The following is a 72,089-nucleotide window of genomic DNA, read 5'->3' on the forward strand; positions in this document are numbered from 1 at the left end:
CCGAAACGCGTTGACACATTCTCTAAAAAAAAAGGTGAACTGTAGATTGTGGTGACATTTGTGAAAACTGCCAATATCAAATGCATAAAACTGTTGATGTCTCACAGATTATCTTGATCTAATGTTTTGCCTTTTGATGACTAGAAAGTATTTTCTAGCAATTTCTCCCTATGAATAATTGTGTATGTTGAATTCTGTGTATGTTTTTATTCTTTTTAATGATGTTTAATGATCTTGTGTTCATAAATCTTTGAAGAGTTGTAATAAAATATGTTTATATTATGGATATATTGAGCCTTTGACAGTGTTATGCCCTGGTGATAGTTTGGATGTGAAGAGTGGTTTGGCTCTGTTCTGTGAAAGTTACCCAAACGGGATCTGTTTTTGACTACTGTCTATTTGGTGCCCTATCCGTTAGGTGGCTAAGGGGCCCCTCTCACTAGTTGTGTGTAAAAACCATTCAAGAGAAAGTATTTTTTTTTAAATATTTTGTGTGTGAATCTCTTAAAGTGGAGGGCCACAGACTATTAAAAACATAACAAGAGCAGTCGGATGGCTAAGGGATTTCTGTCCAGCAATCAAGGGATCAAGTGTTAGCCAGACTGTGGGTTTGGGGCGCAGAAGAGGTAAGGTTACTATAAGTTACTGTAACAGGTCGGTTCCCTTATTGTTTCCGTCTTTCCTTTTCTCTCCTTTATTTGTCTGCCAGTTTGAGGATTTTCTCAACCCCTTGTAAATACTTGATTGTTCTGGTGATTGAGCCCTGGTTTGAGGTGTTGAAGCAGAACAGGATAGCCACCCTGCAAGTGCACACCCCTTGCTGGTTCCATTAGGGTCGTAGAAGTTTTCGCCCAGGGAATCTTCACAAAGGCAGATGGTATGGACTACATTTTCTGTGGCCTTGTTGCATAGCCTGCAGTTCGTTCCCTCAGTTTTCCTCAACCAAGCCTTGCTGTGCGGTAACGTTGGTAAATGACCCATTTGATAGATCAAATATTTCATTTAGTGCTTCCCCCACGATACTGCTGAGGTTTCAAGATTGTGTAGCTGTTTAGCACTACCCATCCGTGTGACATTTTATCTAAAATAGCCCTGTCTTCAATTGATGCTAGGATTTTGGAGGATTTTATTACTGTTTTCCTGAATTGATCTTGGCTCACAGATGTTGACCATATTTCTCTAAGGCTTAATTGTTCGACAGTGTCGCTGAGATGTTTGCATGTTTGCATATGAAGCAATTGTTAGAATTTGCCCCAGTGTTTTTTAGTTGGTGGCAGACAGTGAGAAAAGATGCCCTTCTTGAGTACGAATGCTTTGTTAGCCCAAATTCTAGCCTGATTAGAGCTAGGGAGGCACTGCAAGGAAGCTGAAAAATGTTCCTGCATATATGGGTAACTGTTTTATTTAGGACATTGGTGTCTCTCCCTCCAAGTGACTTGCTGCTGTTGGCCAGAGCGGACACTACCTTCGCTCTGGCGATTTCAAGAATTGGGAGGTATGATGGGCCATTCAGAGTCCTTGATAGCCCCACCAGCCTGGCTACAAGGGCTAGGCCTTTCTTTTTTATTTTGTCTTTGTGTGTTCTAAAGGAACCACCGCTGTTGAGTGTTAGTCCTAGGTACTTGTAGCTGTTTATTTCCTCAATCCAACTCCCACCTTGTTCCCAGGTGACCGTCTCCCTCAAGCCCTTTGGGGCTGCGACCATGATTTTTGTTTTATTGCAGTTTATTTTCATCCCATTTGCTTTAGAGTACACTTCTGTGGTCTTCATGAGGCACTTCCTCCCTACTCGTGTTCTGCTTAATAGCACAAGGTCGTCGGCATAGAGAAATTTGATAGATTGACCAACCATAATTTGGGGTCGTACATGATAATGGAGGCAAGTGTAGATGGAAAGACTTCTAGAAAATAACTCTTTTGTTTGAATGGCCCTTGAGAGCTTGTCAATATTGCCCAGTCTGAATCTGAACCAAGTGTTGATGTGTGGGGTTTCTATCACCTGCAAAAGAGATGGTGTGATGTCCCATTTCTTCAGTTTTTACGAAAGCTTGTTCTGATCTTGAGCTTGTTCTGATCTTCCCGGTCAAAGGTGGCTTGGTAGGCAATGGTAGTCAATGTAGCAGAGATAGAGGGGGAGCGTTGAGATTTTAGAAGATTCAAGTAGAAGTGATAGGGCCATTATATTTTTTTGTTGTTCCTGAGTTTCTGGTAAACCCTGTTTATGTGTGGAAGGAATGATTTAGTTCGATTCTGACCAATCTCTGTGATGCTCCAGTAGGACCCCTGCATAATATTTGGCCTTGCTGTCAATCAAGGAGCCGGATCAAGTTTGTTACCTCCTTTAAAAATGGGGGAGATGATGGATCCTCTCCAAGCAAAGGGGGCGATGATGGATCCTCTCCAAGAGGGATTGGTTCCCCAGCAAGGCAATGACTGAAGAGTAGGACTAGCGCTTTGCCCCATTTTCCTGGATTGGTTTTATATATTTTTTTACAAAAAATATTCAAAGCGTTCTCGCCTATAAACTAGTGAAAGCAAAATACTACAAGAGACTGTGTAAAACAAAGGAATGTAATTATGTGACTTCCTCAGAAACAAAAGACGGCAAGTATGCACAAACATAGCAACCTTTAACATCTATGGCATTAGTGTATTCTAGTGCCACACCAAGGGGACAGGGCACTGCAATTCAGTAGAGATTACAATTTCCCCTTAGGATTTGATGTCTTATCAGTGGTGGTGGTGACATTTGAAAGAGGTGGGGCGTAAGCTTTGTTGGCATGCACCATGGCGAGCGTGTGCAGCGTGCGAGCCCGAACACTTAAAGTGGAATTCGGGGGGGGTTCTCCCCCCAGAGAAAATTTTGAAAAAAGAGTGGGTAAACCCAGAAGGTTAATAAAACAATTGTGAAAGTTATTACATTAATAAAGGGATGTCATGTAACAACATGGTAGCTGCTTATTCAGTATGCCCACAGAGGTTCAAAAGAGACTTCAAAATACCTCTCATATTTTTATATTTAATCTGCAAACAACTAAACAAACAACTTAACAGGTCACAAACTAGCAGCATTCAAGAAGAAATGTTATGCTTAACATAGTTTTCACTTTCTGTAGACAAAATCAGCATGTCTGTCCTTAATAGCATGAACTTCTCGATAACTTGAATGTTAAAGTCTGGGATTCGTTTGACGAGGTCGCTCTCTATTGAGAGCATTGCCAAAGCATTCAGTCTTTCCTCAAGCATGGTGTCCCTCAGGAATGTCTCAATTCTGTTAAAAGTGGAAAAACATCTTTCCGACTCTGCTGTTGTCATAGAAGTGGTAATGACTATTTTTGGTAAAGTCACTATCTCTGTAAGTGACTGTTTCATATTAAGCTTCTAAATTAAAGCCAGCAAAGAAATGGCACCAGTGGCCTGCCGGTATACATGCATTCTATACAGTACAGTCAACTTAGTTTTCAGATCCTCTATGTTGAGCATAGGATAAGCTTCCACAGCCTCTTTCAGAGGTTGCTCAGGGAAGGAATGATCATAATTTGCAAACTGATCACTTTGCAATAATGTGACACTCACCAAATGTTTCGTAAAACCAAAACGTTCGCGTGTATGCACAATTATAATGTCACATACCTCCTTTGCAGTTTGGACCAGACTGCTGATGTTTGTCTTGCTGTTTGCGAAAGTAGAATCCTTTGGCAATCTGCTGTCTGAATTCTCAACCCCATCTCTCACTTTGCTCATGCTGGTGACAAACATACTGGTATCTCTTTGCACAGAGACAGTATCTATGGCTCGTGTTTGTAAGTGGTTCTATATTATGTCAACATAAAGTATTATTTCATGAAATAAAAACAGAAAGAACTGAAACTCTCTGTCTTGTACTGGTCTAGCAAAGCCACGGGCTTCATTCCGACTTTTGTATTCAAAGTCAGGTTTGGCTTCGATGGTGTTAAAACATTTCTCCAGATACTCCCTATATTGGAATATTAGCTCGATTGTACGTATGTCAAAGTTTGAACACGTTGTGGGTCCGTTTGGCCACAATTTCCTGAAGTACTTCAGTAATTTGGGGGGAACATGAGAAGAATGCTGCCATGCCTCCTACATCGAAAAAGAACATTTGTGCCTCAGAGATCTTGGATACTGCCTCTTGCATAATAAGATTAAGTTGGAGGGCATAACAGTGCACATAATGGGCATTAGGGTACACATCTTTAATTCTTTTCTGTACTCTTCCAAGGCTTCTATTCATTATTGACGCACCATCATAGCTTTGTGCAATACATTTTTGTTTTTGAGGCTGCTCTGGAAAAATCAAGTTCAGTTCACACAGTATAGCTGAAGTAATGGTTTCTGCACTAGAGTCTCTTAAATGTGTGAAACCGTAGAACATCTCCACAACTTTACTGTTGTTGTCAAGGTACCGAAAGACTAATACGGACTGTGTTTTTGAGGCCACATCAGTGGTGTCATCAGCCTGAATAGCCACAAAGTCTGTGTTTTTTATCTGTTGGACAATAAGGCTTCTCAAAATTTCAAGCAGACACTCAAGGAATTAATTTTGTATCTTTTTAGAGGTGCCCTTAAAGACTGTAGCACTTTCCAAATGTGCTTCCATGTCATGGTCTATGCTTGCTATTAAATCCACAAGGCCTCTGAATATTCCAGGATTTGATGAAATATTACAAATTCATCATGGCCTCGGAATGCCAGTTCAAAAGCACCACAGAAACTAATGCAATCAATGATTTCTGACAGTATGGGGCCTATTAGAATGGCGGCCGGAAAACCACCCTGACCGCCATGGAAGCGGAAAGCAACCGCGGCGGAACGGGGCCAAGAAAAACCACCCGTAGCGGGCGGCGATGGCCAAAATCTGTCCGCGGCGGTCGGAGCCACGGCGGAAAAACACAAACCCGCCGCAAGTATAGCAGAGATACCACACTGGAAATTAGGATATCCCCGATGGTTCCGCGGTATGTACCGCTGTCTCCGACCGCCGCGGTTGCGCAATGGGATGAATGGGAGAGCCAGCGGAAGAGTTGAAGCACAGCCACCGCTGCAGACGATCCATAAAAAATATGACGGACGGAGCAAAAAACCCACAAGAAGGCCAAAAAGTGCACACAGAAAACTAGCCATGCCCCCAAAATACACAAAACACACTCCAATGACACAACCACATGGTAAAAAGAAACATACAAATCCCAGGACAACACACCTGATAGCAATACCCCAATTGGATACACCCATATAGCTGAGTATAAAACCAGCCCCTTCCCTGACCACAATCCTTTGCAATACTCCATGAGAGAAGGGGCACACACCCCAGCTGACAGGAGAGGCAAAGGACACAACATCACTAGCCACACCACACACAGCACCACCACCACTTCCACACCTGCACAACTAACCCCCCGGCGCAACGCACCATATACATCACAACCACAACCACCACTCACACTCCTGCACCCACAACCACTTTGCACACCACACACCATGGCCACACAGAAAATGCCCAAATTCACAGAGAGTGAGATGACAGTCGTGGTAGATGAGATAGTCAGAGTGGAACCACAGCTTTTTGGTAGCGTGGTCCAACAGACACCATTAGCCACAAGGACACAAATGTGGGCAAGGATAGTCCAAAGGGTCAATGCAGTAGGGACCACCCCAAGATCAAAAAAGGAGATCATGAAGCGGTGGCATGAACTGAAGAGGGTGGTCAAGGAGAGGAGGAGCAAGAACCGTGAGCTGGCTCAGAGGACTAACGGTGGCCCTCCCATTCCACAAAAACCATTCACACAATGGGAGGAGAAGGTGCTTGCCATACTGCATCTATAGAGTCTCACAGGAGTACCCGGGGGAGTGGAGGCTGGTAAATACAAACACATGACTACCACCACTCTGCTATGAACTGTCTTGCACAACTACAAAGCTACACCACCTAGGACAAATTCCATACATCTGCACCACACACTCACAAAAATATGGATCACAGATCCAACATTCACCCACTCCCATTCACCACAAACGTAGCTACCAACATTACCATTAGGGCATGTGTACAGGCAGACAACACTGCAACTCCCTCCAGGCCCCCTTGTCCCACAGCATCAGCAAGATGGAGCTCGCTACCCGCCCCACCCAAAAGCATGTGTCAGCCATTACATTACCCTCATCAAACTAACAGGTAGGTAACCATTATTCCTGGGAGGGTGTTTGTGGGTGGGAGGCCTGCACCACTACTCCCACCATGCACCCTGTCACACCGCCTAGCAAGATGGAGCCCCCCCAAGCAGTTGGAAACCATTACATCACCCTCATCAAACTAACAGGTAGGTTGCCATCTTCACAGTGAGGGTGTGTGGGTATGGGAGGCCTGCACTACTACTCCCAACATTCCCTCTGCCCCACACCTGAGCAGGATGGAGCACTCCCCCACCCAGAAGCAGTTAGAAACTATTGCAGTACATCAAACAAACTTCCAGGTAGGTAGACATCTTCCCTGGGAGGGTGTCTAGGGGTGGGAGGCCTGCATCACTACTCCCACCATGCGACCTATCCCCTAGCCTAGCAAGATTGATCCCTCCCCCCACCCCACCCAGAAGCATGTGTCAGCCATTACACAACCCACATCAAATGTTCAGGTATGTAGCCATCTTCACAGTGAGGGTGTTTGTGGGTGGGAGGCATGTACCACTACTCCCACTATGCACCCTGTCCCACAGCCTAGCAAGATGGAGCACTCCCCCACCCAGAAGCAGTTGGAAGTAATTGCAGTACACCAAACAAACTTACAGGTAGGTAGCCATCTTCAAAGTGAGGGTGTTTGGGGGTGGGAGTCCTGTACCACTACTCCCACAATGCTCCCTGCCCCCCACCTCAGCAGGACGGAGCCCTCCCACCACCCCACCCAGAAGCAGTTGGAAGCCATTACATCACCCTCATCAAACTAACAGATAGGTAGCCATCTTCACAGTGAGGGTGTCTGGGTGTGGGAGGCCTGCACTACTACTCCCAACATTCCCTCTGTCCCACACCTGAGCAGGATGGAGCACTCCCCCACCCAGAAGCAGTTGGAAGCCATTGCAGTACACCAAACAAACTTACAGGTAGGTAGCCATCTTCACAGTGAGGGTGTTTGTGGGTGGGAGGCCTGTACCACTACTCCTACCATGCCCCCTTCCCCCACCTCAGCAGGAGGGTGCCCTCCCCCACCCCACCCAGAAGCAGTTGGAAGCCATTACATCACCCTCATCAAACTAACAGGTAGGTAGCCATCTTCACAGTGATGGTGTCTGGGTGTGGGAGGCCTGCACTACTACTCCCAACATTCCCTCTGTCCCACACCTGAGCAGGATGGAGCACTCCCCCACCCCAGAAGCAGTTAGAAGCCATTGCAGTACACCAAACAAACTTACAGGTAGGTAGCCATCTTCACAGTGAGGGTGTTTGTGGGTGGTAGGCCTGTACCACTACTCCCACCATGCCCCTATCCCACAGCCTAGCAAGACGGATCCCTCCCTCCACCCCACCCAGAAGCATGTGTCAGCCATTACACAACCCACATCAAACCTACAGGTAGGTAGCCATCTTCACAGTGAGGGTGTTTGGGGGTGGGAGGCCTGCACTACCACTCCCACCATGCCCCCTTCCTCACACCTCAGCAGGATGGAGCCTTCCCCCCACCCCCCTAGAAGCAGTTGGAAGCCATTGCAGTACACCAAACAAACTTACAGGTGGGTAGACATATGATTCTGGACCGTGACCCCACTGAGCAGGATGTAAGCCACCACCACGCACACACACACATGTGTGACATAACAAACCCAAATGTGTGCACATTACAGGTAAGTAGCCAGTACGTGCACCCACCCATTAGTCACAAATTAAATGGTGCCACATGACAACACCAGCCCTCTCATTGCACAAAGAGGCACACCTACCCCTTTGCCAGGCACAGTGTGCACACAGGTAAGCTAAGGAAACTGTCACAGCTACCAAAGTGTGACACACCAATGCACAAGGAGAAGAAAGTCAGGGCACAATCATGCACAGCACCTATTTACATGTGCATCGCCATGGGGCAAGTGCAACAAGGACCATTAGAAAAATATGAAAGCATGTGTGGTGGTACAAATCAAGATATGCACATGTCAGGACAAAGGTATGCAGGAGATGACAATGGCCAGTCCATGGCCAGATATGACGTCTGCCAGGTCAGACAAATCAACAATGAGTTCTCAATTAAACACATGTTGTGCCAGGCCCTAGATGGCAACAAGTCCCTGTAATCCTTAATTGTGCACGGGTCACATTGTATGCCTTGACACCTCACATCATGGACAAGTAACGCATGTACCACTGCATCATGTCATGAAGCACAGTAGTGCACATAGTAAACAATGTGATGATCTGTCAATTGTGCAGTGTACAAAAAGTGAATGACACACAGCTAACACAAAGCTAGTCGGGTGCACTACAATGACCATTTCCCATCTGACCCACAGGTGACCAAGAACTCACTACAGAGGACAACCCCAGCAACCTGCAGAACCAGTCTCCCCCCCGTACATGGACTATTGGATGTTGACTCCCAGGATTCCATTGACGATGAGCTTGAAGCCGGCCCATCTGGTGTGAGAGGGAGCAACAGGTCCCAGGACCCCATCGTCCCTCCCACCACATCTGCGGCAACAACAACTTCACAGCAGACCCCTGCTGTCACGGCCAGTGCGGCCACCGCCACCACCACCACCAGTGCTGCCTGCAACACCCTCCCTGTCCCAGAGGATGACCAGCACACACCACTGATGGAGGGGGGCAGGGAGAGGATGCGGGTGCCCACAGCAGTGAGGCAACAGGTCCGTGGCAGCAGGGCAGGTGGGAGGGGCAGGGTCACCCACGGACACCAGGAGGCTGGGACCCAATCCCTGGAACACATCACCAGAGTCCTGGGTGCATACGAACAGGCCCAGGGACGAACGGGCCGGTTGGACGAACTGTTGCACGAGCTCATCCTTCTGATGATGTCCATCGACACCCGCATAGGCCAAATCGTGGACCTCTTGGGCCAACAAGTGGTGGTACTGAGGGACAGGCATGCGCCACAGACAACACCTCCACGTCGCTCTGGTGGGCCGCAGGATGACAGTTTACCATCCTCCCCTGCTCCTGCAGAGAGGGGTGAGTCCTCAGACCCCACTGGCCCTGCAGCAGGGCCCCCCTTCCAAACAATGAAGGGGCTGTCCCAAGAAGACCCTGGGAGTATCTGGAGGCGAAGCAACTGTCAGACGCCAGTCACGGAGCCAGCCATGATGGCAACCTTCTCCACCACTGCATTGACTTTTTGGACTGTCCTTCCTCACACTGCCTTGTGAATGGCATCTGTCTGTTGGAATGGGTCACTACATCAATGTGGTGACTACTCGATTATCCCATCTACCTCAACTGTCAACTCACTGCTCCACCCCACCCCCAATGGAAATGTACACCCCCCTCACATCCCTCACATCTCACCATTGCAAATAAAATATCCTTACACACATGTTGTCGTGTCTGCTTCGTCTTTATTGCAGGATGTACAGCCTTCAACATGATCACAATGTACCAGGAGCATAGGCTGCATGTAGGCAAGGAGAAGTTGAAGGCACCTAGGGAAACACAACAGAACTACTTTCACTGGTCTGGGTGTGGCATCACAGACATCACACAACCCCTACCATCAGGGTAACCCAACATGCACACGTCACAATGTGCAACAAGTGTTAACATACACGTCCTGTAGATGTTCCCAAATGACCTGTCCCAGAAACATTGCCTAACACCGCTGGGTTTACAACTGGCTGCTGTTACAATTCTCACATGCCCCTTCACTACAACAGCAATATCAGCAGACAATTGGTATGTTGCACATTGTCACCCACCTGCAAGTGAATTAGTGGGTGATGAGCTGTTGACGCAGGTCAACACCTTCCTCCACTCCACTGTCCTAATCACTGGACACAGGATGGTTTGCAGGCTGGGGCCTTGGGTCCTCACCATCATCCAGGAGCAGGGGAATCTCCTTGCGAATGGCTAGGTTGTGGAGCATGCAGCATGCCACTACAATCTGACACACCTTCCCGGGCGAGTATGCCAGTGCACCTCCGGTCTTGTCCAGGCAGCAGAAACGTGACTTGAGCAGACCAAAAGTACGCTCCATCACACGACGTGTCCTCCCATGTGCCTCATTGTAGTGGACATCAGCTGGGGTCCTGGGATTCCTCAGTGGGCACACCAACCAGGGACGGTTGGGATAGGCAGAGTCACCTAGGTATGACAAACTCAAATAGACATTGCAATGTCGCTGAGGCTGAGGGCAGCAGCCCACACACCCAGCATGCAATACGACTAGGCATACTCACCCACAATCCATGCACGCTCGGGAAGCAGATTAGCCGTCAGCTGGGGCACAATGCTGTTCCGCAGAATGTAGGAGTCATGGGCCAAGCCTGGGAATTTGCACACACATGGGAGATGATACTATCTGCCAGGCACACCACCTGCACATTTATGGAGTGGTAATGCTTGCGATTCCTGAAAATGTGCTTACTGGCTTGTGGTGGCACAAGCCCAACATGGGTGCAATCAATAGCACCAACAACAATGGGGATGTGTCCCAGTGGATAGAAGTCTCCCTTCACAGCTGGCAATTCAGCACCCCTGGGGAAATAGATGTATCTGTCCTTGTACATCATCACGGCGGAAAGTACATCACGCAGCACCATGCTGAACATCGGTTGTGACATCCCACCTGCGCTGGCCACTGTCTCTTGGAACGATCCTGTGGCAAAAAAATGCAGGGCCGCCATCACCTTATAAGTAGGGGTGAAAGTTGCTGGATATGTCCGGCGAGGCTGCAGGTGGGGCTCCAACAGATCACAAAGGGTTTTCAGGGTGGCTCTATCCAGACGCAATTTCCATATGATCGCAACATCCTCCATGTCCTCCAGCACCGTCAAGTGACAAATCAAATTTGGCCTCCTCCTATTTGAGATGATAGTGGACACATGTTAATGCAATACATCATGAGATGTGCAAAGCATATCCCATTCTGGATGACACAACGACAACAATGACTGCCATCAATATTAAGTTACAGACCAGCTTACATGTAGTGACACCTTCAGCTACACAAAGGGAACACCTGTCAACTTACACAAGACAAGTACCTAAAATACCACCCTGGTCAATGTGAATGCACATAGGGAGATGGCCACATTTCACATGGGCATGCCTGGGAGTATGGCATCCAGCATATGTGCAACAAATCAAACCCACTGTCTCATACCTAGCTGCTGTACCTGTCACACCTTAATGCGTCATTACAACCTGGCACACATCCACCACACAATGACCACCGTCGGCGCAGGAATGACAAATGTGTGCATGAGCAGACATGAGAGGCAATGCAAAATGGATCATCATTCATTAAGACGAGCATTGCTGTGATTGTCACTGCACCTCAACACATTGACATGTGTACACATTGTAGAGTCCAGAACAACACTGTCCTGCCCACCCAACCATCAAATCCATAAGTGACATGTGAGTGAGTACAGGCCAATCTACAAAATCACACACACAAACATGGCATGTCTAGCCATCAGTGGAGTAAATGGAACTTGGCATCGTATGCACAATGATGTGCCATTGACTATGTGGGCACTGTGCACTGTTGATGTTTGCCAGATGGCCATTGCGATTGTATGGCACCCATAATGCGGTAGCTACCGCCTGGCCCCGGCGGTGTGTCACCAGCACCCCTATTCACACAAGTGCGGTAGTGATAGGCACAGAGACATGGGGAAATGGCGGTTGGCATGCTCCGCCGCCTAAATTGCGGTGCCTCGTGTCAATGTATGGCACCCATATCGCGGTAGCTACCGCCTGGCCCCAGCGGTGTGTCACCAGCACCCCCACTCAGACAAGTGCGCTTGTGATAGGCATGGAGATATGGGGAAATGGTGGTTGGCATGCCCCGCCGCCTAAATCGAGGTGCCTCGTGTCAATGTATGGCACCCATATCGCGGTAGCTACCGCCGGCCCCGGAGGTGTGTCCCGACCATGGAGCTTGCCCTAGAGCCAATGGGAAGCTCAATAGCGGTGGCATGATGCAATTTTGAAGATCGTAGTAGGCGTGCTCCGCCAACGCGGAGGTGGTCATTGGATGGATTTGAAAGATGCACCATCGTGCTAGCACACACCGGGCCCCAGCGGAGTGTCCCTGCCATGGAGCTTTCCCTAGAGCCAATTGGAAGCTCGATAGTGCTGACATGATGCAATTATGAAAATCGCGGTAGGCGTGCTCCGCCACTGCGGGGGCGGTCATTGGATGCATTTGAAAGAGGCAGACCTGGACCACCAATTGCTGCAGCTTGGCACCCTTGAAACGACCCCAGGGGGTTGTATATGTGTGGAATCTAGCCTCACATTACCACTGCTCCCAGAGCCTGCTGCCAGAGACCCTTCACCTAGTGCTGCCTCCAGGGACAGCTGCCTGTGACTCCTCACCTGCTGCTTCATCCAAGGAATGCTGCCAGAGACCCCTCACCTGCTGCTGCCTCCAGGGACTGCTGCCTGAGACCCCTCATCTGCTGCTGCCTCCAGAACCTGCTGCCAGAGACCCCTCACCTGCTGCTGCCTCCAGGGACTGCTGCCTGAGACCCCTCACCACCCAATTCCACCACTGTTGTCTCATGTCCACAGTGATGGCAAGGACAGAGAAGATCCGTGCCAGTCTCTTCACGAGCGAGGAGCTGGAGGTCCTGGTGGACGAGGTGCTCACACAGTACCCAAGGCTATATGGTGCCCCAAATGTCATGGTAAGTCGTCAACAGTGGGGTGGTAGGGCAGGGGGGCCACATATATAGTTGGACTGATGCAGTATATGCCTGGGAGTGTGGGGTAGTGTCATGCACTGCCTGACATGCTGTCTCCAGGGGGAGGGTGTGTGTACCCAATGTCACAGGTTTCGCTGCCTGCACATGTATGCATGAGTGACCTGTGTTATGTTGTCAGCCATACAGTGACACAGAAGGTTGTTCATGCTGTAGTCAGGACAGTGATTGCTTGGCTGGATGGCTGTGTGTGCCCCTGTAGTCCATCTCAGTGTGAGCCCAGATGGGCAGCACAGTCCCCATCTACAAAGACAAGGACCCATCACTTCACTTACAGAGTATGACATCAGTCTTTTCAGATTGCACTCCAGCGATGGGCCATCCAAGCACTGTAGATTGCACACAACCGCCCTTGTCTCAGCATTTTGTAGTTGTGAGATCATGTCCCTCAATTTGACATCCATGACACAGTTATCTATTCACAGGGCAGGGACATTGGGGCTGTGCAGTCCTGGACACAGTGGGTCACCCCCGCCCAGGTTGATATGTGATGTTTGTGTTGCTCAACCCAACAATGGACTGGAGATGTGGGCAGGCTACATAGGGGTTCCAGTGCTGGTATCCTGCATGTGTGTGAGATGTGCAGGGACTGTGTTCCCCCTCACACCTGCATGCATTCACATCAGCCTTTCTCATGCAGATGTAGCATGTGAGATGTACTCTAGTCTCTGATAGACATATCGTTGGATATGTGATGAGTTTGTATCTTGTTGCTATACTGATAGCTGTTGGTACATAACACTGTGTCCATGGACATTTCCCCCTCTTGTCTCCCATGCCTACAGCTCAAGGTACACCAGTGTAAGGCCATGTGGAGGGCCATTGCCATGAAGGTTCGAGCTCTGGGGATCTCAAACCGAAGGCGCACCCACTGCCGAAAGAGGTGGGACGACATCAGCCGGCTGGCAAAGAATGTGGCAGAGATGACCTTGGGGCTGCTTCCTCGCACTGGACATTTGGCATGGCGCAGCATGAGACCACTAATGTGGCACATCATGGCGGTGACACAGCCTGAGCTGGATGCTCGTTTGAAGGAGCATCAGCAGCAAGCCAGGGGTGAGCATTTGGGGAGGGTGACTTTGGCTGGGAGTGGCTGCATGTGTACAGAGCCTGTGCCAGCACTGATGTTGGTAGTGTGATGTTGTGGCATGTAAGTGGCTGCTGGGCTGGGTGCCGGTGGCATGCATTTGCACTACCTGTACTGACAATGGTGATTTGGATGCTGTGCATTCACATTACATTCTGAGTTGTGATCTTCAGGTTTCTGCACTGGGGTAGTCTTGGGAATCCCATGGGAGGGAACGGCAGTGTGCCCAATCTGACTGTGCCTTCATCAATGCATCCATTGCATGCACCCAGATTGGGGATGCCTACACATCTGACAGGAATGTGCACCATTCTATTGTCCACGCAGTACAACATGGTGGGTGTCATGGGCTAATGTACATTGTGGACTGTCATGTTGTAGTCTGGGTCTGTGTTGTTCCTTCCTGTTCCATCCAGATCTGCCATTGGCAGCAAGTAGTGTGCCCCCATCATGTCCCTAGGTGGGGGAACAACCTTTACAACGCAACTTTTACAACGCACTACACTTACAACACAATTTTTACAACGCAACATCCACTACAACGCATTCCATTACATCGCATGACACTACAACGCATGTTTAAAAACTACCTTTACAATGCATACCATTACAACGCATAATATTACACTACACTATCCAACACTTACCCTACTGTTGCACCCCCTGGAGTTAGAATAGTAATTTTTACCCCTATACTATCCAACACTTACCCTACTGTTGCACCCCCTGGAGTTAGAATAGTAATTTTTACCCCTATACTATCCAACACTTACCCTACTGTTGACCCCCTTGAGTTAGAATAGTAATTTTTACCCCTATACTATCCAACATTTACCCTACTGTTGCACCCCCTGGAGTTAGAATAGTAATTTTTACCCCTATACTATCCAACATTTACCCTACTGTTGCACCCCCTGGAGTTAGAATAGTAATTTTTACCCCTATATTATCCAACACTTACCCTACTGTTGCACCCCCTGGAGTTAGAATAGTAATTGTTACCCCTATACTATCCAACACTTACCCTACTGTTGCACCCCCTGGAGTTAGAATAGTAATTTTTACCCCTATACTATCCAACACTTACCCTACTGTTGCACCCCCTGGAGTTAGAATAGTAATTTTTACCCCTATACTATCCGACACTTACCCTACTGTTGCACCCCCTGGAGTTAGAATAGTAATTTTTACCCCTATACTATCCAACACTTACCCTCCTATTGCACCCCCTGGAGTTAGAATAGTAATTTTTACCTCTATACTATCCAACACTTACCCTACTGTTGCACCCCCTGGAGTTAGAATAGTAATTTTTACCCCTATACTATCCAATACTTACCTTAAATGCAATGTAATATTATGCGTTGTAATTGTATGCGTTGTAAAGGTGGTATGCGATGTAATGGAATGCGTTGTAAAGGTAGTTTTTAAAAATGCGTTGTAGTGTCATGCGATGTAATGGAATGCGTTGTAGTGGATGTTGCGTTGTAAAAATTGCGTTGTAAGTGCATGCGTTGTAAAAGTATGCGTTGTAACGTCATACATCCCCCTAGGTGTGCTCAGAGCTAGTTGTGTGTCTGGTTGAACAGAGCCACAGCACGGTGTTGTGCTGTGTGGTCATCACATGGCTCACGCATGCCTGAGTGTCCAGTTTCCATGCACTTCTTGAGTCTATATAGTGAGTTGGCACAATGTGATTGCACAGGGTGGTGTGCAACATGTAGATGTGGTCATCTTTTGTAATGCATTGCTTGCATATGTTTGTTCTGTTGCTGTCACTGACCTGACCCTACATCTCTCACTCTCTCATGCAGCATCTCCTGTGATCACGGAGGAACAGGAGACGGACACCAGTGGGGATGAAACAAGCACAGCAGCTGCACAGGAGCTCAGTGACACAGATGTCACCAGCGCCTCAGAGTGGGACAGGAGTCTGCTGGAGGAATCCCAGCTTGAGATGCAAAGCACCACATCATGTAAATGTAAATGTAAATGTAGTGCATTTATATAGCGCTCCGCACTCCCCCGAAAGGGTCTCTCAGGCGCTGTGCACATACCGCTGTGGAACCCTTCCTGGCCTTTCCCTGTGAAGTGCCCACTCCTGGGCACCCCCAAGGTGAAGCCAGGCATCCTAGCGCTTTTGGGGCCATTGTGGAGATTAAGCAAGCTACTGCCCAGAGTTGCAGAGTGGGACCCATGATTAGAATAGGCACCAAGGCGAGAATTATCGGGTCCGGGGAAATTGAGCCCAAGACCCGCCGAATTGAACCCTGGTCCGGGCCAGACCTCTGCATCAGGGTCTGCCGCTCCAACCATTGAGCCACACTTCTCCACCATCTGATGCCAGCGGGGATGCATTCATGTTGGAGGGCACAGGGAACGGGGACTCTGCATCGTCTTCGACCACACAGCGGCCAGTGCCCACCCTCCCAGCCACTTCCTCTGGTGCTGCCCGTGTCCGCCTCAGTAAGAGGGGAAGAGTGTCCTTCACCCCTGGCACCGCTGCCCCTGTCCCCCTGCTGCCACCAGTGCTGATTCTGTGGACCTTTTGTGACAGCTGCGTGTAGGCCAGACAGCTCTCCTTAATGCCTTCATTGACCACGACAAATAATTGGCCCAGGTGGTTGCTTTCAGGGAGGGCATACATTCAGACATGGGTGGGCTGCACCGGACAGTCCAGGCTTTGTCATCGACAGTGATGTCTACCCTTAAACAGGCACATACACACAGTCCAGCTCCAGTCCCTTTATCCACCCCCCTGGCAGTGGCCACGTCTGACGATAGTGACCACGGTCCACATACATCACAGTCATGATACAGCACACGGAGCACACAGCAGCAGCAACCCAAGCGGTCCCGGCCGCAGACCCCATCCCCACAGAAGACCAAATCCACCCAGAGCGCAAGGAGAAAAGCCCGTCAGGCGACACCAGTGGACAAAAAGCAAAGCAGCAGGCCTCAGGCATACATGCCTCAGAGGCATCCCCATCCAAGGACTCTCCTGCCCCTAAAGCATCGCCCAAAGAGAAGCATACAGTGTCTGTTCCCACCAAGGAGGTGGTGCATACCAAGGGTACACCTAGGAAGGGCTCCAAGGCAGATTCTATCACCACCTCGACTCCTATTCCAAGCCCAGTGAAGCAGGGACCGGAGTGCACTGTAGGTGTGACACCTAATAAACAGGGGAAGGGGTGGCAGAGGTGAAACCAGGCAAAGCGTTCTGCTGGGTCCAGCACATCACCAGAGGGGGTGCCAGCGCCTGCACCTGATGCAGCTTTGGTGGTGAGTGTGCCTGTTGTGCCCACACCACTTCCCATTGATCCAAAGTCAGGCAAGCCATTTAGAATCACTTACATAACAGTACGAAATCTCGCAGTCAACTCACCTCCGGTCGCCGGCTCAATTTGTCACGGAGTACCGACGGAGAGGTGAGTTTGACTGTATTGGGCTAACATACCTTTTCTGGCTTGGGAATTCCTCCCCCCTTTTTTTATCACCTAGTGGTTCCCTTCTGTTCTCTTTGCTTCTTTGTCAGAGGGTTGTAGATGCTCTGAGAGGACCATTTTAAATCACTAGGTTGCTGCTCTTTACTGGGTCTTGTTAATACAGGTGCTTGGTATATCTTAGAGCGCTGTTTGCATTGTTCGTTGTATGTTGGTCTCTTTTAAAGCCTTTAGGTGCTTAAGTTATTGTGTGTGGGAGAAATGAAAAGTTTTCCTGGGACTTACTCCTTCTACACAAGAATTAGGCACCAACATTATGATTAATGAAGATACTAGGTTATTGGTTTGTAAATTTTTGGGTAAACCAATAGATATAGGCCAACAGAGATAATCGGTCTCACTATTTATGAAGACCCTTGATTGCTCCTTGTTTTTCACTTTTTGCTCTGATTTTCATGCCTCATTGATAGTCTATAGGATTTTGAGTAGCCATAGACTAGGGAGGACATGTTTTTGCTAATGGCATTGTACACCGTTTTTCAGAGCGGTGCCCCTTTCCTGAGCGGCTGCCAGGCTGAGGTGGGTCTGGGTACCCAGCAGTTGCGGGTAAGATTTGTTAAAAATTAAATTTCACAGTACCACATGATATATTAGTGGGTAATTTGATTATTCTTATTGATTTGTATTATTATTATTATATTTTTATATTTTTTTATTTTTAGGTACACTCTTCCATACTATAACTGCTGGACAGAGGTTTGAGGTTAAATACCAAAAAAACATATATATCCTTTTTTTGTTGCACTGATTTATTTGTTCGCAGCAGCACCTGTGTGAGGTCCTGAAGAAAGCCTAACCCACGTTTGGGTATTACGGCTGAACCATGTTGACCAACTTTCTTTTTCGCCTTAGCGGTTATAAATCCATACCGCTGGTGCTATGGTTTTAATCCTGGCAGTTGGTGTCTTAGATCCAGTATCGACACCTCCTAGCTAGTTTTAGTTTCACTGTTTTCACTTGTTTTGCGCTGCGCCCTCAGTCTTGAACAATCTTATTGCTCTTCATATGAGGATTTAGTTTATCCTCGGTGTTACAAAACATCCCTGATCTCCCCTCTCAATGAGAGGGTTGTAGCCCTCAAAGGAACTAGGTTTTTCCTTTGAGAGGAGAGTCCCTATGATGAAGCATGTCACCTTTTGGTGAGTGAGGGATTTTGTCCTAAAAAAGGAAATGCCCAACTTTTTCCATGGTGGTATCTGTGTTTGTCTTTATTTTTCATGTAGTTGTGAACACATTCTTTAATAGTAAATAGTGTAGACCCAGGGATTTCGTACTGTTATGTAAGTGTAGTTTGGGGAATAAATCCCGGGTAGTCTTTAAAAGTTTCCTCAGGACCCTCTTCTTTTCAATCGGTGTTTGTTTGCGAGAAGCCATTTAGAATCCCCAAGAAGTGGAAAGGCACCCCTTCACAATCTCCAAGCCACACCGTGTCTCCCGTCTGCATGACTCCACCTCCACGTGCCACTACACCACCTGGCCCAAGGAGCCCTTGGCTTGCCAAGCCACTGATAGCTCTACCTCAGCTGTTCCACTCTCTCCCCGTTCAGGTGCCCCGACAGTCCCCAAGACACAGTCAGCTCCCAGTCCTCCTGACAGCCAAGTCTGAGTGTTAGTTACCCTCACACACCTTTCTCTCACACAGGTGGGCCTGTACTGCACATTGTTACCCCCTGACTGTGCTGTTGACCATGGAAAGGTACAGTCGCACACATTCCCTGTGCAGCTTCTCATGGACTCACTCTGCACCTTGGACTGGCCACTGGCCTTGTGTTTTGCCTCCTGCCTGTGCAGCTTCTCATGGACTCAGTCTGCACTCTGCCCTGGCCACTGGCCTTGTCGTTCACTGCTGTGTGCCCCCTGCCTGTGCAGCTTCTCATGGACTCACTGCACTCTGCCCTGGCCACTGGCCTTGTCGTTCACTGCTGTGTGCCCCCTGCCTGTGCAGCTTCTCATGGACTCAGTCTGCACCTTGGACTGGCCACTGGCCTTGTGTTTTGCCCCCTGCCTGTGCAGCTTCTCATGGACTCAGTCTGCACTTTGTCCTGCCCACTGGCCTTGTCGTTCACTGCTGTGTGCCCCCTGCCTGTGCAGCTTCTCATGGACTCACTCTGCACTCTGCCCTGGCCACTGGCCTTGTTGTTCACTGCTCTGTGCCCCCTGCCTGTGCAGCTTCTCATGGACTCACTCTGCACTCTGCCCTGGCCACTGGCCTTGTCGTTCACTGCTGTGTGCCCCCTGCCTGTGCAGCTTCTCATGAACTCAGTCAGCACCTTGGACTGGCCACTGGCTTTGTTTTTTGCCCTCTGCCTGTGCAGCTTCTCATGGACTCAGTCTGCACTTTGTCCTGCCCACTGGCCTTGTCATTCACTGCTGTGTGTCCCCTGCCTGTGCAGCTTCTCATGGACTCACTCTGCACTCTGCCCTGGCCACTGGCTTTGTTGTTCACTGCTCTGTGCCCCCTGTCTGTGCAGCTTCTCATGGACTCAGTCTGCACCTTGGACTGGCCACTGGCCTTGTGTTTTGCCCCCTGCCTGTGCAGCTTCTCATGGACTCAGTCTGCACTTTGTCCTGCCCACTGGCCTTGTCTTTCACTGCTGTGTGCCCCCTGCCTATGCAGCTTCTCATGGACTCACTCTGCACTCTGCCCTGGCCACTGGCCTTGTCGTTCACTGCTGTGTGCCCCATGCCTGTGCAGCTTCTCATGGACATGCTCTGCATGTTGTGCCTTGCTCTTCTCTGTCATGGTGCCTATTTGTGCAATATGTGAATAAAGACAGTTGCTCCTGTTGTCTATTTTGTCAGTGTCCTTACTGAATTAAGTTCTTTTGCTGCGTGTATACGGTGCCACATGCTCTGTTACAGAACTTGTGGGGGCAATGGTGTAATTTTACAATGTGCAGCAGTTGTCATTTACTTGATTAGTTCACGTTGGCTATATTGTACACATGTCAGGTTGGGGGGAACTGCTGGCACAGAGTGGGTTTCTGCACAAAGTTTTGCAGGCAGGCTGTCCAGGGTCATCATGTATGTGTGTTCTTCTTTTATGTGTGCCAGTGGTGTATGTGTGTGGTCATCTTGTGAGGGCCAGTCATCCTAGTCCCATTGCTTACTTTCCATGTGTGCTCTTCGATGGTCAGGTGGTGTGCGGTGTGAAGGGGGTGAGTTTGTGGGGAGTGTTGATGTGTACATGCCCCTGCAATGTGAACTACACACGTGTCAACCAGGAGTTGTATGCCTGTTGTTTTGATTGTTCAGCCCTGTGGATGTGGTTGTATGCTCATGTGTGAGTTGTATGTATTGCACTGTACAGTGTGTTGGTGTGTCCTTGCAGCTCTGTCTGACTCCTACTTGTTGTTTTTGTCACTTGTGAGTGTGTGACTGGCAAGTTAGTGTTGTGTTTTTTGCACATCCATGTGTCTGGTGGCTGTTTGTGGGGACTGTGCAGACCTGCTGTTCCACACTGCCATTGTGGTGGTGTTTTCTCATGCCTTGCTGTCACATGGTGCCTTCTTGCCTCCAGTATGGCATGTTGTGTGTGTTGACATGCCACCCCCTAACTGTGCTTCAGATGCCTATCCATTGTGGGTCTGCACTCCCTCTCTTTGTGTATGGTACACTCAATCAATCAATCAATCAATCATGGCATTTGTAAAGTGCACTACATACCCGCGAAGGTCTCAAGGCGCTAGGGGGGGAGTTGCTACTGTTCGAAAATCCAGGTCTTGAGAAGTCTTCTGAAGGTCAGAAGGTCTTCAGTCTGCCGTAGGCGGATGGGGAGGGTGTTCCATGTCTTGGCGGCGAGGTGGGAGAATGATCTGCTGCCGGCGGTCACTCTTCGGATGCGGGGGACGATGGCGAGGGCGCTGTCTACAGAGCGGATCTGGCGGTGTAGAGGCTGAGTCGGCTGTTGAGGTACGTTGGTCCGGTGTTGTGAAGTGCCTTGTGTGGGTGAGCAGTTTGAAGGTTATCCTCTTGTTGACAGGGAGCCAGTGCAGATCTCTCAGGTGGGGTGTGATGTGGCTGTGGTGAGGGATGTCGAGGATCAGGCGTGCGGATGCGTTCTGGATGCGTTGAAGTCGTTTCAGGAGTTTGGCCGGGGCTCCTGCGTAGAGTGCATTTCCGTAGTCCAGTCTACTGCTGACGAGGGCCTGGGTGACCGTCCTTCTTGTTTCGGTGGGATCCACTTGAAGATCCTGCGAAGCATGCAGGGGTGTTGAAGCAGGAGGAGGAGACGGCGTTGACCTGCTTCGTCATGGAGAGGGTAGAGATGAGGATGACCCCTAGGTTGCGTGCGTGGTCAGTGGGCAGTCGGCCACCAGCACTCCTGCCATGTCCCCTACTGGTATGCAGTACACTGCATTTTGGTGTCAGCTGTCCCCTTGGTTTCCATGTGTGTGTGCCTCACCATCACTTCATTTGTGCCACTGTGCTTTGTGGTGCAGTTCTTTGTCCAGGGTCAATGTGTCACTCAGGGCATTTCCCCAATGGGTTGTATGTGATGTGCTGGTGATGTTTGGCAGTCATGGTTGCTCCTATGCAGTACAACTGTGTATGCTGCCCAGTCCTCTGGTCAAGTTGTTTCCACCTTTGTGTCCCGGACTTGTGCATCTGTTGGTGTTGTGTTGGATGTATGTGTGTTGTCAGTGTTATTGCTTCACTTCCTGGGTGTGCTGTTGTCTTTGTACTGTGCTGTATGGTGTTGTGTGGGTTGCTGTTCTGTCACTGATGTCTGTGTGTGGCTGGTATGCCTGGTGTGCACACACTGCTTGTTGTGCATGCAGTACTGTGTGTGTCTGTTGCCTTGTCATTGCCTGGTGTGCATCCCCTGATGTCCTGCTGTGTTTGCTGTGTGATTTCTTTGCCTGTGCATCTGTTGTTTCTTTGATGTGGCTGTGGTTTTCTGTGATGGTGCACTTCTTGTGTGTGTTGTGGTATATTGTCTGTGCATTGCTCCTGAGTGATGATGTTGTGCCCTCCTGTTGTGTCTGTGCTCCCATTGCCTTTCCCCAGTTTAGCTGCACAGGGCATGTGTGTTCTTGTTGTTGTTCTGTGTGTGTTTCTGTTGGGTCATGTGTTTGTGTGTTGTTTTTGTGCAGACATTTGTTGTGGCATCCCTGTGTGTGTGTGTGTGTGATGTTTGTGGCTACCCCCAGGGTGTGTTATTGTTTGTGTGTGTGTTGACTGGCAAGTATTGCCAGCCTTCAGTGTGTTTGGCACTGGTGTTGTGTGCTGCTGGTTTGAGGGGGGTATGTGTGTAGATTCCTACTGGTGTTTGTCAGTCATGGGGTGTGTCAATGGGCCCTGTGTGTAGTGCTGCTGGTGTACTCTAGTGAAGTAGTTGTATAGATGTGTGGCTGTTCACAGTTTGACTCCAGGGCCTTCCTTTCATCCTTGTGCCTCTACATGGTTTGCCTTGCTGTCTCCCTGTGTTGTTGCACTGTGATGTCTGTGGTTTGTCCTCAATGCCTGTACCAGCCATGCGTGCTTTGATGGTGTGAGGGTGTTGTTCTCTGTTCCTTGTCTTGCATGTGATGTACAGATGCTTGATGTGTGTCTCCTTGGCCTTCCATTTGTGTGCATCCCACTTTGGTTTTCCTATTTGTTGTGCTCCATTGCTGTTGGCATGTGGGATGTTTGTTCCTTGTATGAGTTCATTTGGTGCTTGTCCTCATTTTAGTATCCCTGAGTGTGGTGTTGTGGTGGTGTGTGTTTCCCTGGCCCTGTGCTACTGTGCTGTGTGTTGCTTGTTCCTGTGCAGCCAATCCTGCAGTGTCTGTCTCCATGATTGTTTGTTGTGGGGTGCAGGGTGTGTATTGACCTGGCTTCTTGTTGTGCATGGGGTGCACAGGAGGGGCACATCGCATGCACCTTCATGGGGTGTGGTAGTGTGTTGTGAGAGGGGTGTAGCCCTATGGTCTTTGTGCCCTGCCCATGCCTGGCACTGGCCCTGCCTTCTGCATTGTATGCATGTATTTCCTTGTGTTCACCGCTGCGGTGATGTGACCGGGACATTGCTGCATGGTGGCGGTAGCTGTGTGTCCAGGATGTAGAGGGGTGACTTGGTGGCAGGTGGGTGATGTGTGGGTGCCCTTGTGGATGTGTCCCTGTCCCCACCAGGGTATCTGATGTGGATTTGGACCCTGTGTCAGCCCATGTGTTGTGTGTTGTGTTATTGCGTACCTGCGGCGGCGTCCGTGGCGGTCCATGAGTTCCTGGTGATGTAGCAGGTACAGCACCGGAAAAACGTGTAGAGCTGGGTTCATGCCAGTCGTGACCAGGTGATGTGGACCGGGACTCTGGTTTCACGCTCCGCTGTTGTGCTTCCGCCATCTCTGATTGGGCGGTTTCTCTGCTGCGGTGTGTCTGCTTGTTTGGGTCATCCTAATTTGTGGAGCGGGGTGGATGTCATTCCGCACGGCGGAAAGTCTCCATTGGCTCCCACTGCGGCGGTGGTGGGCGCACTTTGATGGTGGTGCGGGTCGCACTGCGGTGGTCGGGAAGTGGGCTATATTTGGCCATACTAACATGATGGGCATGAGGCCCCCCAAGTGTCTATTTCTATCAACTGCTTCATTGTGCTTCTGTATTGTTTTGCGGTAGGCATTGCTTATGTGGGCTTCAATCGGTGTGTCTCCCAACATTCCAAAGTCTCGTCAGGTTTTCCATATGGATTCTTTTTTTTTTTTTAAACAAATTGTATCACATTTTCAATGTAGTTTAAAACATTTCTTTAGCATAGTGTGCAGCACTAGTCGGAATAACATACAAGTACAAGTATATGTGTCTCAGATTGTGATGGATATGCATTCAATAACTTTACAGGTTTGCCTTGTCTCCTTGGCAGGCTAGCAAATAAAACCACTATTTCTCTATCCGGATCCATGAAACAGTATCTAGAACTAGAGCCCCGCAGTCTGTTATCCTAACAACATCCCTCCCGTCTCCCACCCCCTCCCTTTAATCCTGTAATAACACATACGTAAAGCATCGTATTCACAGTTCACATCAACATCACAATACATTATAGCAGCAGCTAAGGATTGCATCTTTACATGTGCAATCTTCCTCTTCACACGTGTATAATTCGTTCAGGGTAATATTGGGCCTTATTGCAACTGTGGGATAGCTGGGTTATCATTAGAATCCACATCAATATTTTTAAGGGCTTCCAACATTGTGTCCCATTCCATAGTGATGGGGATTTTACGCATACCATTTGCTTCCTCCCAGCATATTGCAGCGCTTTCAGCGCCGTCCCATCGGATCAGCTCACCATGCCAAGTGTATGTCGTGGGGGGTTGCTTTGATTTCCAACGCATAGTGATGGCTCTCTTTGCTAAAATGAGGGCCAGACACATAAATCTGTATTGCACCTTATATTTAGACGGTTGTTTGTATAAACCCAGAATACACTCGTCTACATTATTCCGAATCTCTCTCTGTGTAATAGCCTTTATAGGCCGTCTGATGGAGTCCCAGAACTCTCGCAAGTAGGGGCATGTACATATCATGTGTAGTAAATCAGCTGCCTCCATTTGACATCTGGGGCAATAATGTTGTGTCTGTGGAAACATGCGGTCTAATCGTTTGGGGGTGAGATAGGCTCTGTGGAGCAACATGGTCTGTATAAATTTAAATTTCGCATTTCTGGATACCTTCTTAGGATGTTCCACAATTTTCTCCCATTCCGTCTCCTCCAGATCCCGCCCTATGTCCCCCACCCAAGTATTACGTAGCGTAGTAAGTTCAATCGCTGAATGAACCCGTATTCCAACATACAGCCATTTGATGAGGTGGCTGCCTATGCTCATATAGTACAAGGTTTTAACTAATTAGTGTGTGGGGGCTTCCTGTCGTTGTGGGGCCCACCGCTTCTTGATGTATTGCAGCAATGCAGCATGTCATAGGTATAAGTGATCTGGCGCCCCTGTTTCCCTCACGAAATTGTTGTGATTCATTATTAAATAAGTTAGACGTTGTGCTAATCCCCACTTCAAGGCAAGGTGCAATACTACGCTTTGTGATGATTCCACTCGTCAGTGGTACCCCCAATAATGGGATGTACCCCGCATATGGAGGATGTCTGGCCGTGTAGTGCAATGTTGCGTTCCAGCACTGCAGTGCCATACGCAATAATGGTGGGAGTCTTTGGGGGATCATGCAGCGTGGGAGTAGTAGAGTGTGCAGTGCGCCCCTATTTATGTCCTGTATGGTATATCCTATTTCGGGCAAATTTCATCCAGCAGTCCAATACGAAAGTCATTGTAGTTGGCATGCATAGTAATATGTTTAAGGTCAGGGACTCCCAGGCCGCCTCTGTCTGTTCCGAGTTGTAACTTTTTAAGACTTATTCTGCGTCTGCTTGACCCCCATATAAGATCTATAAGCATGGTATTCAATAATTTGAAGGTATTGAGCGGTATTAGAATCTGTAAATTGGTGAAGTAGTAGATCAGTCTTGGAAGGATCACCATTTTGGATATGACTGCCCTGCCAGTAACCGAAAGTGGTACAGTTGTCCTGAAGGCAATGCTCGAATGAATAGATCTAATAGCTCTATTGAGATTGCCCTCTAGCACATCCGTGTGTGTCCGATATACCTGTATCCCCAAGTACTTGAATGTGTGTTGTGCTACTGGAAGCACTTGTGCTCCAAATGTAACATCTACAGGGTGTACAGCTTCACAAAAGAAAAAGGCAGAGATTTGTTCAAATGTCCGAAAAATATCAGGGATAGGGTTCAGGGCGGCCCAAAGGTCTCGTATGTAAAGAATATCATCCGCATACGCGGAGAATAGATGCGTTGTGGTTCCAATCGTTATGCCCAAATGACGTACTTCAGCAAGTAACTTAAGCGCTAATGGCTCTAACGCTAATATGAATAACAGTGGTGACAACGAACATTCCTGTCTCGTACTCCTGTGTATCGAGTATTCAGCCGAGATGTGTCCTTCTGTGCGTGCACCAGCAGAAGGGGCGTCACAGAGCAAGCCGAGCCATTTAAAATAATCTGCAAACCAAACTTCCCCAGTGCTTCAAACATGTAGTCCCAATTGATCATTTCAAACGCTTGTCTTAAGTCTAAAGATAGACAACCTGCATGTTTGTCGCGTTCAGGGGCACTCGACATGATATGGTGCAAGCGTCTAGTGTTCAGTGAAGTGCTACGGGCTGGAAGAAACCCGTTCTGGTCAGTGTGTATGATTTTATTTAAAGTCGGTAGGAGTTTGTTTGCTAGCACCTTACCAAGGGGCATATTATTAAGGACGGCGTTAAAAATTATCGCCGGTTTAGCGGCAAAAGCGGCAATAATGGGCTTGATAATATGCCCTTGAGAATTCCAATAGAAGTCCATGTTCTGATGTGAACATGAGCTTCTATTGCAATTCTCCTGGGTATATTATCAAGTCCATTATTGTCGCTTTAGCGGCAATTTTCTGCCGCTAAACTGGCGATAATTTTAACGCAATCCTTGATAATATGCCCCTAAGTATTTTATATTCCGTCACCAGCAAAGACAATGGACGGTAGCTCGCCATGTCTGTGGAGTTCCTACCAGGTTTCGGGAGCGATACCACCAATGCCTGCGCAGTAGTAAGTGGTAATCTGCCCAATTCTAGTGCTTTATTAAATAATGCTTCCAGTTGGGGGACTAGGGAGTCCGCGTATACGTCGTAAAATTCCACCGGGAGACCATCGAGCACAGGGGTTTTATTACGCGGGAGTCCTTTTATTGTTATTTTAATTTCGGTCTTGGTAATGGGGCCTATTAATTCTTTTTGGGCTGCTGCTGTAAGTCGGGGGTATGGCAGGTCAGCTAGGAACTCTTCAGTGTCAGTGTTTACTATGCCAGCCGGACCACTATATAACGTGGCATAATATTGTCTAAAAGCCACAATAATGTCATGTTGAGTGTGGGCCGTTACCCCCGTGGGGGTAGTGACTTCGTTGATGATAATAGTGGGTGGGTAGTCCCGCAACAGTTTGGCCAATAATGTCCCAGATTTGTCCACCTCAGCATGACGTACCTGCGTGTATCGCTGATAGTCTATAACCTGGAGGGTCTCTAAAAGCTCTGCATGCTGGATGCACGATTCTTGTAGTGGGGCTTGTTTACTGGTGTCATGTGCGGGCTCCAGTTCCAGTGTGTTAATTTTATTTTCTGTGTCTATGAGGTTCCTATTTATCTTCTGCCTAGCACCCACTATCGCACTAATTGCCTTGCCCCGTAGTATTGCCTTAAAGATATCCCATTCTATCAAAGTGTCGGAGGCATTGTCAGCGTTCTCATTGAAGTACCGGGTAATTGTGTCTGCGATCGTGGTGAGTGTCTTCCAGTGTCTGCAGCCGCATCCTCCAGGTGGGTACCGGGGTGGGAAGTCTACCCCAGTCTATTGCTATTTCCAGTGGGTTGTGGTCTGAAAAAGTCTTTGCCAGGTACGTCGCATGTTTCACCTGCATTGCTATGGTTTTTGAGCAATAACTTCTCTCTATTCTTGTGTGCAACAAGTGGACCGGGGAATAGTAGGAGTATTCTCTATGTGTTGGGTGGCGCATTCTCCATACATCACACAGGGCCCAACCATCCGTCCATCCACACAGTGCCTTCATCTGCTTAATCACTTCCGTACCGTGGAGGGGGGGGATGGGAGCGATCCAGTGCAACATCCATTACTGCGTTACAATCGCCAGCTATAATCCAGGGGCGCATTTCCCACCCCACCAACGCCAAATTAAGGGTAGATAGAAATTTGTCCTGGTCAGAATTGGGGGCATAGACATTACTGAGGACCACCTGCTGACCATCTAACATGCCCCGTATAAGGATATAGCGGCCCTGTTTATCCACCCTCTGTTCCAATGATGTGAAGGGTACATCGTGTCTGATCCACCCTGTAACTCCCCTTGCGAAGCCTGAGTAATTGGTGGAGAAGATCTGGCCTCTCCATTTCTTGCGGAGTTTCACCGCTTCCTGTTCCATAATGTGAGATTCTTACAGATATACTATTTGTGCTTTGCGTCATAACAACTGCGCATGTACCCTGTGCCTTTTATGAATGGAACCTAATCCCAAACGTTCCACGTTAGTATATTAAATGTATTAGATGTATGCAGCTCAGTGTTAAATAGGCGTCTTTTCTGTCTGTAGTGAACAGGAACCACTGCTTCATACTCATTTAACAAATTCGTCAGGACTCACTCCCACCCTTTAACTCCCAATTCAATGCCCGAGTGGGGAACGGCTCCGGACGATACAACTAAACACAACTACAAAAACTATATTAAGTACAACCGGTGCATTCGTATGTAGGGGGTCAGCGCCAAAGCCGTTCATTTCAACACCACTGCACGCATTTGAGCTCTAACAGAGCATGGGACTTAGTAAAAAACAATACAGAGATATACCATGTATAGTCACTTAGCCAAACACCAAAAAGGATCTGTTGTCTACTTGGAGTTCATGCATTGAAACCACCAGCAGTCATTGCTTCTCAACCAAACAAATCATCCGCCGTTTGCGGCATCACAGTAGGGAAGAGCGTCATGCTGCACTCAGAGTCCAACTTGTTTGCGTTGTCGTCGGATGAGGCTGTGTCCTCAGCAGTTGTAGTGGCTCGAAAGGTGGAAGCCAATACCAGTGCTTGCTTCCTGTCCTGTTGTATCTGTTGTTGCGTCGGGTTAGTCGACTGTGATTACCTGGCTGTCCGTGCGCTGTGCCTGAAGCCGACGTCTCTCTCCCGCCTGGAATTTTGGGATGGGCTCTGTGAGGGAGCTCCCGTCGACACTGCCGGTTCCATCACCTCCAGCCAGTCCTCCACATCGTCCAGGCGCTCAAAGAAATGTGTCTTCTGTTCATATCTAATTTTCAACTGTGCCAGGAATAGGAGTGCGTACTTCAGTTTCAGAGCTTGTAATTTCTTTTTGACTGTCATGAAAGAAGATCGTTGTCTTTGCACCAGGAGCATATAGTCGGGGTACTATGAGATTTGGCTGTTCTCAAATCGAATCTGAGAAAGTTTTCTGGCCTTCTGAATTCAGCAGCCAGGCTATGAGAGGCCGAGGAGGGGAGCCTAGTTTCGGTTCTGGTAAGTATCTTGTGCGCTCTTTCCACACAGAATTGATTTGAGAGTCCCTCGGACGTGACATTGCCTTTAAACCATTGTTCCATATACCGGGGTGATTTAGAACCCTCATTACTTTCTGGTAGGCCATTAACGCGAATGTTTTTGCGTCTCGCCCTCCCTTCTGCATCCTCAACTCGGTCTATAAGACTATTGACTTGCTTCTGTAAGTCTTGGATCTGAGTTGAGTGTTGCTTATGCTGCGGGACATCTCCTCTAGGGCAAGAGTATTCGTTTTTACCTTGTCTGCCAGTTTGGCATGGTCTGCCTTCAACAATGTGAGCCCGGTCATGAGTGTGCCAATTTGCTGTTCGATTACTTTCCTGAATTCTCCCACCTCCTGTAAAATTAAGTCCAGCTTGTCCACTGGGCTATCCTAGTTGGTAGGCGGTATGCAACTGGGTGTTAGTGCAGTCGAAGTGTGCTCCGCATCGTCCAGGGTTGGATCAGCACTGGAGGCGGTTTCCTGCTGCTTTCCCATCGTTAGTCCCATGGTTGTGCCCAATGAGTAATGCGTAGGTCATACTGTTACACTGTGAGTCGCCGGCAGGGCGCTCTTGTTGGGATCGCCATGACTCTGGCAGGGCGTGGGGCCGATCTGTACTTTATAACTTAGGACGCCTGGCTAATAATGAGCACGGTAGTGTTCTGGCCTACTGTCACTAGACTGGCACAGGTTCCAAAAAAAACACCAAAAGAAAGGATTCACAAATGGGCATCATACAGTAGCTATCTCCCCTGTGCTCCCATTTGGTCAAAAAGGTGAAATGTTGTTAAGCTCTGTGGCATTGCTCAAGTCAAGGTTCCCTGCAACAAGTATACCAGCAGGGGGTTCGCAGATCTCGCAGGGCTCACTATGGCACGATGTTAGTTCTCCACGGCTATGAGCTAACACAAATGGGGGTGCTATGGGTGAGTATGAGGCAGGTCCCTTTTCTCCCTGAAGGCTGCAGTAGTTATTTTTGCTGCTTCAACTCAGGTCTAAGTGTTTGGCATGTCCTCCGTGTGTGATGTAGAGAGTGCACACTATGCCCACAAAGAGACTGAGAAGGATCGTCCATGGGACCCCGCCAGGAATGCAGTTCTAATAGGACCCATGTTACTTCCATGGGAACAGAGGTGGAGTGCAATTGAGCGTGAGGCATTTGCTGTGGTCTGGGCACTGAAGAAGCTAAGACCCTGCCTGTTTGGGACTCACTTCCGGGTTCAGACAGACCACAGGCCCCTCAGATGGTTGATGCAGATGAGGGGTGAGAATCCAAAGCTGTTGAGGTGGTCCATTTCCCTACAGGGTATGGATTTCACGAATGGAGAGATTTATATCCAGATGGGTGGGAGGAGTGCACCTGGACTCTGAATAGGGATGTGCTCTGCCACCACAATGCTGGTTCCACCTCCTGTGGAGCGTCTGATGTCTCTGCCCTGCACCCTGAATGGAAAGTCAAAGACATGTCAACAAAGTGCTCAGGAACTGGTTCTGGCTGTGCAAAGTCCCCTCTACCCCAGAGGAACAAGGGAATTAGGGGTATAAGTATTGGGACCCTGCTCCCAAGAAATTAGATCCGGCTTGACGAGAAGAAACTTCTGCCTGAGGAGAAGGAACTGGGAAAGCTGTAAGGAGGAGTACTGTCCCTGACCTGGGGGATTGGCCTGCAGTGGTTGCCTTGCTGCTGAAGGAGAGGAGAAAGACTACAAAAAGACTTTGCTTCAACTTTTGCTTAAAAGATCTCCAAGGGCCTGAGTAGAGCTGGCCTCCTGTTAAGAAGTCCCAGGAAAAAAAGCACTTCACCCCCAGCTTCCCCCGGAACTCTGCTGTGTGAGTTCTGCCCTTCCTAGAGTGCTGGATCCAATTGTGGGGCCTCTGGAAGTTGTGCCTGATGTTGGGAAGCTGACCAAGAAGAAAGACGCCAAGGATTTCTACTTTTTCACGCACAGCCGGCTTAGCGAGAAAATTTCCGTCGCACCGCTCGTTAGCGTGTAGAATTTTATCGCTGCGAACATCGTCGCAGAGCCTGCTGCCACTGTGCCAGATCATCACTGGTGAAATCGTCGCCCCGCTCGTTGGCGGGCCGAATTTGATCATGCGGACATCGTCGCAGAGCCAGCCAAGATCTCCGCTCCGCTCGCTAGCGGGCAGAATTCTATCGCTGCGAACACCGTTGCAGAGCCTGCCGCCGTTGGGTGAAATCATTGCAGAGCCAGCCACGATCATCGCACCGCTCGTTAGCGTGACGAATTTTATCGCTGCGAATATCGTCGCAGAGCCAACCAAAATCATCGCTGGTGAAATTGCCGCCCCGCTCGTTAGCGCGCCGAATTTTGTCGCATCGTGCCTTAGCGAGTAAATTTCTACCAGAAAAGCTACGCCTTGAAATCCATACAAGTATCGCCTCACTCTCCATACAGATCGGATTCGTCGCCTACGCCTGCTGCATGCCTCAGGGTTGCCGCATCGTGTCCCCAGGGTCTCAGGACTGACGCCGTTGCTTGTTTTTCGACTCCTGAGCGCCGCCAAGAACATCGCACTGGTACAGATCACGCCAATGCTGATGGTCTGTCCAGATTTTTCTGCCTTAGTGATGAGGAACTACCTGGGGTAGGGTACTTCTTCCCACATTTCAGCTGGAGGGGACACGTATTAGACCTGGCACCTTGGTGTGAGTCTCCCTTCCACTTTTTGTTGCTGTGCCTCATGTGTTTTGCTGGTGTTAGCTGCTCAGAGCACTGTGCCACTGCCAACCAGTGCCACAGTGCCAGTGCTCCCTGTATAAAATGTATATGTTGGTTGGATTCCATGATTGGCTTATTTAGTTTACTGTCAGACCCCAGTAAAGTGCACCAGGAGTGCCCAGGGCTTATAAATTCAAATGCTGCTAGTGGGCTTGCAGCACTGGTTGTGCCACCCACAGAAGCAGTGTTGTAAAATGTGTCTAAGGTTTGCCATTGCAGAACCTGCGTGCAGTCTGGTACTGTCATGCTGACTTGGCAAGTGCACCCACTTGCCAGTCCCTAAACCTTCCCTTTACTTCATGTGAGTCACCCCTATGGTCGGCCCAAGGGCAGGGAGCATTGTAAGCATACGGTAGGGCAAGCCCTGATGTGTGTGGCATGTCCTAATAGTGAATTACAGAAATGTTAGTTTTTCACTATTGCAAGGCTACCTGTTCCCATAGGCCAGAATGGGGTGTTAGAATTTTTACATTCTATGATCCTAACAGACCCAGGGAACATGGTAGAAATTCGAGTTTAGTATGCCTGAACTCTGAATAATAAAATACATCTTTTAGTAAAGTTTTTTTTAATATTCTGTGTTTACAAATATCACTTTTAGAAAGCTGGTATTTGCTTGCCTAACCATTTCAGCCCACCCCTGCTATGATGTGTATCTGCTGTCTGGTTTCTGTGAGTGACAGGGCTGGGGGATTCCAGAGGGCAGGGCTAGGTAGCCTGGTGGTGAATAGAGATATTTATATCCAGATGGGTGGGAGGAGTGCACCTGGACTCTGAATAGGGATGTGCTCTGCCACCACAATGCTGGTTCCACCTCCTGTGGAGCGTCTGATGTCTCTGCCCTGCACCCTGAATGGAAAGTCAAAGACATGTCAACAAAGTGCTCAGGAACTGGTTCTGGCTGTGCAAAGGCCCCTCTACCCCAGAGGAACAAGGGAATTAGGGGTATAAGTATTGGGACCCTGCTCCCAAGAAATTAGATCCGGCTTGACGAGAAGATACTTCTGCCTGAGGAGAAGGAACTGGGAAAGCTGTAAGGAGGAGTACTGTCCCTGACCTGGGGGATTGGCCTGCAGTGGTTGCCTTGCTGCTGAAGGAGAGGAGAAAGACTACAAAAAGACTTTGCTTCAACTTTTGCTTAAAAGATCTCCAAGGGCCTGAGTAGAGCTGGCCTCCTGTTAAGAAGTCCCAGGAAAAAAAGCACTTCACCCCCAGCTTCCCCCGGAACTCTGCTGTGTGAGTTCTGCCCTTCCTAGAGTGCTGGATCCAATTGTGGGGCCTCTGGAAGTTGTGCCTGATGTTGGGAAGCTGACCAAGAAGAAAGAAGCCAAGGATTTCCACTTTTTCACGCACAGCCGGCTTAGCGCGAAAATTTCCATCGCACCGCTCGTTAGCGTGTAGAATTTTATCGCTGCGAACATCGTCGCAGAGCCTGCTGCCACTGTGCCAGATCATCACTGGTGAAATCGTCGCCCCGCTCGTTGGCGGGCCGAATTTGATCATTGCGGACATCGTCGCAGAGCCAGCCAAGATCTCCGCTCCGCTCGCTAGCGGGCAGAATTCTATCGCTGCGAACACCGTCGCAGAGCCTGCCGCCGTTGGGTGAAATCGTCGCAGAGCCAGCCACGATCATCGCACCGCTCGTTAGCGTGCCGAATTGTATCGCTGCGAATATCGGCGCAGAGCCACCCAAAATCATCGCTGGTGAAATTGCCGCCCCGCTCGTTAGCGGGCTGAATTTTGTCGCATCGTGCCTTAGCGAGTAAATTTCTACCAGAAAAGCTACGCCTTGAAATCCATCGTGCCGCATCGTGTCCCCAGGGTCTCAGGACTGACGCCGTTGCTTGTTTTTCGACGCCTGAGCGCCGCCAAGAACTTTTATCGCATCACAAGGTACTGTTGGCTAAAAGTGACATTAAGGTGGATGAATTTGTCGCTAAACTAAGAACTCTTTTTGAAACCATATTCTTGAACTGTGTATGTCATTTTTGTCATTATTTGGTCTTGTGCTAAGTCTTTACATAAAAGATCACTGTTTATTATATAAATCTAGTGTGGTGTCCATTTGTGGTGTTGTCACTGAGTTACTGTATATGGTCACAAATGCTTAACCTATAACGCTCTGAGATAAGTCTTGTCTGCTTGCGCCAAGCTACCTAGAGGGTGAGCAGGGGTTATTTTAAGAGGGTAATCCCCTTATCCTGACTAGAGGAGAGGGTCCCTGCTTGTCACAAGTACCTACCTGTGCCAACCATAGACTCCCAAATCTAACAACCGACATGGAGTGTCCGTATGTCGCGCCTGACCACGTTATGTAGCAGCCTCCAACCCCGTAGATAGGGCTCACCGCCGCCTCAATTCCAGTCTGCGGGGCCTCCGCTGTTCCCGGTCAGCAGTACCGCTACCGGTTGGGGGCCACTCCACGCCACAAAGTTAACAAAGCAGGCCGTGGGACGCCTGATCGCACGCAATGGAGACGTGCGGGCAACCGCGGCAGGCAGACAGAGACACCCACCGCCTCGCCTCAGGTCCGGTCCGTGCGTAGCGCCACCACTTGCTCCAATCCACCAGCGGGGCTTACGTAGTGGAGGACGGCTGGGCTCACGGCCTCACTCGCGGTTTTGTTTTCTGCGGCTCTGCACGACCGCTCTGCTCGCAGCGCCGCTCCGCTTGATCATGAAGTGGTCGAGGACAGCTCCGCTGATGGACTCCTCCGTGTAGTGGTGTTATGGCTCACGTCAACACCAGTTGCTGCCCATACAAGGGGTTATTAATGCAGGATCATGGAGCCCGGGTCCAGAGCTCTACTAGCAGACGACTGCCATGTTCGGCGGTTGGCCACGCCCCTTCCAAATGGATTCTTGTGTGTGCATGCTTCTTTGTTTTGTCTGACAAATGCCTCAAGTCTATGACTCATTTTTTTTGTCCAAGTAATGTTACCACCAAGCAGCAAGCAGGGGAAGCAGAACAGAGAATTTGTTGAAGTACACCCTGTAAGCCAATCAACTTTTGTGTACCAGGTGTTTGAAAATGTACGTTTGTAAGTCTTCCCTCTGTCTTGAAAAATTTGTTGTAGTTGTAGGTCGGACCGGTCAGTTCGTAATCATTTTACAGTTAGTTTGTCTTCAAGGCTCAGTCGAACGAATGGCCTTGCAAGTATCTGTTCTACTGTATTCATGGTGTCTTACCAATATTAGGGTTACCTGTCAATAATCAAAGTACAATATATAAGGTTTGGTGCAAAAACATCAAATTTCTCTATAAATACATATCTTGAGCATTATTACCTACTGGCGGTCGCCAGTAGGTAGTTATAGTTAGGACCACGTTTCCATAGGAAATCCGCAACATTCTATTTTGAATAACTTTGGCGCCAGTTGACGAATCCTCGCGAATTGTTCAAAATAGGTGGGGCGCTACGCTCCGCTCCTACCCTGAAAGTCTCGGGGGGATTCGTCAAGCGGGGGCTGAGATAAAAGGGGGGTCCCAAAACGCGTTTTTCCCATGCATTTTTCCATAGGACCTTTAGACACAGCTACAGCCCGAACGGCTGAACAGAATTACTTGAAATTTGGCAGAGAGGTAGTCCTCAGGTCAAGGAAGTGCCTTTTGTAGGTTTGGTGTAAATCTGTTCAGTAGATTCTGAGAAAATAGCCTTTAAATCAATATATATATCTGAGCCAGCGTACGGTGCGCTTACGGTGCGCTTACCGTACGCGTACGGTGGCGTGCGCGAGCGCGATTCTGATTGGTTGTTAGATCTTAGTAAACATTCGAATCGGTCGAAACCAGGAAGCGGCGGCCGCCATTTCGTGTGTTTCACTCAGAAAAAAAAGAGTGATATCTTGAAAAGGGGGCAAGGGAGAGAGTTACAGACCCCCTAACATTTGTAAGGGGGTCAAAGAAGGACAGAAAAGTACAAAGAAAACATTTATTGATTTTTAAAAAAATCGCGGGGTACGCGTACGGTAAGCTCAACGTACGCGTACGGTAGAAAAAAAATAAAATAAAAGAAATGAAATGCAGATTTAAGAGTTTAGATATTAGGGGGCTCTAAACAGAGCCGTTGTGTTTATGAAGTGATTTTTTAGTGGTACCTACAAGTAAGTACCGATGCAGAGTCTAAGGTTCAAGAGGAAGACTCTGTTCCCTTCATCATTGAAGTGCACACCATCTCCTCCATAAATGTCTTGCATGTCGTAACGCAAGTTGTTGTGGTAAATGGAACCCATACCATAGTCACGGAGGAAAGCAGAAACAGATTTGTTGACGTGCTTTCTTGCTTTGTCAATCTGCGGACAGAAATGATTGGACCAGTTCCATTTTTGCCTTTGGCATATGTTAGAAAACACAAAGGCAGTTTTAGGGAAAAGTGAAAACAGTTGTGCAAAGGTGTCCTTCATAAGCATTTCCAGACCTACCCCAGTCAAAGTGCCTAGGTCATTGCCACCACAGTGCACTATTATGAGGTCAGGGTGTTGGATTTGCATGAAGGATTTCACCAATGGCATCAATTGGTGCCACTTTATCCCTCTCTGACCAATCCATTTAATGTCTACATTTGGCAAAGCAAGGTCTCTCACCATATCTGTTTTCTCTGCATACTTTTCACTCCAGAAGACATAGCTGTGCCCTACAATCCACACTGTGAACATCTTCAAAGGAGAACTGGATGCACTCAGGAGGTGTAATTCAGTAGAATGGTAAAAAGAAATGAAAGACAGTTTGGAAATGGAGGCATACATATTTTTTTATAAAAAAAAGAACTGATTGGCTGTTTCATACCATTCTAGAATAAAAACTAGGCTGTATGTGTAAATTAATAGAAGCATGTTTTGTATTGGTACAGAAAAATGTGTTACCAAAGAACAGTACTATGGATTTGCTGTTAGGTTTGAAAAGTCAAGCACTCTTGCTCTGTGGAATTGAAACATTGTTTGGTGAACTTCTGACCTAACTCAACAAAGCAGTGTTCTATGAGCTGTTGCTATGGTAGCAGGCAGAAGTCAAGTTGGGGGAAGGGTACTAGGCAGAAGTCAAGTTGGGGGAAGGGTACTTTTGGAAAAGGGTTGGTTTTCAACCAATAGAAATGTGTGATTACATTTGAAAAAAAGGGGGAAGCACTGAGATTTGAAATTAACATGTATGTGTGGAAAAAGAGAGGGAAAGTTTGCCATTATCTGGTTCTGCTGAGAGGAGAGAGGTGTAAAGAACAGAGATCCTGGCTCTGATAATCTGCTGTTTGAGTGCCACATTTCTTTCACAGCTAACTAATTTTAAAGGTGAGTTTAGAGTTTGAGAGGGGATGTATATGGTAAATTAAGAAATGAATAATAGAAATGGAATTCCTTTTGTTGAAGTTGTGTTTATCATTTTCTGTTTTGGGAGAAATTTAAATGTGAGGAACACGTAAAATAATATGGACTATGTTTTCACGATAAATTAAGGTGTACTGGTAAAAATAAGGAATACTTTAAGGGTTTGAGGTTGCACTCAGTAATGCAAATACATACAGCATCAGTAAGGCTGGTTGCCCTTGCTGGAGTGTAGGCAGTCACCCAGGTTACACATGGTGCTGGTCTGAAAAAGCAGTTTGGACATGTGCTTTTTTAAGAATCTAAAAAGTGGATTCAAAATGTGTCAGTCTGTAAAAGTGTTTATCACTTGCCAAAAAAAAGAGTAGTAAGTGTGCTTTCAAATTGGCAAAGAAATTTCGTTTTGTGACTAATATGAAAACATGACTCTGTGTGCAAAGAGGAATTACAGGCAGAGATTTATTGTGTATTGCTCTGGTGATTTCACAGTTGCATTAGATGGAAAGGGGGAGCCATTTTTTTGTGCAGAAGCAGACTCTTAGCACACACCCAGCTGCTTACCCTGTGGAATCATGCACAGTATTCACAAGCGAGTGGGGTTTGAGGTTTCAGTCAGTAATGCAAATACATTCAGCATCACTAAGGCTGGTTGCCCTTGCTGGAGTGTAGGCAGTCACCCAGGTTACACATGGTGCTGGTCTGAAAAAGCAGTTTGGACATGTGCTTTTTTAAGAATCTGAAAAGTGGATTCAAAATGTGTCAGTCTGTAAAAGTGTTTATCACTTGCCAAAAAAAAGAGTAGTAAGTGTGCTTTCAAATTGGCAAAGAAATTTCGTTTTGTGACTAATATGAAAACATGACTCTGTGTGCAAAGAGGAATTACAGGCAGAGATTTATTGCGTATTGCTCTGGTGATTTCACAGTTGCATTAGATGGAAAGGGGGAGCCATTTTTTTGTGCAGAAGCAGACTCTTAGCACACACCCAGCTGCTTACCCTGTGGAATCATGCACAGTATTCACAAGCGAGTGGGGTTTGAGGTTTCAGTCAGTAATGCAAATACATTCAGCATCACTAAGGCTGGTTGCCCTTGCTGGAGTGTAGTCAGTCACCCAGGTTACACATGGTGCTGGTCTGAAAAAGCAGTTTGGACATGTGCTTTTTTAAGAATCTGAAAAGTGGATTCAAAATGTGTCAGTCTGTAAAAGTGTTTATCACTTGCCAAAAAAAAGAGTAGTAAGTGTGCTTTCAAATTGGCAAAGAAATTTCGTTTTGTGACTAATATGAAAACATGACTCTGTGTGCAAAGAGGAATTACAGGCAGAGATTTATTGCGTATTGCTCTGGTGATTTCACAGTTGCATTAGATGGAAAGGGGGAGCCATTTTTTTGTGCAGAAGCAGACTCTTAGCACACACCCAGCTGCTTACCCTGTGGAATCATGCACAGTATTCACAAGCGAGTGGGGTTTGAGGTTTCAGTCAGTAATGCAAAAACATTCAGCATCACTAAGGCTGGTTGCCCTTGCTGGAGTGTAGTCAGTCACCCAGGTTACATATGGTGCTGGTCTGAAAAAGCAGTTTGGACATGTGCTTTTTTAAGAATCTGAAAAGTGGATTCAAAATGTGTCAGTCTGTAAAAGTGTTTATCACTTGCCAAAAAAAAGAGTAGTAAGTGTGCTTTCAAATTGGCAAAGAAATTTTGTTTTGTGACTAATATGAAAACATGACTCTGTGTGCAAAAAGGAATTACAGGCAGAGATTTATTGGGTATTGCTCTGGTGATTTCACAGTTGCATTAGATGGAAAGGGGGAGCCATTTTTTGGTGCAGAAGCAGACTCTTAGCACACACCCAGCTGCTTACCCTGTGGAATCATGCACAGTATTCACAAGCGAGTGGGGTTTGAGGTTTCAGTCAGTAATGCAAATACATTCAGCATCACTAAGGCTGGTTGCCCTTGCTGGAGTGTAGTCAGTCACCCAGGTTACACATGGTGCTGGTCTGAAAAAGCAACTTTGGACATGTGCTTTTTTAAGAATCTGAAAAGTGGATATATAATGTGTCAGTCTGTAAAAGTGTTTATCACTTGCCAAAAAAAAGAGTAGTAAGTGTGCTTTCAAATTGGCAAAGAAATTTTGTTTTGTGACTAATATGAAAACATGACTCTGTGTGCAAAGAGGAATTACAGGCAGAGATTTATTGCGTATTGCTCTGGTGATTTCACACTTGCATTAGATGGAAAGGGGGAGCCATTTTTTGGTGCAGAAGCAGACTCTTAGCACACACCCAGCTGCTTACCCTGTGGAATCATGCACAGTATTCACAAGCGAGTGGTGTTTGAGGTTTCAGTCAGTAATGCAAATACATTCAGCATCACTAAGGCTGGTTGCCCTTGCTGGAGTGTAGTCAGTCACCCAGGTTACACATGGTGCTGGTCTGAAAAAGCAGTTTGGACATGTGCTTTTTTAAGAATCTGAAAAGTGGATTCATAATGTGTCAGTCTGTAAAAGTGTTTATCACTTGCCAAAAAAAAGAGTAGTAAGTGTGCTTTCAAATTGGCAAAGAAATTTCGTTTTGTGACTAATATGAAAACATGACTCTGTGTGCAAAGAGGAATTACAGGCAGAGATTTATTGCATATTGCTCTGGTGATTTCACAGTTGCATTAGATGGAAAGGGGGAGCCATTTTTTGGTGCAGAAGCAGACTCTTAGCACACACCCAGCTGCTTACCCTGTGGAATCATGCACAGTATTCACAAGCGAGTGGGGTTTGAGGTTTCAGTCAGTAATGCAAATACATTCAGCATCACTAAGGCTGGTTGCCCTTGCTGGAGTGTAGTCAGTCACCCAGGTTACACATGGTGCTGGTCTGAAAAAGCAGTTTGGACATGTGCTTTTTTAAGAATCTAAAAAGTGGATTCAAAATGTGTCAGTCTGTAAAAGTGTTTATCACTTGCCAAAAAAAAGAGTAGTAAGTGTGCTTTCAAATTGGCAAAGAAATTTCGTTTTGTGACTAATATGAAAACATGACTCTGTGTGCAAAGAGGAATTACAGGCAGAGATTTATTGCGTATTGCTCTGGTGATTTCACAGTTGCATTAGATGGAAAGGGGGAGCCATTTTTTGGTGCAGAAGCAGACTCTTAGCACACACCCAGCTGCTTACCCTGTGGAATCATGCACAGTATTCACAAGCGAGTGGGGTTTGAGGTTTCAGTCAGTAATGCAAATACATTCAGCATCACTAAGGCTGGTTGCCCTTGCTGGAGTGTAGTCAGTCACCCAGGTTACACATGGTGCTGGTCTGAAAAAGCAGTTTGGGCATGTGCTTTTTGAAGAATCTGAAAAGTTGGTTTAAAATGTGTCAGTCTGTAAAAGTGTTTATCACTTGCCAAAAAAAAGAGTAGTAAGTGTGCTTTCAAATTGGCAAAGAAATTTCGTTTTGTGACTAATATGAAAACATGACTCTGTGTGCAAAGAGGAATTACAGGCAGAGATTTATTGCGTATTGCTCTGGTGATTTCACAGTTGCATTAGATGGAAAGGGGGAGCCATTTTTTTGTGCAGAAGCACACTCTTAGCACACACCCAGCTGCTTACCCTGTGGAATCATGCACAGTATTCACAAGCGAGTGGGGTTTGAGGTTTCAGTCAGTAATGCAAAAACATTCAGCATCACTAAGGCTGGTTGCCCTTGCTGGAGTGTAGTCAGTCACCCAGGTTACACATGGTGCTGGTCTGAAAAAGCAGTTTGGACATGTGCTTTTTTAAGAATCTGAAAAGTGGATTCATAATGTGTCAGTCTGTAAAAGTACTTTTCACTTGCCTAAAAAGTAGTAGAAAGTATGCTTTGCAATTGGCAAAGAAATTTCGTTTTCTGTCTAATTTCAAAGCATGACTTTGTGTGCACACAGGAATTATTTTTAGATATTTAATTTGTGAAGGTGTTATTGTGATTTTCATTTATAGGAAAGGGGTTTATAGTATTTTAAGATTTCTAAAGAACATAAAAAATGTAGTAATATATTTAAATAAAATAAAGGAATTTTTTTTTAGTTTTTTTCAGGTATTGCTGAAGAGCAGTGAACAAAATTTAAGATGCCTACAAAATCCAGAGTAAAGAAAGACCAAAAAAAAAACCTATATTTGAAGACAACTGGAGGACCTAAGTTAGTTGGAGATGCTCATGTTGGGAAAAAGAAAAAATCTTCTGGTAAGCAGACAAAAGATTTTTTAAAGAACATATTCAAAAAAAGGAAAAATGTACAAAATGTCTGTACTGGAAAGAATGTTTTCAATAGAAAAGGACAGGAAAAAATTGAGAATTTAGTTACTGCAAATATACCTTCTGCAACTAAAAAGATTAACTTAAACAGAAAAACAGCGTTTAAAGAGATACGTAGAAAAATGTTTCAGAGAAGAGTTATGTCCAATTTGATAAAGGATGTGAAGAAATATAAGCAAAAGGCTAAATTTTACAAGAGAAAAAAAGAAATTGAAGCCATTGCAGCAAAGGCATTAGAATTAAAAAGGAAACTATTCATTTTAATTTTGAATAGGATGCGTACATTAGATAAAATGGTTAATGTACTGAAATCACAAAGCAAAAGGAAAAGAGTAGTGAACAGACCAAACTTTTGTAAAGTGTTTTTAGGAAAATGGATGCATAGTTCAAGTAGTGAACCTTTTTTTAATGAAGAGAGCTATTTTCAAAGTAATAGTTTGCTGCATGCAGTTGACACCAGAGGTCGTGCTTACGAAGTGAAAAATGGTTGCATAATGGAGAAGGAGATAATGGTTCCAAGAGATGAGGTACAAGTGATGGCGGATGAGGCTATGGGGAGACGTCCTAAAGCCCCAGTGTACACTTGGAATTGTAGTAGTATTTGCACTGTGCGTCAGGAATCTATTGATAAATTTCATGAGTTTCTAAGAGAATATAGTAAAAAAAGTGTAAAACAGAAGATTAAGGTGCTTCAAAGTCTAGATCCATGCAGAGTGAGAGAGAATACTGGTTTGCAGGGTCATTCTCTGGCTTGTCTATCTAGAAAAGTGTGTAATAGTGTTTTCCATCATTTTAGAATGCTGGCTGTTCATCATACTGAAATGAGAAAGTTTGTGAGACGGTTGTATTTTGCTAAAAGTCCAGCAATAAAGTTAGATGAATTGAATAGGGCTCTGTTCCGTGGGTCAGTATCAGATGTAGAGAAGGTTGTTGATGAAATTCAGTTTTGTTACTTTGGTCCTGAACAAAACAGTGCAGAAAAGGACACAGTAAATGAGGAAGAAGTGGAAGAGAATGTAGAACCATTTGTAAGTAAGACATTTAATGATCACATAACAAAATTTGAAAAAATCTCTAATGAAAGACCAAATATTACTTGTATTTGTTGCCGCAGAACTCATTATAGAAAACAAACCAGGTATGTTGATCTCTATAGAAAAAGTGAAAATGAAGATAATTATAAGTGGAAGGATTTTGCCACATATATATTTCTTGAAAATTGTTTTGAATTGGGTGAAGTTCAGCGTATTTGTAAATACTGTTACAACACATTAGAAGAAAATAGAATGCCGACCAGAGCTGTACATAATAATTTAGAATTGGATGTTATTCCTGCCGAACTTTCTGAATTAAATACTTATGAGTCTATACTTATTCAATGTGTTCATCCGTTCCAGACCATAGTACGTATGGAGCCCAAAACTGGTAAATTACCTCCTTCAGATTTACTGAGAGGTTTAAAAGGTAGAGTGGTGTATTTGCCCTTGGATTTGAAAAAAAATATGGAAACTATTGATGCAGATACTTTGGAAACTGAACCATTAGTTATTCTGGTTAATGGTGTACCTACAAAGAATAAGAAGATTTGGCAGGAGCTGGTAGATGTACGGAAAGTACAAAGAGCAAATTTGTATTTGAAAAGGAATAACAAATGGTATGAATCAATTTATATAGAAGAAGAAGAAGAAGAAGATTTACAAGAAGACACAGAAACACCAACTGGACAAATTGAAAAAGTGGACAAGTCAAAGGAAGAAGAAATTTATGAACATTTTAGCATACATCCTCTTCATTCAAAAGAAGTTATGGGAGACAATATTGATCTGTTTCAGATGAAGAAAGCAAAAGGAACTCCCGTGAGTGTATGGGAGAACTTGGAAGCTCGATGTTTTCCCCAGCTGTTTCCTAAAGGAAAAGGAGGACGATACGATGAACGTCCAGAACAGATTCCAGCTTCTGAGTATTGGACTACAAGACTATATGCAGAAGATCCAAGATTTCGACAAAGTATTCCTTATTTGTTCCATCTTTTATTTGAAAGCGACTTGTCTGCATTATCATATGCAGTAAATCACATTTTAAAAAGTGGAGTACATTTACAAAATGTGTCTGCTAAGGATTTTATGGAGAAAGTGCAGCACCGAGATGATCATTTGGAAACACAACTGATCAATCTGATGGCTTGTCAGCGTGGGAGAAATGAATATTGGTACCGACGCCATGGTGAATTAAAATGCATGTTACGGAATTTAGGAACACCAACATGGTTCGTTACCCTAAGCTGTGCTGAGTACGCTTGGGATGATTTACTGGATTTTCTACGAGAGGCAAATTCAAACATTAAAAACATCGAATACAAGACAGCAGGAGAACTGTGCTCATTGGATCCGGTTAATGTTTGCAGATATTTCAATCATAGATTTGAGGCTATGATGTCCTTCATCTGCAATAAAAAAAATCCACCTCTAGGAGAAGTAGTGGATTTCTTTTGGAGAAAAGAGTACCAGGCAAGAGGTGCTCCTCATATTCATATGCTGTTGTGGATCAAGGATGCCCCAAAGTTTGGAACAGATGCTGATGAAGCAGTGTTATCTTACATTGAAGAATATGCAACATGTGCTATACCAAAAAGCACAGAAGAGAAAAAGTTAAAGGAGCAAGTTTTACGTTTCCAAAGTCATCGGTGTGGAAAATACTGTCGACGGAAATACAAGAGCAAAGATAAATACTACACTAAATGTCGATTTGGATTTCCTAGACCTGTTCTTTCAAATGGAAGAGTAAACAGTTTTATGTCATCTGTAAGACATACTATCACAAGAAAATCACCTAAGAATACCTACAACCTTAAAAGAAAAGAAGAATCAAAAAATATAAATGACTACAACCCAGTCATTTTATCCATGTGGAATGCTAACATGGATATACAGTATGTAGCTGACAATTCCATTGCTGTTGCTCGATATGTAACGTCTTACATTACGAAATCAGAAAAAACAGAATTGAAGGAAATGTGGGAAGAGATTTCCCACGAGAAGACTGTCAGTAAGAAGCTGTACAGTTTCAGTTTAAAGATGTTATCGCATCGAGAAATTGGATCCTACGAATGTTCAGATAGGTTATCTTCTGCAAGTCTCTACTCGAAATCAAGAAGAATAATTTGGGCAAGTTTAGGCCTTGCAGCAATGAAAATCGGGTACTGAAATCTGTTGGAGAAATTGAATATTTGGCCGAGAATGACCCAGAAAGTACAGATATTTTGAAATCAAACATGTTGGACACATATTACCCAAAGAGAAGTCATCATCTGGAGAACATGTGTCTTTATAAAGTGCTGCAGAACTACATTTATTCACGGAAAGCCGCAGAAGACATCAACAATGGAAAATATAAAGTCATTGGTGAGGAAGGATGTTTGGTGAAGCAAACAAAAGGAAGTTTGATAAATCACAGGAAGCTGTGTTGCGACAGTACTGACAAAAAGGAATTTTACTACTTGGCTCTTTTACAGCTGTTTAAACCATGGCGTACAGAGGATGAACTACTGGGAGAATTTCAAAGCTATGAAGATTCTTTTAATGCTTGCAAAGACAGCATACAATGCAGTACATTCTCAACTTATCTGCAAATGTTAAATGAAGAAATTGAACAGGAAACTACAATTGCAGCAGAAGTAGCTAGAGACAGTTCTCAGGACAGCCAAAGTTCAGGAACACTCAGTCAAGATCCCCTAGGACAACCAATCGTTGAAAATGAAGCATCAATAGCCATGAATGAAGTGGAAACGGCTATGAATCAAGCTCAAGAAGAATTTATAGACTTACAAAATTTGGAAAGACAACTGAACGAAGAGCAGCAACAAATTTATGAAGAGATCAGAAACAAAATTGATCATGGATTTCTACATGAAAAAAAAGAGTGCTCATGCACATCATTTCATCCAATCAGGATGTATGTAAGTGGACAAGCTGGAACTGGAAAAAGTTTCTTAATAAAAGTCATCAGAAGCTACCTACAGCAAAAAACGGATTCTACTTTGTCTTGTGTGGTTACTGCTCCAACTGGGTTAGCAGCATATAACATAAAAGGAATCACCTTACATCGTTTGCTAATGTTACCAGTGGAGCATGAGAACAAAATACAATACAACAAGCTAACTGGAGAAGCATGCTTGGAAGTTTCAAGAGTATTGAAGAAGATGCAAGTTCTCATTATTGATGAGGTGAGCATGGTATCAAACTTAATGCTTGCCTTTGTGCATTTAAGAATGCAGCAAATTCTAAGGACAGACTATGACGTGTTATTTGGTGGAAAACATGTCATAGTTTTTGGGGATCTTCTACAGCTTACTCCAGTTAAAGGACAACCAGTGTTTAATACTGTGACACATGAAGACACAAAGAAGTCATTGGGAAGCATCGGTAATGCAAATATTTGGTCCTTCTTTGAGTACAAGGAACTCACTACCAATATGAGACAAGCAAACGATGAAGAATATGGAAGTATTCTGAAAGATATCAGAATTGGACTACTCACTGAAGCTGGCACAAAAGCATTACAGAGTCGGTTGCTACATAATTTATTTCCAAAGGAAGAAATAGTTGCAGAGAAGATATACAAGAACATTGCAGAAAAGAAAAGTGTCATCTGCTTAATGCCAACTCTACGTGAATGCTCAATATTCAATGAGGAGCTTTTGAAATTGGAAAAGGAAGATATCAGGAAATTGGAAGCAGTGGAAAAAATTGAGGATGGAAGAATTACTATCACATTAACAAGCACACTGAAAAATAAATTGGATTCACTAGAGAAGAACATTTCCAAAACAGCTGGATTAGAAAAAAAATCTATATGTTTGCATGAACTGTAGAGTATTTTTAATGAGAAATTTGGATGTTGAAAAAGGTTTAGTTAATGGAGCTATGGGAAGAGTTGTGGGTTTTATTAATTATCAGAAAAAAGATGGAATTGAATGTTTAAAAATAAAATTTGATCAGATAGAAGAAGTTAAAGATATTTGTCGTTGTTCAGTTCGTTTCATGCTTGTGAAAGACTTATATGTACGTAGGAAGCAGTTTCTGTTTTCTCGAGCATATGCTGTAACTATTCACAAGTCTCAAGGATTGACTGTAGATTGTGCATTTGTGAACATTGGTTCAACTGTGTTCAAAGAAGGTATGGCATATGTTGCTTTGTCACGAGTGAAAACATTATCAGGTTTATTCATGATAGACTTTGATGACTCAAAAGTTAGTGCTGATACAAATTGTGTAAAGGAGTATAATAGATTAAGAAGAAGCTATGCTCCTCATTTAGGTCAGTATCCTGTGTTGGAGAAATGTGTAGTTTCTCGTAAAAGGAGAAATGAGAATATCTGTAATGAAGATGTAGAGAGGAGGAAAAAAAAGAGGAGTGATGCAATTGCAAGCAAAAAGAAAAAGGAAAATGAAGAACAGGTTGTAGGATGTCATTTTGAAAATAGCTCTGGTGTCAACTGCTACGCTAATGTAGTGCTGAATGTTGCATTTTATCTGGAAAGTGTGCAAGAGCAGATAATAGTAAATCAGAGAAAAAGATTCTGTTCTGAGTTGAGTCTCCTTTTTCAAAAGCTGAGTAATGATAAAACTCAAATAGAAAGTGCTACTGAAATTAGAAAACTTTTAGATGTATGTTCAGGACGAACACAGTTTTCTCAAAATGTACAGCAAGACGCACAGGAATTCTTGATGTTTTTTCTTCAGGTACTGGAAGAAGAAGGGGTTCCCATTGAAAATTTATTTGGTCTCTCTTATAAATGGGAACATAGTTGTGAAAACTGTTATAATATATGTGGCTCTAATGTTGATTCTGAAAGGTTTATTTATTTAACATTGCCAGAAAGTAAAACAGTCACTTTTGCTAAATTAGTTAAAGATGCTTATCATTGCATGGAATGCAGTGAGTGTCAATCTGGCATGTTTTCAACGTTAATTTTAAAAGAACACGGACAGTATGTAATTTTAATGATGCAACGCTGTAAAGCTGATGGTTCAAAATTAGATACTTTAATAAAGAAGTTTACAGGACAGCAATTATCAATTTCAGGAAAAACTTTTGTAACAGTTGCAATAATTTTCCATGATGGACCTACTGTAACTTCTGGTCATTACACAGTTTATCTTAAATGTAAAAAAGGCTGGACACTGTGTAATGATTCCCAATTGATTTTTAAGCAATGTTTGCCTTTTGATTTAGCAAATTCCTATCTAATCTTCCTGAAACCAAAATTTTAGAGAGACTTGGCAAGATCTGTACAAAACAATTTTACCATTTTATTGGATTACCATTGGAATTTTCAAAAAAAATGATTTTACAAATTATCATTTGGCCTAATGGAAAGGTAACCAATTGTAATGTGGATTTTTTCAATTTTTAATGAAACTTTGGAAAACCAAAAATTTAGAAAAAATCGGTAACATCCGCACAATTTAAATTTTGGAATGTTATTGGATTGCCATTGGAAATTTATTCCAAAAAGATTTTTAAAATTACTATTTGGCCATGCGGAAAGGTAAACAATTCTATTGTGGACTTATTTAATTATTAATTAATCTTTCGGAAACCAAAATGTTACAGACAATCGGTGAGATCTGTACAATTTAAACTTTAGATTTTTATTGGATTACCATTGGAAATTTAATCAAAAAAGAATTTTAAAATTACTATTTGGCCTAAAGGAAATGGAATCAGATGTATTGTGGAGTTATTTGAGATATATTTTTGTGATTATACTTCTGAAACAAAAATGTCAGACGGTATTTTAAAGAAATAAGTATTGATATTAGATGATATTTTTTAAGAATATTATGCATTTCTATAAAGTTATGTTTATGCAAAAAGAGATTGTGGGCTTTTTTAAAACAATCTTTGAGATTGTTAATTTTTTTTTTGCCCGCTGTTAAATGATGAATGCAATTGCTTTCACAATTTATAGTGAAATGCAATATATTCTGAAAACAGCAAAAAAAAGGCAAGATTTGTTTTTGAAAAATATGTAAATATGTGTACTGTATTATAAAATGTTTTATTAAATATTAATACTTTTTCTTTTTTTTCAGATTGAGATAGAAAATTTTCGAAAACTAGAACCATTTTTAAAGCAATTAAAATTAAATTTAAATTAATAAATATTTTTTTGAGTGGGTATGGTAAGTCAAAAATGTCATGGTCCCTTTTTTCCACTTCTCCACAATCACATTTTCAGTTTTTCATTGTAGTCTCTCAAGGACCTTGTAATGTGATAATTGATTTTTAGTGTTTTTTTTTTTAAAAAAAAAAAAATAGTTACGCGTACCGTACGCGTACGGTAAAAAAAAAATCAAAAAAAAGTTTTAAAAACATATATAAAAAATAGATGAAAGGTAAGGTTGGCTCTTACAAGAGCCGTTGTGTTCATGCAGGGACAGAGGAAAGAAAGAATGGGAATATTAGTCGGTACGACAAATGTGCTGATCTATTTTATTGTTCACTAGGGAAACACTGGTCTCCCTATGACAAATTAGATCATGACAAGTGGCGCACCGTATTTCAACCCTCAAAAAACGATGGTTTGTTTCCAGAGGAGAAGAAAAAGGAGATGCTCCCACCACAGATGAAGGGCTCACCTGACCTGCAGAAGATGGACTCGGCCCTGCAGATGATGGACCAGGCTGAGCTGCTGTGGATGTGCTTGGTTGACTTACTGAAGGGTTACCTTCAGTATGTCGAGCATGTGTCCTTCTGTGTACATCTTTAAGGTGTCTCAACATGGTGTGATTCCCGAAGGAATACTTCTTGTTGGGATTCCCTCTTGAAAGTACACGGCCACACAGCTTACAAGTCACTAAGGGTGCATTTACCTTTTTCTTGTCCTCTGGAAAAGTAAAATACTCCCATATGAAAGAGGTCTTTTCTTTCCTCCTTCTCTGCCTCAAGGTAGTGCTGCTAGCCTCACTCTCAGAAGAGCTCTGCTGTTCTGCCATCGTATCACAAAGACAACCCAGCTCCTTCTCCTAAGGGATCACAAGCAGAAATGAGGGGAATGGGTGTGGTGTAGGAGAGTTCTAGAACTGAAAGTAGTTTCAACCAATCAAAAGTTGTGTTTCATGATCACATGACCCACCGTGCGCGTACGTTACGCTTACGGTGCGCTTACGGTGCGCTTACGGCAAAAGTACGCATGCGCGTAAAAAAGACACGCGCTCGCGCGCATGCGCATAACAGTCACTCCCCAACACTTCCGCGTAACGTGCGCGTGTAGCGTACACGCGTACGCGCCCCACGCGCAGTACGCGCGGCTACGCAAATTGCGTAACTATTCGCAAACAGAGTAGATAAATTACGGACATTGCGTAAACCGTACGCTTACCGTAAGCTTACCGTACGCGCACTAAAAAAAAAAAATATATATATATTTTCAAAGTTATACTAATATATCTTACCTGTTTGGTAAAAAAAAAAAAGAGAAAACTTGAAATATTGCAGATTTTTTAGGGAAAAAACGTAGTGTTTTAGGAGAATAAAAAGTTAAAAAAAAACTTGTTTTTTTCTAAAAAAACACATTTAATATAAGAATTTATAAAAAAAAAATCATAAAAAATCAATAAAAAAAAATATGGGAATCACATATGTTATAGCTAAGAGTTAGCATTTAAAAAACCATACAAATTCACTGAAAAAACCATGGGTTTCACACACGTTATAGTTAGAAATTAGCATTTAAAAAACCTTGCAAATTCACTGAAAAAACCATAGGTTTCACACATGTTATAGTTAGGAATTAGCATTTAAAAAACCTTGCAAATTCAGTGAAAAAACCATAGGTTTCACACACGTTATAGTTAGGAATTAGCATTTAAAAAACCTTGCAAATTCAGTGAAAAAACCATAGGTTTCACACACGTTATAGTTAGCTGGACATTTCACTCGTAAAAAAACAATGAAATTTCCCCGTTATAGTTAGTTAAGCTAACTATAACTCGCGCGCCCGCAATGCACTGCTGATGACGTCACATATTACATCACTCATGACATGGTCAGTGACATCACTCATGACATCACTGATGACATCTCAAATGACATCACTGATGACATCACAGATGACATCATCCTTGTGATAGAGTGGCAGACCTCCTCTCACCCTAATATACCTTTGATACACACATTCAAAAATAGAGACTGAAATTTTCAAAAAAATGGACATACCAATACCAATTACAACAACCTCTTCAATAATTCTAAGATCCACATAAACATCCACTTATTCACCAACAGTCCTGTACAGTCACTCATTCGTGTACTCACACATCATATGTACTCATACACCTATACATCCTGTAACACAATGCCACTCATCCATAGAGTTACTCACACACATAGTTACTCATGCTAATAAAGAATCAAACATCCATTTACTTGCATATACAGTTATACACACACCACCACACTTACTTCTACGGAAACTTACACATACTTAGTCTTGTAAACAATCACTTATAGAAACACATACTTATTCATACAGGAACTCTTTCAATCTCTCACTCTCACATACACTCACTTCTATACACCAATAGTCACATATACTAGTTTAAAACATATGTAGTTACTCATAGAGACACTATTGAGACAGCCATTCACTCACTAACACACCCATACACACACTCTTCCACCCATACAGTCCTGCACATATGCTGTCTTCAACACATACAAACAGTGAGTCACTCATTCATGCACTTATGCACTACGTAATACCCCCCACTGAACCATACAGACACTCAGACACTCATACTGATACTCAAAAAACCAACTAATAACCTATATAGACACTCATGTAGCTGCTCACCAACCCATGCAGCCACTTATACACAAAGTGAGAGACTGATACAGGTATTTACACATTTAAACATTACTCACTTAGCCATGTATTCAATAAGATACACTTAATCAGTCAGTAATACAATCAATTTTTCAAAAACAAATCATCCATTTAGACACTTATATACTCATTTATTCTTCCATCGACCTTGAGATATATAAAACATATTTAATTTTCAGAAAAACACACATTCACTGGATGATGTCATCAGTGATGTCATCAGTGATGTCATTTGAGATGTTATCAGTGATGTCATGAGTGATGTCACTGACCATGTCATGAGTGATGTAATATGTGACGTCATCAGCAGTGCATTGCGGGCGCGCGAGTTATAGTTAGCTTAACTAACTATAACGGGGAAATTTCATTGGTTTTTTACGAGTGAAATGTCCAGCTAACTATAACGTGTGTGAAACCTATGGTTTTTTCACTGAATTTGCAAGGTTTTTTAAATGCTAATTCCTAACTATAACGTGTGTGAAACCTATGGTTTTTTCACTGAATCATAATATATATCCAACAGCTCCCATTTGCACAACATGATTTTTAAAAATACAGCCTTATAGCCTGCTGCCTCTGTGTGCCATACTATATTTGCCATACTAGCTGATCAAGGCCCTGAAGCAGACATATCTCTTGTGACAGCCAGGTGAGGGTCTATAACAAGGCATTGGAGAGGGCCTTAAACAACTGGTATAGCCCGAGGCAGCTGGGCTATAAAGCTATTATTACAGTCCACCCACTGAGGGTTCTACATTAAAAAGGGAGGGACAGAAAAACAAATAATGTGAAGTTGGAACTGAACGCTTACACCTGGCATTCCAAACCCAGAACCACTTCATTATTTTCAATGGAACTTGTAACATTTCAATCCATCTTTTAATAGTGAATACACAGTCCCATGCCTCTAATTGATCCTGATGTGCACCCACCCGACCCATCGTGTATTGCAGACCACTAATATAGCCTACCATGTAAAAAAATAGAGCATCAGTTTCCTTACCTTAAACACTGGAGTTGTTGTGTTGTGGGGTTGAAAGAGCAGCAAAGTAGGTTGGGTTCTGTACAGTACCCTCTTATGCTTTGCCCGAAAGGTTATATTGAGCTCGTCAGCCTTCACCAGATGCTGAAAAGAAGAATATAACAGAATTAGTATTAGTAGTGGTAAAGTAACAAGATACATTAATTATAAACGCTTATTCTTTGTGATTTTCACAAACCCTATGATTTCAGTCAGTCGTGCAACATTGGCACCACTCTTAAAATTGTTCCAGCAGCACTACAGCTTTCAATCATGGCAGGCAGACCACATCGCAGACCTTCACCCAATGGCTGCATACGCACTTTTTCACATGCTGGAAGTGGGCCTAGAGTCAGTGCTGATGATGGTAAGCTTTGAATATATGATCCAGTTTCAGATGTTTAATGCCCTCTTTGATCAGGCCACTGACAGTACTGCACAGCTAATCGTCTAAAATTCCAAATGTGTTTACATCTATAAACACTCATGGACAGTGACATGTGTTCAGTGTTGCAGCACAACAGCAGCTCACTAATCCTAATGCAAATAATCTCTGTGACGCCCTCCCATTTCTCCTATGTGTGAGCCTGAGGGACGGTTTTCCTCTAAAAGAAACTTTTTTCAGGATGTTGCATGCCACGTAGTTAACTAAGCAACATTTTTGTGCTAAATGTCTCTGAGACTAGTCTCGACTCACACATCACCCACATTAAACATAGATGACAGGGAAATATTCAAGAAAGTATTCCCAAAAATCAATAAGCTCATCAGGGCACAGAACAGAGCTCTCTGTGCACCTCTGAGAAGCCGAAGCATACAGGGCCTTGCGTCAGAAACATTTATATCTAAGGCAAGTTATGTTCCTGAAGGTAGGCCCAGCTGGCAGTTTATCTCAATTGTAAACATTTCATTTTGTGATGTCGGTTTAATACGGTTGTTTTGATCTGTGTTCTATGAATTGCAGTGCTTAGCATGAGCACAGTACACAACGTCATATGATGATGTAAACTCTAATTGGATAGTATTCTTATTAGCACACTGAACTGATAGTCACATTCAATGTTTGAAATATAATTACTTTTTAACAGGCTCATTAAATATCACTTAGCCCCTAAAAATGCTTCAGCAGCTGAAGTTTAATAAGGAAGTGTGGAGGAGTTCATCCTGCCACATACCAAACGACTGCTGCGTATGTTTATGAATGAATGCAAAACAAAAATTACTCACCGATTACTTACGCCCACCCAGAAGACCTAGATGTGCAGTCTGCCACCACATTTATCAGCTGCGTCACAATCCCCGCTGCCAAAGCCAGAAGCCCAGAGGAAGGCAGTGGACGTGCAGCACAGTTAACATCGAAAACAGTGTAAGCTTGAGCTTCAGAGGTGCGTCACGTGTGGCAGGGCCTGTAGCTTTTGCACCGTGCAGAAGCTACAGGATCTGCCACGCGTGACGCACCTCTGAAGCTTACACACTGAGTGCCAGCACTGGCCAGCCAGACTGCACTAGCACCAGTCTGCGTTCTTCTCGCTCTATAAACACTAAGGCCAGTATCGCCGCTTTAGCTAAAGTGGCAATATTCTTATCGCCCTATTAACAAGGCGGCGCTAACATGAATCAGCACATGTTAGCAGCCGATTTTCTAACGCTATGCATCTTAGCGATATACATCGCTAATGAGATGCAAAGTAGGAGTTCCTAGCAATTATGTCATTGAAAAACGTCACAAACACAACTTCGCTGTATTATCAACGCTGCCCCGGAGCCGCGTAGCGATGAGAAAAGGTGCGCTAAGCCCCCATTATCGCATGATACTAATGCCTGAATAAAACCTGACTTACGATTATTGCCTAAGGGAGGTGGATTGTATGGTTAAGTACACACTCCCCTATTACCAAGCTTTTCATTATCGCTGTGAAATCATCACTGGTTTTCACATGCTAATGAGGATTATTGCAGTCTATCGCTGGATTGTACTTCGCCTGGTAGCAAAGCTTTGCTAATACGCCGCTGACACGGCGATGTAATTCAACGATGGAGGGCGATAATGTAAAATGCGCTAAGCGCGTTTTGCGATATTTATCGCAGTTTGTAGATAATATGCCCCTCAGTGTTTATAGAGTGAGAATGCGACCCGAGGAGAAGGCAATTCAGAAGGACCTGCTTTTAATGAAGAGAAGGCGCACATTTGCTTTGTGCGACTGTTCTTACAACAATTGAAGGACAGTTGCACAAAGCAAATGGGTTAGTGCCTTCGCTTCAAGTATAGCGCTTAGCGCTTACTGCCAGTGCCAGTGGGTGCGCTCCTATCCTCAGCGCTCGCCTGCTGCGTCGACACTGACTGATGCTAGATAAAGATTTAGATAACTACTAGTATTCCTCGCCTGTCGGTGATTTTTAATTATTATTATTGCATACTAGTTAGTTGAGAGCCCTGCCCCCTGCTTCCAATGAGGATTCCTCACTGGAGGCAGGGCCCTCAAGTAGGATGCAATAATCATTATTAAAAATCACCGACACACACGCGACACTGACATTCAGTAAGAAGCGCAGTGGAAAGCAAAGCAGGGAAGTTGCATAGGATAGCAGCAGGTGATATAAATAAGAGCCTCTGGCAGTGGCAGAGGCTCTCACTGGCAGGTTCTGTTGCAATGTGTTGCCGACTTTCTAAATCTGCCCTCTGGCCATTATTACTACTACAGCCATGATGGTGCTGCGTCACAGTCAGAGGCTGCTCTGTTACAGAGCCTGTGACAGAGCAGCCTCTGACTGTGATGTGACACAGCAGACACTGCCGAGTCATGAGTGCCGACTTTCATACTTTAAGTTTGGACGACTCACTCACTGAGTCAGTTGAGGTCTCAGCCGCGCCGTCGAACAATTATGCTTGCAGCAGGCCCAGGCCAGGCCCTCAACCAAGTCACTTTGACGTGACGCAGCAGTCTCGACTCTCAAGTCTCGCATCTCCACTACAGTCAAATAAGACACGGGTGTGCGTGGGCCACAACAAGCAGCAGCAGGGCCGGACTGGGAACTGAAACCGGCCCTGGCAAACTGCTTGGCTGTTCCCTGGAGGGGTGGTGTTCAGCCGAGCTATTTGCTAGGGCCGGTTTCAGACGACTTTGTTACAGGGGTCCGATATTGATGGCCCACTGAGGCCAAAAATCAGCCCCCACCCTGGTGGCTCACCGGGGAAATGCCCGGTGCCCACTACAACCTGTCCGGCCCTGGGCAGCAGCCAGGGTTTGCACATCCATAATTTATTTCACACATGCAAAAGCACACAGCATTTCTTTTATTTCTGCTTGATTAAGCAGCAGCAGAGACCTAGGGTTGCATCCATAAAGGAAAACTCCAACACACTGACACAATAAAAACGGAAACAACAAACAATTAGAACAAGGCATCATACTGTATGATGATACTGATAGTAGCACGGCACCCAGGCCCAGGCTGGCAATGCATGATGATCTGCTCTTTGCTGCACTGCTGCATCACGTCACTGCCAGTGGGACCAGAGCAAGTGGGAGGCCGGTGATGGGAATCGAGGGGGCGGGTAGAGATCGAGTGCTGCTGTCAGCTGTGGGAGCAGCCTCCGCCCCCTCTGGGAGCTCAGCCTCAGACCCGTCAGCGTCATAGTCAGTGGTGTAACTGGACAGGTCCTCCGCCTCACTCCCCACGGCCTCCGTGCCACTCGATGTGCCAGACAAGACAGCATTGCTGCCACTGGTGCCTGCTCCCTCCTCACGGTCCGTGCCAGTGTCTCCCTCGGAGTCCCCCGACGATGCTGTGGGCAAGGTGAAGAGACAGGAAATGATCAGACACCTGTATACATATGTCACATGAGTCAAATCGACATAGGTCACAGTGCATAGCCTGAAAAGCAACATGAGTAACATCTACAACACAAGGTACATATGTAGGCCCTGCAACACCCAGCTGGTTGACCCGCCATGCCACTGAGAAACAATGGAGAGCATGACCCAACAGCAAATTACTTGTTATCAAATAGGACAGAGGAGCCAGGCTCTGGGGACAATCGTGCACAGCATCTGTACCACACAGCGTTGACAAAAAAGGGATAAGCAGGAACCATGTCTATTAACGTTTTGCACATGCTGCAAAGCCAATACATAAAAACATGCACAACATGACTGGGTCACTGCACCTTGAGTGTATGTCCAGACAAACATCACACACAGGCCAGACCTAGCAGGGAGACTTCAGATTTGGACATGTAGGCCTTGCCCGCACAAAGCACCCCCTACCTGAGACAATGTGATTGTGACAGAGGAAGTACTTACACCTCTTACTCTGGGATAAAAACACATGGCCTGCACTAAATCCTGATTGTACACAAACTACCCCTGGTGCGCCTGTCCACATATATCATTGACAATCAACCATCATCAGATTGTCATTCCAAGACACACAGGCACTGCCCACTGTGAGTATGCACAAGCAAAATTGGGTCACACTGTACAGTGGAAAAATGTAGCACAGTTTACGTCAATAGAGATGAGGCCAGGGTACAATGCCACAGAGCCCAACCTATGCCGAAGACACAGAAAATGTCCACATAGTTGGATGACACACATGATACCTAGGAAAAGGTGCCCCAGGGCACGGTAGTGGCCACACACCTCCATGGTTCTGGATGGATATGACTGCAACTGAAGCAACGGTCCCTGCACTATGCATTAATCCCACTCATGGACATCATGTCAGAGGGCACAACATTGGACATGCATTGGGCACTTGGATTTACTGCCAGCCTAGATTACCTTGTGCAAGAGTGACTACACACAGACCAGGGAAGACATGGCAAGGAGGGGAAGGGAGGAAGAACAGCACCGGTTTACTTTGGGGAACTAGTTATGCACTGCACATGTAAACCCTGGCAGTGTATCCATGCAACTGCGCACTTCCAAAAGCTGGTGACACACAACAAACACACATGTACCTACCCCCTTCCTACTGCTGCTTCTCCAGTAAGCGCCTATCCAAGTCGGGGAAGACCACCGCCAGCACACGCTTCTGGATGTGGGTCAGACGCCGGCGCCCACGGTTCTTCCGGCTCTCAGGTGAGTCCCCCAGCAGGACCCGTGCAAGCCTCCTCGTCCAGCACCAGATATCCTGCCAGCGTTTCCTCACCTGGGCTAGGCGCCGCTTCCGACCCTCCGTATTCCTCACGGCACTGACGGCTTGCTTCCATATCTCCCCCTTGGCATGGACGCCTACCTGTGAGGATGCAAAAGTGAGAATACTTTAATTCACCTGAGCAATGACACAGAGACACACATATTAACAAATTGTCTTCTTTGAACAGGCCATGGTATGCAGGCAACTCATTGCACATTTGTCATAGGGACATAATCCACTGTGGAAGGCAAAATGCACTAAGTGGCATTGAAGGTACACAGGTGGCATGAGGGGTGCCACACAATCAATGATCCTGGATCACACTGTGCATCACAAGCTACACAAGGATTATGTACAACACCTCAAAGCAGTCACATGTCCCAGCCCACTGACGCTACCTCAGCAGAGTACACAGACACACACAGGCACAGGACAATCACCTGCCATTGCCAACTGCGGGTACAAACCTCACTCTGCCCATGTGCCACTAGACTGGGGGATGTCACGGGTGTGGGGCTGGCTCAGCACCGCAGTCACACAGCACTGCTCCCTGCTCACATCACATGGGCAGGGTATATCCATCCCTCATGCAGATGGTATGCAACACTCCCCATATGCACTCACCCACATGACAGGGGACTTACACACACACCAATGTCCAGGGGACGAACACATCGTTTGTACACTCACAGCACAGGTACACTAAACAAACACACATCTATGGGTACTGTCACCTGTCACACTGGGGGGACCACATAATCACATCAGGACTGGAGCAACAACATTCCCAGGAGGAGTAGCCAGGCAGAATGTGGCATGCACCATGCATTGATTGTCAGAGTAAGCACAATGCAAGTGAGGAGTGCACACAGGAACCACAGCATGCTCTGCATGGGAGACATGAGGCCTTCCCCACATTGTGACCCACTCCAAACAACATTGCATGTCTGTCACACAGGGACACAATGCCAGAAGTCACAGTCACAAAACAAGGGCACAGTCTAAGCTAGTGGAGTCTGCACTCACCTGCTCCCCTGGTCGACCATACAGCATGGTGTACTGTGAGAGGATCACATCCACCAACGCAATGTTCTCCTCCATGTTGAATGGCTGGGCCCTCTCCACAGACCTGGACATGGTGCCAGAGGAATCACGAGCAGCAGCAGTGTTGTGGAATGAAAGGATGTGCAGGCAAGTGCTCTCTCATGGGACCTGGCTGCCTTATATCTGCCTTGCTGGCCTGTTTCATTCACAGGAGTACAGAGTGATTGATCAGTCACATTAGCATCCTACGTTTCCTCCAATCCCTGTAAACCTACCCCAGTGAGTGGCTTTGCATGGTTTAAAAATTGAGCATGATGTCAAGTCAACAACCACTTTGCAACAAAGTATATATTTTCAAACCGACTTCTGCTGGCCACCTGATGCAATAATTCAAACTTTAAACTCGGTCTCCATGACAACCAGCATGCATTTAGGCCCTTATACTTGTCCCTCAGGTGTCCCCTATGTTATTTCAAGATTTACACACAGGTGTGTACGGTCCGTATCACTGTGGCGTACGCATTCGCCAGCACTCCCATAGTGATAGGGACCCTACACACGTGTGTACGGTCCGTATCACTGTGGCGTACGCATACGCCAGCACTCCCATAGTGATAGGGACCCTACACACGCGTGTACGGTCCGTATCACTGTGGCGTACGCATACGACAGCACTCCCATAGTGATAGGGACCCTACACACGCGTGTACGGTCCGTATCACTGTGGCGTACGCATTCGCCAGCACTCCCATAGTGATAGGGACCCTACACACGCGTGTCCGGTCCGTATCACTGTGGCGTACGCGTAAGCCAGCACTCCCATAGTGATAGGGACCCTACACACGCCCTCAGAGCATATGTACGGTGTGTTTCACACCTGACAGTGGTGACAGGCGGCACACAGGAAGGAATTGAGCTGTCATACCTGGCCAAGGCTGGACATCAAGGCATTGTCTGTGCAGTACTACATATGTCGGGCACAGGTGGGTCAGGCTGTGATGTGGCACTATACTCCTGAGGTGTGAAGCTAATTAAAGTATAATGAGCTGTGTACACATGTCACGTGTGATGGTGCCCTATGTGCCACACATCCCCTTCACTCCTTTGACATGTGTGCATGTAGTACAGACTTGGTGAGCCATGCGTCACTGGCATGGCACAGTCACCGACACCCGCAAATGTCCCCTGATGCCAGGTACACGGAATGTTACACCTGACAAGTGAATGCACGCGTTGCACGCTGTAACTATGTCATGTGTGTGTCATGTGTTCCCATAGGTTTGCTGTAGGTGTTTGGTCAAATGCATCTGCAGTTGCTGCAACCAACATGTGTCTGTGTGTAGATGGGCATGGCACACTGTTACGTACACCAGCACACATGTGTAATCCGACGTAAGGTGTGTATGTATGCATCGACACGGAGTTTCAAAACAAGGACATATCTGCATACTCTCAATGTATGTGTGAACAGTCTTGACATGGAATTGTTCATGGCAAGGTGTGTGGTCTGTCCTTTTTCTATGACATGTGACCTGTGCCTCTAGTGTTCCGCAACCTGTCTGTACAATAAACATCCTTCTTCTGCACATATTTGGATGTCTGTAAGTCCTGTAATGCGTCTGCCTGCTCACTTACACTGGTCCACAGCTAGTTTCATGGCATGGCATATTGAGGTTGAGAATCAACGTTTGTAGCTGGCTCTTGGTAGGAGTGTCACATGCCTGGCATACGTGTCCAGGGCATATTGCACAGACCTGACTCTGTATGTAGGATATGTGTATTGCCTGTTGATCATGTGCTCAGTACATTGACATTGGTGGTGTACTTCACTCACTCTTCGTTGTCCCTTCTAATTCACTGCAGGGCTCCGCCTCTCCCTTGAGCAATTCCGGACTTGGCTGACCTGAGGGAACATGACTGTATACGCCGCTACCGCTTCCCCCAACGTTTGATTGAGGACTTGACGACACGGCTGGCACCACACCTCCAACCGCTACACAGGTATCCTACTGCACTGACACCCAAGATGAAGGTGATGGCAGCCCTACATTTCTTTGCCACGGGTACCTTTCAACATACCATTGCCCATGTCGGTGGCATGTCCCAAACCATGTTCAGCCGTGTTCTGCATGACTTTTTAGAGGCCATGCTGGATCACCTGGATGAGTTCATAAAATTCCCAACTCCTGAGCAGTTGACAGGTGTCAAGCGTGAGTTCTATGCCCTGGGAGGGATGCCCCATGTCATTGGGTCCATAGATGGAACACATGTGGCTTTGGTACCACCACAGGCACAGGAGGTAGCGTATAGGAACCGCAAGCATTACCACTCCATTAATGCCCTTGTGGTGTGTCTTGCCAACATGGTGATTTCACATGTCTGTGCTCGTTTTCCAGGATCAGCACACGATGCCTACATCATGAGGCGTAGCAGGGTGCCTGAAATGATGCTGCAGCTGCGCAACGAACGAGCATGTATTGTTGGTGGGTATACTCTGGCAGTCCTGTATTTAACGTCATCTTCCTGTCTTACTGCTTCTCCTGACCCACTGTTGTCCATGATGTTTCCATGTAGGGGACGCTGGCTATCCCAACATGCCATGGCTGATCACGCCTCTCCGCAACCCCAGCACGGCTGCCGATCACCGCTACAACAACGCCCATGGGCGGACCAGGAGAGTGATAGAGAGGACGTTTGGCCTCCTGAAGAGCCGATTCCGTTGCCTCCACAAGACCGGTGGCGCACTCCCATATGCACCGGTGAAGGTCTGCAAGATATTCCTCGTGTGCTGCATGCTGCACAACATGGCAGTGGAGAAAGCTGTGCCACTCATCCTGGCTCCAGATGAGCAGGACAATCCACCCGTGGAGGATGAAGGGCTTGGTCACGAGGCAAGTGATGTGGAGGAGGAGGAGGCGGTAGAGGACATGCAGAGTCAGCTCATACGCAACTTCTTTGCTTAGTGGTGAGTTCCAGTGTCTGAGTGTGGACGCATTGGGCCGTGTGTGGCATGTGTTGCAATGTGTGTGTCCATCTGCATGTCTGCCAAGTGAGTCAGAGGTGTGTTTGGATGTGTCACTCGAGTGATGGTGCAATAGAAGAATGTTTTTCCAGAGTCATCATTGTCACCTAGCATGTTGACAACCTTATACGTGTCAAGTACAGGCACATGCATGCAGATGTGCTTCTTTTGGCTGACTTCTGGTGTGTCTCTCATCCACAGGTACTTGCGCATGCTGTCTGCTGGTGGCATTGTTGTGCTCCTGCTATTCCTCATGAACACAGCAACATGTGCTGAATCAGCGTTACATGCACGGACAAGTTTGAAAATCTCCTTAGGGTAAGGGATGCAGCACGGCTTTTTGGGAGTGGTATTTGTTTTGAATGTGTGTGCACTGCTCCTGTTCATGTTTGGATACTTTACATACATGTAGAATCACCATGGGGCACATGACATGGAGCTGAATTCACCTGAATTAATGGTCAGACTTGGTGACAGTCATCTGTAATGGGATTGTGGATTGTGATGAAGCCATCAATGTGTGTAACACTGCCCTCGGAAACATACGGGTTGCACCGGGTTGACATGGTGTGTGAATTCCCCATTAGGGGCTCAATGGTGTATAGCAGCCTCTCCGTGAGCAGCAGGGGGTGTTTGGCTGTAGCCCGTCACTTGTGTGCCAGTGCTATGGATTTCCAGCATCTGTGGTGCAAAGGGGGGTGCCAGTGTTGGTCCCACGTGTTCATCCACATGACCTGTGTATGTGTTGACAGAGTTGCGTTAGCATTCCGACACACATGACTAATAAAGGTGTCCCTCAGCCTCCAAGGTGCCTCATCTCTGTCAATGGTGGTCTGTTGCCACTGTGCATGCGGCATGTCTGGCATTGTTCTCAGAGATGGTGCATATGAGTTTATGTGTAGAGTAGCAAGATGCAAGCTGTTTGTCAGGGATTAGATTCTGTATTGTGCATGATGTCCATGGCTGTGTAGGTATTGTGGCATCTCAGTCTCCACGACGGCCACTGTGCTGCATGTGAATCCATTGTGTGTGTGTGTGCCATAATGAACCAGACATTCCTTCCTTGACATACACCTTTTGCATAGTTCCTTCCTGAGATCCTTGTCTTTGTGTGCTACTTGTGGCATTGTTTTCTTGACATGGCGCATGCTGCTGCAGGCCCTGCAGCAAGGGCACCCAGTGTCCACGCAAACGAGCTGGTGTTCATCATGGATTGCTTGCTGATATGTGCTATGCTAATCAGCAGCATCTGTGCCTCATGCGGCAGCACACTCTGCATTATGCACAAGATCCCCAGTTCCATCAACCTCAACCTCAAGGCAAGAGGGAGACCATCCCCCAGGTCAACTACGACATCCGTGTCTAATCCTACCCTGCACTCTACGGACATGTGCGTTAGAAATCCCATGATACTTGTCCACATCCAGGCTCTGCTACTACTTCCGGCGACCAGGCCACATCAACGTCCAACAGAGATGGGGGGAGTGGATCACTGCCAGCTGCAGGATGACCTTCTCAATCCACGCACACACTCAGGATGCAGCCCACAACCACAACACAACCTTGTGGCACTGTGATCCAACACCCAATTGTGCCATCTCCATGCATCCAACCTGGGCCGGCCCACCATTCTCCACATCCACCTGACTCAAGCATGCAGGACATGGTTCTGCCACGTGTCTACACATACCTGGGACTCCCACCCCAGGACACTCCACATGATCCCTGACCTCTGCGCATGACTGTTGCTCTTCTAAATAGGTCTGTAGGCACAGTTGTGCGGGCACCCCCTCAGCTGGTTGGGCCCATCACGGGTGAGTATGGTGCTCTATGTCTGTCTTGGATGATACATTGTGACCCATGTGTGTCCTGTGCCAGACTCAGACCCCAGGGTATGGATGGTTGGAGTTACTACTGAAATCAGGCATGGTTTGACTTTACAACACACACATGTAGTGGAATAATGCTAAATGACGGCATCATCTGGTGATTGTGAAGATATTTATTTGTGGTGGGGCACGTGTTTGGGGGGATGACAAGAGGTGCTTGGCGGGAGTGTAGAATCCAAAGTTCACAGAGGGAGTTGGTATCCTTGCCATTTTAAGTCATCAGAGTCTATGCCACAGTCTTTGTCTACATTGGTCAGACAGTGACCAGCAAGACCATGTGGAAGAGAATGTCATTTGCTGATGTGCTGCTGTTGGGCCAGAGGGCCAGGTGCCAGGCCAGGTGACCTGGGAGATGGTGATGTTCCGCTGACTCTCACGGTCTTTTGCGTGGACGACCCACCCTCCTGCGGGGACCCTCAGAAGCAGGCCGTGACGATGCTTGTGATGCTCCGTCGGATGAATCCTCCTCCTCCTGATCCCTCCCTGTGGGTGGTGATGTTCTTCGCCTGGTGGCACAGGGAGGGTTGCCCATGTTTTCGGCAATCCGACGGAGTACACGGGTCATTTCCGTTTGCACCGCCACGAGCTCAGCCTGTCTTGCCTCCATCCGTCCTTAATGTCGCTGTTGACAGGCATGTTGCTCGGCCTGCAGGGTCTTCATCTCCTCGAGGGTCCCCTTGATGTCTGTGAGGGTGGACGCAATCTGGACCATGCCCCTGGCGTCACGCCGGTATGAGTCGAGGATGTTGCTGACGTGTGACATTACCGGTTCCTGAGCCAACTGGTCAGGTTCGCGCCCACTTGCGCCTGGCCTGCCGTTGTGGGCACATCGGGTCTCCGGGACCCCTGAGGGATGGCATTTGCGGTGTCGCCTGCCTCCTCCTGGGTGCCCGGAGAACCTTGTCCCTCCTGGACAGACTGTCTGTGTTGTTGTGTGCGGGCAGGGCTCCTGGGTGTCTCCTGGGATGTGGCAGGAATGGGGGTGATGGTTGGCACAGTTGTACCTGACGCAGGTGCTGCAGGTGGTTGGACACCAGAAGGGCCAGGTTGATCTGGGTCATCCACGGAGTGGTGAGAGTCGTCGCTGCCGGTGGGGTCCTCTTCACGCAGAGCCTGGTCCTGTGAGTCTTCCCCCCAGTGTTGGGGGGAGATGGACAACGTTGACCTGTGTGTGAGAGAGACAGTGTTAATTGTGTTACATGCGACATCCATGTTTCATTCATTTTTGAGTTGGCACAGTTCCTCTGGGTGGTTTGATTTGGCTAGCAATCCTCTCACAGTGCACTTGTGCATGGGTATGTCCCTTGGCCACAGCTTTCGACACTTTACCTATGTGTGACACAATCTTAGTTGATGCATCTTTTGGGAATGCAGTCAGCAGTGTAGTGAGCGGGCGTAGCAAGCCATGCAGAGCCACCTTACGTGTTGCACTGTACGTGGCCAAATGGTGTTTTTTCCATGCTATTTGAGAATGCAGGTAGGTAAATTAACCATTTGTGACAGGGTTCTGACAAACACAGTGGGTGGGTATGCTGGGTGTAAGGTTATGTTTGTGCCTGCAGCACGGATGTACTTGTGCACAGATTGACACATGGCCCAGTGTTTATCAAAGGTTGAAGGGGGGGTTAAGGCACTGCCAAACCTTGTCTACATGCACACAGTCCATCTGCTGACGAGCGGACATGGCCACACCACCCAAGGGTTATTTGTTCTCCCTCTGTCTCCCTTTCTCCCTCCCTCTGTCAGCCTCCTCCCACTGTCCATCTCCCTCTGTCTCCCTTTCTCCCTCCCTCTGTCAGCCTCCTCCCTCTGTCCGTCTCCCTCTGTCTCCCTTTCTCACTCCCTCTGTCAGCCTCCTCCCACTGTCCATCTCCCTCTGTCTCCCTTTCTCCCTCCCTCTGTCAGCCTCCTTCCTCCCTCTGTCTGTCTCCCTGTGTCCACCTCTGTCTCCATCCCTCTCTCTCCCCCTCTCCCTCCCTCTGTGTGTCACCCTCTGTCACCTCAGCCCAGCTTCCTGGGCACACACAGTTTGCAGGTCTTTCAAAGGCCATTGGCTTGTTCATGTGGGTTTGTTTCTTCTCTGCGGGCACCCATTGGGCGGAGTGTCTGAGTCTGCGCTGCTGCTGTGGCGGTGTGTGCTGACACTCTTTCAGTGTGATGCGTCTTCATTAGCTGCTGTTATGTGCAAATCGTGCCTTCATACCCATGTCGTCCTGCAACGCGGCCACCATTAGCAGGCAAAACAGTACTGTGTGGGGACACACTGTTTGTATGGCTGTGCCCTAAGCCATATGAGCTGAGGGCATTGTTGTGTGCTTCAGAGTTGCTCTGTGTTAGTTTTGAGGCCCACCCTTCCGGCATCGGGGACATCCTGTCTTGTGTTGGTGTTTTGTGTGGCCTGTGACTTGGCATGGCCTTCCTTGGGGCATGGGGCATGGAGGCGCTAGTGGCATGTGTGTGTTTTTGGAGTGTGGTTGTGTATGGTGCAGGCTTTGGGGGGGTTGCGTGCATGATAGGTATTTGGGTTGTATATGGCGTTCCCCCCATGTGAGGTGAGTTGTTTGTGTACTCACCAGGCTCTCGGACTCCTTCTAGTCCGTCTACTCCCACCGGCAGCAGCGTGGCCATCACCTTCTCCTCCCAGGGATGGTAGTGTACCGGTCTGCTGGCCGGACCTCCTCCAGTGATGTTGGCGGACCGTCCTCCGCAGATCGTACCACCTATCTTGGCACTCATCCCTGGTCCTACTGGTGGCCCCAACAGCATTCACGGAATTGACTATCCTCTCCCACATGGCTATGCTGGTCCGTCTGACCAATGTTCCAAAGAGCTGTGGCTCGACTCTGACGATTTCGTCGACAAGGACCTCCAGCTCCTCCTTTGTGAAGTTTGGATTCTTGTTAGTGGGCATGGTGTGGGGTGTGGGTGTGGATGGTTGTGGGGGTGTGGGTGTGGATGGTTGTGGGTGTGTGAGTGTGGTTGTGCAGGTGTGTGTGTGTGAATGTGATGAGGGTGTGTTTGTGATGGTGGTTGTGTGAAGGAGTGCAAGTGTAAGGTGTATTGATGTATGTAGTATGGTGCAGTGCGTTGTCTCTGTGGTCTGGCAGTAGGGGATCTGTTGCAAAGGATCATGGTTTGTGTGTGCTGAGCCTTTTTATTGGTCCATTTGTGGGTGTGGCTGTGTTTGAACTTTGGGTGGGTGTGATATAAGGAATGGTAGTGGTTTGGGCCTCTGTTTAGCTGTTTGTCAGTTGCAGGTCAGTGTATAGGATGTATTTGGCCTTGTTGGATATGTTTTGTGGTGTTGTGTGCAACGAATTGACTCTCCTTGTGTTTTTTTGGTTTGTCCTGGTTCAGTACGAGTGTTTTTTGCGTCTGTACGGTGCGTATATGGGCCATGTTGTTGTACAGTGCTGTCCTTTGCTGTGGCTTAGTACGACTCGTACATGCGCGATGTTGGGTGAGGGTGCTGGTGTGTGGGCCTGGGGTAGGGTGCGTATGAACACGGGCAGGGTGTTGGTCCGCACCGTCCATCGGTGGTGGTGTTTCGCACCGTACATACAGGGGGGGCTGGGTGTAGGGTCCGTACATACACTGGTGGGGTGTGGGTACGGTCCGTACATACACAGGTGGGGGTACGTTCTGTACATACACGGGTGGGTAGTTGGTACGCTCCATGCATACACGGGTGGGGGTACGGTCCGTACATACACGGGTGGGGGTACGGTCCGTACATACACTGGTGGGGTGTGGGTACGGTCTGTACATACACGGGTGGGGGTACGCTCCATTCATACACGGGTGGGGAGTTGGTATGCTCCATGCATACACGGGTGGGGGTACGGTCCGTACATACACTGGTGGGGTGGGGGTACGGTCCGTACATACACGGGTGGGGTGTGGGTGCGGTACGTACATACACGGGTGGGGGTACGCTCCATTCATACACAGGTGGGGACTTGGTACGCTCCATGCATACACGGGTGGGGGTACGGTCCATACATACACTGGTGGGGGTACGGTCTGTGAATACACTGGTGGGGTGGGGGTACGGTCCGTACATACACGGGTGGGGGTACGCTCCATACATACACTGGTGGGGTGTGGGTACGGTCCGTACATACACTGGTGGGGTGGGGGTACGGTCCGTACATACATGGGTGGGGGTACGGTCCGTACATACACTGGTGGGGTGGGGGTACAGTCCGTACATACACGGGTGGGGGTACACTCCGTACATACTTGGGTGGGGAGTTGGTACACTCCATGCATACATGGGTGGGGGTACGCTCGATACATACACTGGTGGGGGTTCGGCACGTACATCCGCGGCCGGGGGGCGTTTTGCGCGTACATGCGGGGTCTGTGGTGGGGTGTTCGGCACATTTTCCGACCCGAGGACGTGTGGGGAAATTTTCCCGATGTGATTCGTATGGAGTTTTTCCCATGCGAATCGTACTTGGCAGTTTGTACGCTACTTGTACGATTCGTACGGTAAAAAATCCGGATACAATTCGGACGGGGGAAATTTTTCAAGGATCGGAATCGGCCCCTTAACAGCAGAGTTCGTAGTCGGTATGACTCGGAAGGGACCTTTCCATCTGGGTTCAAGACAAGTCTTTTGTACGTGCTTCTTGATCATGACCCAATCACCAGAATTGAGGTTTTGGCACTGTTCTTGATGAGGGTCTTGTGCATCAGCTGTTACCTGATGAGGGACAGAATAAACTACATCAGCAAGTGTCTTGCAGTAGCCCAAAATCATAACATCTGTGATGTTCACAAGGGCATTAGCGGGCACAGCTGGTAGTCTCCATGCGCTTCCCATTAGAATCTTGTGAGGGGATAATCCTGTATTCCTGTCTGGAATACTTTGGACACTCATCAGTACCAATGGTGAAACATCCGATCATTTCAGTGAAGTTGATGCACAAACCTTTGCCAATCTGGACTTTATTGTTCCGTTCATCCGCTCAACCATGCCTGACGCTTCTGGTCTTTAACTACAATGCAGCTTCTGTTCAATCTGTAGAGCAACACAGTAATTAGACATAATATAAAATTTTCAATATCGAATTGCACTAATATCTAATTTTTTATATCGTTATCAACATTATATCGAAATAATTAATATCGATGTAAAAAATATCATTTTTTGGGGAGGGAAAGAATATCAAAGTAGAAAATATCGAGTCAAAAATATCCTTATTAGAAAATATTGTTTTTAGTGTAGTAAAAAATATCGAAAAAAATCATATAAAGGTGTTGATTCCGATTCGGTAAAACCCGGGTACGAATCATCGTACGGAGCGTTTTCTCCGTCCGACTCGTACCCGGGTAAAACACCTTACAAACCCCCAAGTACGATTCGTACCGAAACACCATTATCGTACGATTCATAAAAACCACCGACCGGCAAAAAAATAAATACGAATCTGAATCTGGACGGCGCATACGCGACGTCCGGACGGAGTCAGGCAGCGTTTCACGGACCAGCAAGTACGATTCGTGCCGACGTCACTCCGCACGTAGCATTTTTTACGGGAGCCAAAAACTGCCGGGAAATTGAGGACGACGCGAACAAGGAGCACCGGTACGCGACGGACAGCCATGGATCCCAACCTACGCGTCATTCCGGCCCTCATAGCCTACGACCTTGTGTTCCGAAACTGACGCAGATGCCGCAGAAGGTCAGAACAACCCCCAGGGCCAAAGGTGGGGGTTCAAGGGGTACCCCACAAAAAACAAAGATACCCTGCACAACAATCACCTCCATGGTCTGGTCACTTCCGGGGGCGTGTCCACCAATCCCACATCCCGCCACAACGGAAATGGATGTGGACGCGTACCCGTCACCACCACAATGGTGGTACGGGACGTCCCCACGCCCCTCAGAGTACCACGCCTACCCCTACGTCACACCAACAATGGCGGCACGGCCCGTGCCCACGTCCCAAAGGCATGGGTACGGCCCGCACCCCCAAAGTCGGGGTGCCGTAGGGGAACAGGCCGTACCCAGGCTCACAGCGCGTGGGTACGGCACATACCACACCTACCCCTACGTCACACCAACAATGGGGGTACTGCCCGTACCCACATCCCAAAGGCATGGGTACGGCTCGCACCCCCAAAGTTGGGGTGCCGTAGGGGTACGGCCCGTACCCAGGCCATCAGCGCATGGGCACGGCTCGTACCACAACAGTGGACAGACACATAGGGGTGTGTGCCTATCACCCCCAGCAGTGCCCAGACAAATGAGGGGTGGGTGGCCATCACTTCCAGCAGTGCCCAGACAAATGAGGGGTGGGTGCCCATCACTCCCAGCAGTGCCCAGACAAATGAGGGGTGGGTGCCCATCATGACCAGCAGTGCCCAGACAAATGAGGGGTGGGTGGCCATCACTCCCAGCAGTGCCCAGACAAATGAGGGGTGGGTGGCCATCACTCCCAGCAGTGCCCAGACAAATGAGGGGTGGGTGCCAATCACGACCAGCAGTGCCCAGTCATATGGGGGTGGGTGCAGAGGACGCCCAGCAGTGGACAGAGACATGGGGGTGTGTACATCATCCTCCGTTGAGCAAAACTCCATGGGTGCATGAAGGCATCCACAATGTGCGACAATGTGGAGAGTGCCATGACAACACATCACTGACAGCAGTGTCCCACACCCATGAGGATGGATGTCCTTCCCCCACTGCATGACACACCACATGTGGGTGTGAGGAACAATCACACATGCATACCCACCCCTGGCAGTGGCAGCACAATACACACACTGAGATCATGCAACAAGACTGTATCCACATGTAAAACACCACTAAACTAAGAGAGCCCAAGGGAACACACACTGTCACCCACATTCCAGGACTGATAGGAATGTACAGCTGCCAGGGCAGCCAACAAGTTGTTGCCTCCCATGGAAGGAAAAGGGTGGAGTACACACAGATACAATGCCCACAATTGTCAGGCAGGTGCCCAAAGACCCTTCAGAACACGTAACACATGTGTTTGAGGTAGGGAGTACACACATGCATAGTGCGGTAAAGTGAAAATGTCCACATGTAGTCATGTCAATATACTCCATACACAAGTACAGTGTCCACCAAGGATGCCACAAACGATGCAGGTGGAGACATTGCAGAGCATGCATGGCCAAAGTTGAAGGGATGTGTCACACACCGAGGAAATGTTGACACAGCTCAGCACAACAATTGGGAAACACCCTGCAGGGAAGATGTCAGGTGCCACAGGGGAAGGAACACACCTTGGGACAATGTCACCATGCAGTAAGAGCTAACATGACCTAAGAATATATGCAGACACCTTGTGACGATATGCAGATACCAGGGTCCACCCCATGAGCAGCACACTACAACATTTCCCAGACACCCAACACATCATCACCACCCCAACTCAGGGAACAGCAGCACCAACAGCAATACCAGAAAAGCAATAGTGTGCAAACGAAAAACAAAAAGCCACATTCAGCATTCCAAAGAAAATTAGCTACAGTACACTATTCACCAAGCCCATAGGCCACGCCAGATGCAAAGTCCTGGGGGGGGACACGTTGAGACGCGTCTCCAAAGTTTGCCTGCACAGTTCACTGTTCCATATCATCCACAGAAGGGGGGCATCATGTGGAGGGGAAGAACCAGGCACCGCAGGGACAGGAGGGGCACGGGTAGGTGTCGTGGGTGCAGGGACGGACAACTCCACCACAGGGGGTGGGGCAGCGCCAAAGGAGGAGGTCAGTATGGCGCTGCACACGCCCGCAAGCTCTTCCAGTGTCTCCCCTGCACCCGAAAGAACCACAGGCCCCAAGGAGGGGGGGGGTCAGAGGGATGGGTTGCAGCGCAACTGGGGCAGGGTGTGGACAGGGGGGGGCTCATACACCCTGCCCGGGGAATCCCACAAACGCTTGCGGGGTGGTGTCACACTGGGGCTGAGGGACAGACTGGCCATGAAGGACTCTTTGTCCGACTGTTGGGCATGAGAGCCAAGGGGAGTGGTGTTCGAGGTAGTGGGTCGTGAGGACTGCGGACTCCTACTGCGACAGCATGGCTGCTGTTTGCCCCCCGACCCAGTGGC

Source organism: Triturus cristatus, chromosome 2_1, assembly GCF_964204655.1.
Source record: "Triturus cristatus chromosome 2_1, aTriCri1.1, whole genome shotgun sequence".
In the NCBI taxonomy this organism is placed as follows: Eukaryota; Metazoa; Chordata; class Amphibia; order Caudata; family Salamandridae; genus Triturus; species Triturus cristatus.